Source organism: Corylus avellana, chromosome 1 (assembly GCF_965113065.1).
Source record: "Corylus avellana chromosome 1, dhCorAvel1.hap1.2, whole genome shotgun sequence".
Taxonomy (NCBI): Eukaryota; Viridiplantae; Streptophyta; class Magnoliopsida; order Fagales; family Betulaceae; genus Corylus; species Corylus avellana.
The window spans coordinates 16,275,385-16,334,424 of NC_142490.1; the positions used below are offsets into that span (position 1 = coordinate 16,275,385).

General features: G+C 36.1%; 3 protein-coding genes and 1 pseudogene across 3 annotated transcripts; 1 reads left to right on the plus strand and 3 right to left on the minus strand.

The window, feature by feature from the left end:
* Positions 1–3,336: 3,336 nt before the first annotated feature.
* LOC132172618 (receptor-like protein EIX2) lies at positions 3,337–6,773 on the minus strand. Its single transcript, XM_088513646.1, has 3 exons — positions 4,532–6,773; positions 3,836–4,441; positions 3,337–3,544 (listed from the first exon to the last, which is right to left on the minus strand). Exons 1-2 carry the CDS (start codon positions 6,771–6,773, stop codon positions 3,888–3,890), a joined length of 2,796 nt encoding a protein of 931 aa, XP_088369772.1. The 3' UTR covers positions 3,337–3,544; positions 3,836–3,887.
* Positions 6,774–20,322: 13,549 nt separating this feature from the next.
* Positions 20,323–32,572, minus strand: LOC148587993 (receptor-like protein EIX2; annotated as a pseudogene).
* Positions 23,400–25,959, plus strand: LOC148587994 (uncharacterized). Its single transcript, XM_088512348.1, has 2 exons — positions 23,400–24,687; positions 25,937–25,959. The coding sequence occupies exons 1-2, from the start codon at positions 23,400–23,402 to the stop codon at positions 25,957–25,959; spliced, it is 1,311 nt and encodes a 436-aa protein (XP_088368474.1).
* An 8,228-nt stretch (positions 32,573–40,800) lies between the features above and the next one.
* LOC148587995 (receptor-like protein EIX2) lies at positions 40,801–42,045 on the minus strand. Its single transcript, XM_088516458.1, has one exon. The coding sequence runs from the start codon at positions 41,317–41,319 to the stop codon at positions 40,801–40,803; it is 519 nt and encodes a 172-aa protein (XP_088372584.1). The 5' UTR covers positions 41,320–42,045.
* Positions 42,046–59,040: the final 16,995 nt, after the last annotated feature.

The following is a 59,040-nucleotide window of genomic DNA, read 5'->3' on the forward strand; positions in this document are numbered from 1 at the left end:
AGCGCGAAAGTATAAGGGAGTAAGTGAAGTTTTCCCTAAAAAGAAATAGGTTATTGGCAAGAAGTGGAGGTCACTAGCTCAATCAATTAGAGACTATGTTTCATAAAGTGTATGTCACTAGCTAATTCGAATCCCCCTCCCCCTTTTTCTCTCTTTGTTAAAAAAAAAAAAAATAAATAAAAATAAATTAATTAATTCAAGAGAAGCTCCCAACAACAAAACTCAAATATAAGAAACAATGCTGCTTTATTCTTTCCTTTATATATATATATATATATATATATATATATTGTACTGCTTTATAGTTTTAAACTTTAAAGGGTTTAACGCCTTCTCCAAAAGAAAATAAAAAAATAAAAAAATAAATAAAGTACCCGCCAATTTTTTTTTTTTTAATTTTTAAGTTTTCATTTTATTTTTTAATTTTCACCCTTTTCAACCAAAATTCTGGTTCTCTATTGTCTTGGACAAAATCCAAGAAAAAGGATGTATAAAGTGGTATAGCACCAAAACAAAGGGGCATGACCCTTGCAAAACCTTTCAACCTTATCCAAACCTCTAAAGAAAGGAACACATGCAGAGACATGATCCTTGAAAGACCCTTTAAATCCTATTGGTGGAAAGAAAAGAAGTTTAATAGGAAATATGAAGTTCAAATTCTAATTGTTTTTGATTTTGAACGCTCGAAAATATATTACTTTGATGATAAGCTGCGTATTTGGGGTTAAAACTTGACTATTAACAAGTGATTAGACAACTAGATAGTTCTGAATCAAAAATGATAAACGCAAAGATAGCTAATTACATTGGTTATTTGAGCTTATATGATGTTACCTACTACTTAAAAGGTCGATTCTAATTTTATATTTCATTTGAGGTTACGACAATGAAAGAAGGGAAGACTTTCTTGATTGACAAATTAAGAATAAATCCAAGAAACGGTTTCCTACAAACAACTCTCTCATTTTCCACCTGTATATATTACGTGCTTCTCTACTGCATTTAGTTTGGTGTTGTGGAGGGAAGTCAAATTGGGTGGCTCATGATTCCTAACCTTTGCGTGATTTGCGGGGAGAAAAAGAAAGGTTCGCAGTAGTACTACTGGTCGGGGAAGACTGAAGAAAAAAGCAATTGGCTTGCGTGGGAAAGAGAGAGATTCGCGCGGTGGAGGCTGAAGAGCACTAATAAATACTGGCTCCACAGGCTGTTTGCTGTCTTCTTAACGAAGAAGAATGAAAGATGACAAAACCAGTGACGACCTTCCGAGTACCTACTACTCCCTTGACTGACTAATTAACACGAAATCCAAAGAAATCACATGCATCTGCTACTTTAATATTGGTCCGTTCCAAGTTTTGTTAGAACGGAAGACAATGCAAGAGCTGAGCTTCGTCCTAATTAGTCCAATCTGTTTTTAATAAAATCGATTTAATTTTTATTATATTTGCTGTGTTTAACTTCGCGCATAAATATGTCTTCTATGGATTCCAAATTTCACTTTATTTTGCTATTTAAATTATATACTCGTATTAACGCACGTAATTGACATTGAGGTCAGGTGCGTATATATGATTCAAAAAGATTATATTGGAGTAGGTCCCAATTAAGAAGTACTGTATGCTGCCATGTATAGTGTTACTCACTTGCCAACTCTTAGTTTTGGAGAGCCTGCGATTTAAGTCACTGCAAGAGAAAATCGTCAACCACGCCACATATGCAAGAGAAAATCATTAATATTAAAAAAAAAAAAAAAAAAAAAAACACACACACACACACACAAAGGTATAATATATGACCCTCTATATCATCATCTGACTAGCTAGATTAAGGATGAGGAGGACAATGACGATCTCTATATGCAGTATAATTTCTTTTTGTTTGGTCCCTTAATTCTTATGAAAGTTTTAAATTTCCTGCATATGTACTCTTTTTGCTTTGAGATGGTGCGATTATGATCTTACTTTTATGGTCCTTGTTATGTTATGCCAACACAAACAAACTTTTTCGGATTTCATGTTATTAGATTATTCAATTTACAGAAATTTAGACAACTTAAGAAAATAGATTGCAGGGCTCACCTGCTTGAAACAACTTAGGATATAGAATTTATTCGCTCAAGTTCTATGTGGCCTAAGATTAGAAAAAGAGTAAGTGAGCCATACAACCTCTTTTGGAACAACTTAATAACAAACAAAGAAATAGCACATACTACACTAATTAAAGAAAGGGTGTCATGAATATAGGACGGTACCTAGTGAAGGGTCTATCAATTCAATTACAGGCCACAAAACCTGCATATATATATATATATATATATATATATATATATATATATATATATATGACTTTAACATGTGAAGATTGTACCATACTTTATTACAGCAACCCGAACAAACTTATGATACAAATATAAATTAATGATGCATATTAAGGAAAGCTCTGATACTCATAGCCCAACTTCTCTCCGACTTGACCTTCTTTAGCAAGCAACCAATTTCGACCAAAACGATCACAACAATCTTGTCTTTCAAATTATCAAAGTTTCAAAACTAAATCTAAATTAATCTCAAATTTCCCACTAAATGGCCGAGTCTCAAATATAAGATAAAATTATATCTTAACATGTTAATTAATTAAGTCAATAATTCAAAGAAATTGACTTAATTGCCAACTGATAATTAAGATAACTGGCCGAGTCTCTGCAAATTGCCTCTTAAACTCCACATGGGCTCCATGATGTCAATAGTTCCCAACTGATAATTATTCTAAGTTTAATTATCAGGTAGCTAAGTTTTTCTTGACGGACTAAGAATAAATCCAATAAATCCAAGTCCTCTTCATGCAAATTGCTTGTTAAATTCCACGTGGACCACTTGATGTCAATTTATTTTTTTGCAAGTTATAATTAATTTAATTTAATTTCATGTTGGGATGTGACGATACCAGTATGGAATTTCTGAATTAAGATCGTCTCCAGTTCAAATAAATTAGATAATATCAAGTTAATTAGTTATTATTATTATTATTATTTTGACATGTCCACACAAGAGAGGGAGGTGGATTCGAACTAGTGATTTCCACTTCATGAGGTGTGGTCCCAAGTAGATTGAGCTACCTCTTGGGGAGATCCAGTTAGTTATATTGAAAATGTATTTTAATCCGTTCAAAAAGTAAAAAAGCAAAAATACCCCTGTAATATAACTAATTGAATATCATCTTGTTCCGAAATTTCTAGATATCCACTCTCTTGATTCATTTACATGCAATAAATCCAAACGAAAAATACACTCTGGAAAATAAAGAAGATGTTAATCTTAGAAGCACAAAGTTTGAATAAATTCTTGACTGCTTTCTTATTCCATGGCAATGCAATATTTAAAAAACGAATACGCAGAAAATATAGTCCCTCACTAACAAGAATTACAACTGACACACGACTCAACACAATACAACGAAATAACAACACCAAAGCAATAAGGATAACTTGCTGTCAATTACTCATAACTACTGCAGCCATCAGCCATGCACACGTAACAGCCCACACCTGCAATAACTCCAAAAAAAAAAAAAAAAAAAAAAAAAAAAAGGTCTATTGATCACCATGTTTATTTCAATACATAGAAAGGCTCATAACATAAACGAATTAAGGCTTTGTCTTGTCTTTAGCCAACTGCTTGTTCATCATATTTTCTATATGATGACAAATGGTTATTGGAAAATGAGATGCAATAAAAGATAAAAATGTCTAACGTACACAATTTAAAATCATTCATATATATATATATATAAAGATTATATTGGAGCATATATTATTACAGTAACATGAAAAACTTACAATATATAAATGATGCATATTGAGGAAAGCTCCAATGGTGCCCATAGCCTCCTCAACTTTTCTCCAACTTCACCTTTCTTAGCAAGCGAACAATTTTGACCATAACGAGCAAAACAATCTTGTCTTTCAAATTATCAAAGCTTCGAAAGTAAGCTTGTCTCCATGACATTTTAATAATCAGTGTGCCACAAACTCCCCAAAATCCAACAATAAATCCAGCTGCCATGCTAATGTAGAACGAGAATGACCCAATGTCCCTTCCATTTTCGTTGGCTACTCTGTTACCACCATTTGGTGTTATTCTAGGTTTAGTTTCATCCTCTGAACATTTGGTCGAAAGAGGAGGCCCACAGAGTAAAGAGTTACCTTTGTAGATAGAAGGGTCATTAAGTGTTTGAAGTTGATTCCCGCTTGGAATTTTTCCAGACAAGTTATTGAATGACAAATTCAAGTGACTTAAGAAATTCAACGAAGACAAGCTTTGAGGGATAGGACCATAAAGCTCATTCATTGAGAGATCGAGTAATTCTAGCAGCTGTAAATTTCCAATTTTTTCAGGAATTCTTCCAGTGAGATGATTCATTGATAAATTCATGAAGGACAACTCTGAGAAGTTTGTAATATTTTCAGGTATTTCTCCGGATAAATTGTTACTTGAAAGGTCTACAGAGTAGACAAGATTAAAAAAAGACTGACCATATAGATATTCTACTCCTTTAGAAACCAACACCATTTGGTAATCATATCTTGGAAAAACAGCTTCATCACCTTGCTTATTTCTCAAGCTTCCTAAACATTGAGGGATTGCACCCGAAAAATCATTGTGTGCAAGGTCTAGGATCTGAAGATATTGAAGAAGACAAAATTTTTTAGGTATGTCCCCATGAAAGAAGTTGGACCTTAGGCTTAACCTCAGTAAATATGGTGAACTTTCACCCATCCATGCAGGAAGTTTTCCAGAGAATTTGTTTCCTCCAAGATCAAGGCTTTTCAAGTTTCTGTAATTTCTGAAGAAAGAGGGAATCTCGCCCTCGAGATAATTTTGGGGCAATGACAATACATTTAGTGGACTCAGATGTCGCATTGAGTGGGGGAGTTTCCCAGATAGGGAATTGTTTCCCAAAATAAGGCCATTCAATTCCTTTAGCATTCCTATAGCATAGGGAATTCTACCAGTAATTGAATTTGATGAGAGGTCCAACCAAGACAACTTGGGCAATAACTCACTTATGTTTTTTGGAATAGGTCCAGAAAACATATTATTCCCGAGATTTATGACTCTTAGATTACTATGAAAAAGTGGAACTGGACCCTCTAAGTTGTTGTAACACAAATCAAAATAAGATGCTAAAGGGTGAAATTGAAAGTATGGTACCTGCCCGCGTAGTTTGTTATTAGATAGACTCCAATAGGTGACATTTGGGCAAGACTTCCAAAGGCCATGCGGAATGGTGTCAGAAATGCCAGCATTGTCGAGCACAAGAAAATTGAGTTTATTTTGTATTTTTAGCCAAGCTGGAAAATTTGGGCCGATCTGAACCTTTGATAAAAAAATAGATTCCAGCTGAAAGGGAGGAACCCATTCGTGTGTGACATCTAAAACCAAGGTCCCTTTTGCATTAAGGTTCGTAGACAACCTAAGAGATTTTAATCGGGTGAGATTTTGAAAATGAGCTTTAGTTAGGACACCTTCCCATGAATTCTCTGTTAGGTCCAATGAAACAAGCATTGACAATTTCCCGATGCCTTTTGGAATTGTTCCGTTCAATTGATTATATGAGAGGGCAAGTGCTTGCAGTGATGACAAGTTCCCATCTTCAGAGCTGCTGTTAGAACATTGAGATAAGCCATTCACAAACTCAGTTATCTCCCCATTTATATTGTTGGAATACATATATAATGCTTGCAAGTTGCAAAGGTTGGCAAATGAGTTTGGAATCCTTCCAATTAAATTGTTTCCAGCTAAATTCAAGACACGCAAGTTGGTTAGATGTCCCAGACCAACTGGAAGAGTACCTCTAAGCAAAGTGGACTTAAGTTTGATTGTTGAAAGCCCACTCACATTTGACAACCAGTGAGGTATGAAGGAGTTAAAATGGTTGTAAGAGAGATCAAGGACTGAAAGTAGTGTAAAATTGATGGAGGAAACAGAGTGAGGAAGACTAACAAGTCCACAACCAACTAGGTGTAACTCCTGTAAGGAAGGAAGCATATTAACCGCATGAAACCAATTTGGTACTTTCTCAAGATTTACAAAATTCATTCCGAGGTACTTAAGAGAAGGAAAATCATTAACCCATTCCAGACTTTCGACCTCTAATCTTTGAGATGAAAAGTTATAGAAGTTAATGGAAAATGAAAATGAATGGAGGTCTAGATATTGGAGCCTTGAAAGATTCCAAAGATGGGGAGGAATAACTCCGGCAAACAATGAGAAAGAGAGATTGAGATAGGTCAAACTTTCAAGGGAACCCAAAAACTTTGGAATATTGATTCCATCAAAATTATTCAAGCTTAGGTCAAGGTAACTCAAATACTTTAGATCAAGTAAAGAGGAACTTATCTTGCCCCCAAGGCACGACTTGTTGTAAGCTTCCATCTCTTCATGCGAAAGAGATATATTTGGATCAACATGATAATAATTAAACGCAGGAAATGGGTTTTTGAGGTCAAGCTTGACAACATTTCTTGTGTTGTTGTCACAGCCAACACCTATCCAGTTGCAGCAATTATCACCAACCCAAGAAGAGAAACGACCCGATGGATCTGTAAGATTGTCTTTAAAGTTAAGAAGTGCTTTCCTCTCCACCTCTAAGCATCTCAAATTTGGGCTCTTAGTACATGAAATGGGTTTAATAAGTTGAAGGTAGGATGCAGTTCCAAGCAGAGAGAAGAAAAAAATGGGAATGAGTTGAAGAGTAGACATAAAGCCAATCATTCTGCCACTGAAATGCTTGTGAGGCCTAAGGCATGCATTGGGGTTCAAGTATTTATAGTAGGAATTCTAGGCGCTTCTCTGTACACGTGGCACAAATACATGCCGTAGTTTTTTTAATTTAGAGTTAAATGACAAGCTAACAGTAACTTGTATAGTAATATGAAGTTATATCTATGCAGAGCCAAATTAATCTCAAATTTTCTACTAACTCTTGCTCATTTTTCATAAAATTTTCTCGGTACAAATAATAAATAGATTTTTTTAATATATATATATATATATATATATATTAAAAAAATGTATAGTTATATATAATTTTGTTTTCAAAAAATTTAGATATATGTGATGCTACCGATTAAATAGCAGAGTCTCAGATTATAAGATAAAATTGTATGTGAGCATGTTAATTAAGTCAATAATTCAAAGAGTAATGATTATATTTAATTTGAGGTTGTGATAAATAATGAAAGGCACTTAATTTCAAAATAAAAACTACTTTATTGACTGTCTACGAATAAATCCAAGAATGAATAGAGTTTAATTGGGAGTTTATCTCAATGTTTACAAAGACTCTACGCCTCAAGCCTTTGAATTTGGATTTTCTCCAATTCATTTGAACTGAAGATCGAATATCCAGTTAGTTATAGTGGAGGAATATTTTTTTTTCCTTAAAAAGTAAAAAAACAAAAATACCTATAAAGTATAACTAACCGAATGTTCTATAATTCATTTGAAGTGAAGAGGATCATGTTTCCAAATCTTTACAAGGATTAATTTGCCTGTTAAATTTCGAATGGGCCACCTACATGATGTCAATAGTTTCGAGTGATAATCAATAAAGCTTATATCCACTTTCTTGACAGACTAATTAAGACCAACTCCACTTACTAATAAAAAATAATAATAATAACTCCACTCACTTTTGACTAACAATAAATAAAAATAAATTAATAAATAAATAAAATTGATGTAAGATAAGATGTAACATTTGGTATATTGGTCCGTCCACTTTAGGCTTTAACGTTTGTGCGAATGCAAACACAATTGACCCCTAACTTCCTATATTAAATAATATATCAGCTTTACTCAAAAAAAAAATAAAAAAATAAAAAAATAATATATCAGCTGAGACTAATCTCTTCTAACATCAGACATATATATGTAAATGAAGTCCATCCTTGTCCTCCTGAGCGATAATAACTGAACAGAGGACTTTTGACAATTAGAGTTTTAAGTAGGAATCAAATGTTAATTAAGAGACTAATTAAATTTAGCATTAGCATTACGCCTACGTCTCTCATCCCAAACCTTCCTTGCCGAATCATCCAAATTTAGCATTACTGGATAAATTTATTTATTGATTATTTATTTTCCATCTAAAAAATGTTAAAACTGACGTAAAACTATTTAAAATAGGCCCTAGGAAGAGGCAAAAGGAAGGCTTAAAATACCCATACCTAAAAAGTGGTTATGGTTTTATCAAAAAAAAAAAAAAAAGTGGTTATGCGCAGGAACGGAACCAGGAAGTACTATGGGCAGGGGCCGGGCCAAGGCATAAATTAAAATTATTTTTGAAGTGAAATTAAAAATATATTAAGCTCTTCGAATTTCATCCCGTTGATTAAGATCATAACCCCATATCTGATGACGCAATCTAGGATCAAACTCTAATGAACTAATATCAAATTGATTGGCATCAACTTTCGGAGGTTTTTTAGGAGAATTTTCAGAAATTGGGATATCAGAAGTTAGTGATAATGTATTACCAACATTGGCATTTGAACTTTGTGCATTTTTTCCTTTGAAAAATTCAACTATTGTATTTGGCTTTCCCATCATCTATAAATAAATTTACATGGTCATATTGGAGTCTTTAGAAAATAAAGAAAAAATATGCGTAAGTTAACAATGAACAAACTCACATGAAGAACAATATAATATAAATAGCTTTCATGTATCAAATTCTCCAATTAAATGTTTAAATTCTAACAACCAATATTCTCAATATTTAATAACCATAATATCCAAATTGTTGGGTGGTCTTGGGCCTATCTCAACCCTAAAAGCTAGCTCAAGAGGTGAGGCTTTCCCTCACACTTATAAAGTCACCACCAGCCCCTTCCACAACCGATGTGGGATAACCTCAACAATCTCCCCCTTACACATCGGGCCCTGAGTCGGAGGGCGACAACCCGTTTCTCCCGTGGACTGTTGGGCAGAGACTTGTTGGTAAACTTGGGCTCTGATACCAGTGTTGGGTGGTCTTGGGCCTATCTCAACTCCAAAAGCTAGCTCAAGAGGTGAGGCTTTCCCTCACACTTATAAAGTCACCACTAACCCCTTCCACAACCGATGTGGGATAACCTCAACACAAATTACAAGACTACTTAGATTAGAAATTGAGCTTAGAATACTAACCTCAAAAAGTACAACTTGCATTGAGTTATTTTGCACCGCTTCTAAATGGTTTTGTCATCTACGAGTTGTTGTTCTGCATGTGTTAGGAAAGACAAAAACAAATTAACAATTCTCTCATTATTTTGATTTGAATTATTGTCAATTTTGTGAGTTGCAAGCTAAAGAGATGATTAAAAAACTCAAGAATTAAGAATTTAAGGATCTCTTTGAGAGACCTTGTTTTACATTGAGTAAATTGTTTTACACTCACAGTAATTACAATTTATATGAAATTAAAAATTGCCTTTAAGTAAATTACATTGACGTTGTTCAAAAATTTCCCATATCTTCTTGGCTCTAACATCAATTTCTCTAAGATTTTCAGAAATTGACATGGGAGAATGGAATTTCTCTAACATCAATTTCTCTAAGTAAATTACATTGAAACTCATATTTCCTTCCTACAGCCCAACCCACCACCAAGTACCCTGATCAGGTCCCTCAAAATCCCAAAATGCTACAAAGAGTCTACTCTGTCATTTACGAACAATGTTAAGCTTGCAACTTTTGTTTGACTGAGAACCATCTAAGGAGGAAGTCAATTATTGCAAGGATTTAAGAACCTCTTTGATAGATTCACTCGACAATTATTTCTAGGATTTGGTTAACTTTTTCAATGCCTTGAGATAACTCGATATATTTTACTTGATTAATCGATATGATCATGTGGATAGACTATCAGTTGCCTCTTTATAATGGTTATAATATACATATTTGTCTGTGTTTGTTGTGTGCATATGGAAAGAGACAATTGACATTAGATGATTACAAACACTCTAGAATATATTACTTCGATGATAAGTTGAGTATTTGTTGTCAAAAAGTGATTATTAACAAGTAATTAGGCAACTAGCTAGTTCTGAAATAAAAATAATAAATGCAAAGATAGGTAATTACATTATTTGAGCATTTCTTAATCCATAGGAATCATATATATTTTGTAGCTCACGTCCATTTTTGTATTAGTTATATATAAAAGTTCTCTAAAAGAGTACATATATACCATTTTCTGATATCCAAAAATAAAAAACATAACACAAAAGTTGTTGCATAATCCATAATGGAAGCAAGTAATTTTGGCTTGACTTTTACATAGTTTGTACATATAATGGGGGTTTGATATTAAATTTTGAAAAAAAAAAAAAAATTTTGCGTCTATCTAGTTTGCAAGCCCAACTTGAATAGAATTTGTTGCATTTAAATGATGAAGTTGACCTAGAATGTGCTCGCTTTGGTCTAACAAAAATGGTTTGATATCTTGAGAAATGCTATTTGGTAAACCCTCATATAATTGTCATACAACTACAGTAATATAACAGCGAAAATCAACCATTAATTTTTTCTTTTTATGATTTGCCTTTGCAACCAGACAATCCCACAAAAGATGTCAAGTAGTCTTCATCTCTACTCCGCGTAGGGGCCATGATGGATCTCAGTCCATAATTTCTTAACTGACCAAAAGTAAATCCAAGAAAATAAAGGAGATGTAACATTTGCTATATATCCGACAAAGGTTTGAAAGTTAATCTTAAATTCCACATGGGGGCCCATGACGTGAATAATTTCCAAGTAATAATCCTAAGTTTATCATGTAGCTAAAGTTTTTGTTGACGGACTAAGAATAAATCCAAAAAAGATAGACCAACATAACTTATCTCAATACCAAGACTCCTCCCTTCAAGTCCTCTCCATACAAATTGCTTCTTAAATTCAACATATATAGTACCCCATGATGTCAAATTTTTTCTTTTGCAAGTCATATAATCAATAAAGCGTGTGGAATTTCTGGATATCCACATACTCACAATAAATCCAAACTTAAAATCCACTTAAATTGGGAAATAAAGAAGATATAATTGCCATCCACTTTGGGATTGAAAGTTTATCTCAATGCAAAAGACTCCACGCTTGGAGTCGTCTATACGCAAATTGCACGAAACTTCCACAAGGGCACTATGATATGAATTATTTGCAATAATTCAACTTCCCAACATTACACTTTGTTAGTTCTTGTGTTGGTTTGATTCAGTTCCAAAATGCAGAGGTTACTATCCACGGGATCAAACACTGATATAGAATGTCCATAATCAAATCTCCACCGTTCATAATGTATATTAATGTGTCATGAATATCTCTACAAAATTTCAGCTCAATCGGACCACAAACGCCCATCGATCGGAGCTGTTGATCAAAGTTGGACAGCATTTCCAGAATGCTGTTTTCTCCCCATTGCAGGCCTTGTCCGGACACGGTGCTAGGCTGTCTGGACAGGATTTTCAGAATCTCTGTTTTTGCTCCGCAAGGCCCTATCCGGATAGCTCATTAACCTATCCGGACACACCGTACCTATTATGCCCAAAAATGTGTTTTTAGTGGGCTTAGGTCTAAAGTTTGATGTACTGATATATATACATCATTATAGAAGAGAGAGGCACAAATTTTTGCCCCCAGAGAGTTTGTCAGAGGCTGTGCAAAGAAAGATCATATGTGGTGAGCGTTAAATTGAATCTCTTAGAATTTTAGTTATTCATTTGATAAATCTACGGTTGAGAAGTTTATCAGAAGGGTTCGGTAAAGGAAAACCACGTTGAAGAAGATTGTGAGCAATGAGACGAGTTGTAGGCTTGTCGATCTTACAGAGCCAAGGTCTTGCAAAGGGTTGTAAGTGTCCTAGTGTTTGTAATTTCTGGATAATCTTTTGATAGTGATTTCCTAGGTTTGGCTGCCTCGAAGAGGTTTTACTTTTAGATCAATTTCTAAAAGGTTTCATCTTCGTCACCAAAATCCTTATGTGTGATTGTTTATATTTTGGTGATCGTTTGCTTTGATAAATATCTATTAATTCTGCATAAACTGTGATATTTATTTGTTTAGAGTTTTTCAATTGGTTTCAAAGCGGGTTGACTTTGTTTGGATTAAATTCCTGAGTGAGATCTGTTGACTCTTATTTGCTATGAATACTTCTCAAGGGGAATATGATCTTATAAACTCCTTCAACAATTTGTTGGAAAAATTCACTATTTTGAGACATCAATACACAAATTGTTTGGAGGATTTTCAAGATTTTGAACATGTGAAAGAATCTATTGTTACTAAATTGTCTGAATCACATGCTTTAATTGATTCTTTAAAATCTGAAAATCTTGTTTTAGGTTCTAAAGTTGATTTATTAGAGAATAAATTAAAAGAGTCAGAAACTCAATTGAAAAAATTCTCTAGCAATTCCCTTGAGAATATGTTGCATACTTAGAATTCTGATTGTGATAAATCTGAGTTAAGTTTTGATTGTCATGTTGCTTTGTCTTCTAACAATGATTCTACTTCCGAGATAATATTTGTTAAATCAGAAAAAGTAGAAGACTCTTTGGTTAAAAGAAAAATAGTAGCTGCCTCAACCTCACAAGGTAAGAAAGTTAAGAAAATTCATATTGAACCTTGTGAATCTTACCCCAAGTATAAAGTCTTCCATCCTCCTAGGAATCTACCTCCTAAAAGGTTTATCCCTACTTGTCATCATTGTGGAAAAGTTGGTCACATTTGACCCAACTGTTTTAAATTGAAACCTCATGTGCATAAAAATAAAAATTCTGTTTCTAGAAAAGAACCTTTGGGGTTATGCACAATGATGATGGGAGGTTTGTCTAGATTATACAAGATTGAAAATGTTCACGTCTCTACACATTCTTTCAAGAAGGTTTGGATTATGAAGGATTATACTATTCATCCATTGAGGGGGAGTGGTAGTGATCTCACCTAAATTTATGTGAGTAAATAACATGTCTAGGAATGGTTGTTTTGCTTATTTTTGAAAATCCTAGAGCATGTTGTTTTTCTTTGCTTTGCATTTTTTTTTTTTTTTTTTTTTTGCTTTCTAGTTTATGCATTGCAATTTTTTTTGTTGTTACACTTTTTGTGTGAAGAGTGTATACATGTTTGTTTTCAGATTCTTGTTATGAGGCATATTCATAAAGGACTTTTCAAGAAATTCATATGTTATGATCTTTGAAAGGCTTATAGATGAGATGTTGTGTGCGGACCACTAAGATTTTTGTCTACTTGCTAATCAAGTGTTCATGAATGTGTAATGTCTTGTGAAAACCTAGAAGTAGTTATTAAACCAAATCATTATTTTGTAGTAGGACCTATAAGATGTGATGAAAGTTTAATGCTAAAGAACATTCATGTATTGCCTGTTATAACCTAAATTCAAATATGTTGTTTTTTTCTTTGCTGCCCTTCTCTATGGTTTATTTGTGTTAATAAATTTTTGAGAAAGGAATTGGTGTTGCAAAGATGTTTGAAATGTTAAGATGGATATATGCTTTAAATGCTTTTTAATTGCTTAATTGGAAATCCTCTTAATTTATGTACCTATGGAATACACTTCTTTTTTTTTTTTTTGATAAAATGAGGCTCTTATATTAATCGAGCATCATAGAATGAGTACAATACTGGATAGCCATCCGTCCAACAAACGCGGATTTCTCCCTAATGGCCTTGACAGACAATAGGTAGCGCCACCCCAAAGGCTACACCCCCATATTATCCCCATTAGTTTCTGCAAAATTAGAGCCGGGACAGATTCTCAAAATAAAGTAATACACTTATTCTCCTAGAGCAGTTTGCTCCAAACAAATAAAGTCCCTCAACCAAGCAGGCAATGTATCACGCCATGTTTGATCTACCGAATACGAAGCCGCAAACTAGGATAAGAGGTGAGCTGCTCTATTCCCATCCCTTTGAATGAAAGTGAATTGCCAACGTGAAAAGCCCTGTAATTCAGTGCGTATGTCATCCACAACATGACCAAGGTTACTCATATCCCTAACCGAGTTGATTATCATGCTTGAGTTGATTATATTTATAATGAACTGTCATTAATCCATTCAAGTATGTGTTATTGTGGTATATTTCATTTATGCTATTTCTATGCACTTAAGCTTCAAGATGGAATGTCAATCCATGACAAATTTGTTATGTTGAACTAACCATATGCATAGGGTGGATTTTTTTTTTGTGGGTTAAAATTGACCAAATGCTGGTTGAACCTAGAACCTATAAATTTCAATTCAAACCCTTATGCCTTGTACTTTAATTTTTATGAAAGACACGTTTTCAAAGAGAAAATTTAAAGTGAAATGTGCAAAATGCCAAAATATTCCAAAAAGGGAATTTTCACTGTGTCATTTTTTTGAGCTTGGCTCATCCATAATTAAAATTCCGTATGTAGTTCTGAGCCTTGTGATAAGACTAAGGGGGAGAATATTGGATGAGGGTGACTAGGCCTTAGTAAGGTTTGACTTCTAACCTAACAAGATATGAATTTCTTTCATATGGTTTGGAAGTTTTAATGTGCTTTCTTTGTCAATATATGTTTGTCCATTGCTTGACTCTTGACTGTAGCTTATTACACACAACTCATATAGCATAAATATAGATGGTACATAATGGCATGACATGAATTGCTACAATGATTTTGTTTATTCCTCTTTTGATACTCTTGCATGCTTTGAGTATTTTTTTTTTTTTTTGGCACATTCGACAAGAGTTTCTCCTAATCTGTAATTTTTGATCATTTATTGGATATACTCTTCTTATGAATACCCCTGCTTGAAACATTTTTCCCTTGCTGATATTGAGTCACACATTGAGGGGGAGTTTTTGCTGATGTTTCTTCATGATCTTGCATTACTTTATGCATGTTTTGTTATTTGTGATCATGAGTTTTATTTCTGTATTCTTGTTTCACATATGCCTTGATGTATTTTGTGAAGTGTTTCAGGAAACATGAAGACCTTTTTTCATTCTGTGACAAAAAGGGAGAGTAAATCTGGGGAGATGATGAGATTGGCTTGGCATTTTGGTTTTGTCACCGAATTGCCAAAGGGGGAGTTTGTTAGTTCTTGTGTTGGCTTAATTCAGTTTCAAAATGCAGAGGTTACTGTCCATGGGCTCAAACACTAATATAGAATGTTTAGAATCAAATCTTCACTGTTCATAATGTAGACTCATGTGTCATTAACGTCCCTGCAAAATGTCAACACAATCGGACCACAAATGCCCATCGATCAGAGCTTTTGATCAAGGCTGGACAGCATTTCCAAAATACTATTTTCTCCCCAATGCAAGCCATGTTCGGACACGGTGCTAGGCTGTCCGGACAGGCCTTTTAGAAACTCTATTTTTGCTCCGCAAGGCCCTGTCCGGACTGCCCATTAACCTGTCCGGATACCCCGTACCTATTATACCCAAAAACGTGTTTTTAGTGGGCCCAGGTCTAGGGTTTGATGTACTGATATATATATATATATACATCATTATAGAAGAGAGAGACACGAATTTTCCCCCCAAAGAGTTTATCAGAGGTTGTGCTAAGAGAGATCATATGTGGTGAGCGTTAAATTGAATCTCTTAGAGCTTTAGTTATTCATTTGATAAATCTACGGTTGAGAAGTCTATCAGAAGGGTTCGGTAAAGGAGAATCATGTTGAAGAAGATTGTGAGCAAGGAGACGAGTTATAGGCTTGTCAATCTTACAGAGCCAAGGTCTTGCAAAGGGTTGTAAGTGTTTCTAGTGTCTGTAATCTCTGGATAATCTTTTGATAGTGATTTCTTGGGTTTGGCTGCCCCGGAGAAGTTTTACTTTTAGATCGGTTTCTAAAAGGTTTCCTCTTCGTCACCAAAATCCTTGTATATGATTGTTTATATTTTGGTGATTGTTTGCTTTGATAAATATCTGTTAATTCCGCATAAACTGTGATATTTATCTGTTTAGAGTTTTTCACACTTGAATGAAATGTAGAGGATCCTAATTCCATCTCTTATACGCAACTAAACTCTACATAAGTATGGGTATGGTAGTTATCAATAAATGACTGTTAAAATATTTTTTATCCCTTCTAGAAGCATTTTTGAAAATGTCATGCTGGCTCAGGAAATTGTTAGAAACTATTATAAAGACAAGGGCAACCTAGATGTACTTTGAAGATTGATCTAATGAAGGCTTATGATTTTGTTGACTGGGAGTTTCTGATTCATTGTCTTCATTGTTTTGGTTTTCCAGAAAGATTTCTTAATTGGATTAAGATGATCTTCTCATTTTTTCTGAGGCTAGCATTAGCTCTATCAAGATTATTAAGAATGCTCTGCTAGAATTTGAAGATCTATCTGGTCTGAAATCTAATCCCCCAAAGAGTTCTTTCTTTTGTTCTGGTATTTCATATAGAATTAAGCATTCCTTGCTAGATAATCTGGGAATGATTGAAGGACATTTTCCTGTGAGATATCTTGGGGTTCCACTCATCTCTTCAAGGCTTTCTATAGTAGATTGTGGGGCCTTGCTTAATAGAATCACTAGTCGGATTGACTCCTGGCTGTCAAAGAATCTCTCTTATGCAGGCAAGTTCCAATTGATTTCTTCTATTCTGTACAACTTACAAATGTATTGGACAATTATTTTTTATCTTCCTAAGAAGGTTCTAAAAGCTATTGAGCAAAATTTCAATAGATTTCTTTGGAATGGGAAGAACGAAGGGACTACCAAGGCTAAAGTTTCTTGGGCTGATGTTTGTCTCCCTAAGAAGGAGGGTGGTTTGAGGTTGAAGAGGCTTGAAGTTTGGAATCAGTCTGCTATGCTTAGGCATGTTTGGAGCCTTTTTGCTAGGTCTAGTTCCATTTGGGTGGCTTGGGTTAAGGAAAATTTGCTGAAAAGAAAGAGTTTTTGGAGTGTTGGAATACCTCAAAATTGTTCTTGGAATTGGAAAAAGCTTATGAAATTGAGGGATATTGCCAAAAGATTCTTGAGGTTTGAGGTTGGAAATGGGGAACACATTCATCTTTGGTTGGATTGGTGGCACTCTGCTGGAGTTTTGTTTGAGAAATTTGGTTATAGGGCTGTTTATGATGCCTAAAGTAGTTTGGTAGCTAAACTTTCTTTTGTTATTCGAAATGGTCATTCGTTTTGGAAGCCAGCTAGATTAGAGGCTTTGGTTAAGATTCAAGCTAGCTTATATGAAGTTGGTTTGGGATCTTGTGATAAACCTATTTTGGATGCTTCAAGGAAAAGAGTTTATGTTTGCTCAAAAACTTGGGAGGTCCTTAGGGAGAAGAAAGAGGAGGTTCTGTGGAGTAATTGGTTTGGTTCCCTCTTGCTATTCCTAAGCAAGCTTTTATCCTATGGCTTGCTATGAAAGATAGGCTCATCATAGGGGAAAGATTGCTGAAATGGGGTTATCAAGGTAATGTCCAATACCGGTTTTGTCATCATCAATTGGAAACTCGAGCTCATTTAATTTTTGAGTGCGGCTTTATTTACAGATTTTGGAGATTTTGGTTTGATGAGGTGTAGAGTTGAAAATATTTATGTGGAATGAGATGACATTGTGCAAAAAGGATGCAGTTGTCTACAATCTTTGGCTCACTAGGAATGAGCTCATTCATGCTGGCTAGCCTTATACAGAGGAGCAGCTTTTGAAGAAGATTTTCTGGGAAGTAAGAACTCGAATTGTTGGAAAAGGAAAATGTCCTAGTACTCGTGAGAATATTCTCCTGTATTCTTTGTGGAACTTACCTGCAGAACTTCATATATAGTTTCTGGGCTATAGGATGTTCTTGGTTTCAGGTTTTTGCTTGTTTCTATTTGGTATTTTGTTAAGACTTGTAATGGGGTTTTGTGGTTTTTACCTGCTACTAGCTGGGTTTGCAAGTTTTTTTTTGGTGTTTCTGTTTTGGCCTTTTATAAAGGCTTGTAATGGGGTTCGAGGTGTTGTTTGATTTGGTTTGAGCATAATGAAATCTGGTTTGGAGGTAAAAACCAGATTATATAAGAAAACGTGTGAGATATAACACTTGACACTTATTACATTAGGTTGAAAGAAATTTCCTCCAAACTGGTTTGGAGGAAATTTGTGTCTGTTATCGAATTAGTCTCTTCGTTTCCAATAATGTATTTATCAATTTAGTCCCTTTTTTTTTTCAATTTGATTAATTTGATCCTCAACATTTAGATTGTCTTCAATACAGTACATGAGCTTGAATGAGCCCGAAACAGGCCTATACCGGCATGGTTATTATTAGACCCTAGAGGTGGTCATTTGTGTTCGCGTGTCGGGTTTGAGTCATGTTAAAGCATGGTTTAAGATTATATATATAGGTTAACCTTAATCCAACTTATTTAATTAAACAGGCCAGAATATTCAACCATATACCTTTAATTTTGTGGTAAATTCGCAAATCGTGTAAAAAATTGTCAGTCTAGAACTATACCACAATTTTGCTTCCTTCTCTCTCTTATTTTTATTTTTTTCATCAATTTTATTTTATTTTACTAAAATTATATGGCTTAAAGCATTATGTCACGAACACATTATACCTTCCAGTTCCAACAGGAAAAAAAAAAAGAAAAGAAAAAAAGCAAGCACGTGACTATTAACCAACGAAATAAATTAAAAATCACACTAATATAATTAAAAATTAAGGAATTAAATCGATCAGGTTAAAAAAATAAAAATAAATTGGGTGGAATTTGAGTTTCGAAAAAAAAAAATAGAAAAAGAGAAAAATGTTGAGTGTTTGTTATCATGTGAGGCTAACAAGGAAGAAACAAAAAATGATTAGAGTTGTAGTAAAGTCACAACCTTTCGAATGGTAGCATTCAATATCTTCAGTGGGGTTTTATTATTAATTTGTTCAAGGCATTCTTGGTTTTCGCACTGATTAGGATATAATGGCTAGGTTTAATTCTCCATTGCATTGATCCGTCGTTTGAATGGTCCACCGACAGCCGACGGGTTCGGGACTAGGACCCCCATGCCCATCCCTCAGAGCCAATCCTTTTCCCGAGGTTACGAATCCCTTGTGCCGACTTCCCTTGCCTACATTGTTCCATTGGCCAGAGGTTGTTCACCTTGGAGACCTGATGCGGTTATGAGTATGACCGAGCGTGGAAGGTACTCGGTCCTCCGGATTTTCAAGGGCCTCCAGGGGCGCACCGGACACCACGTGAAGTGCGGTGCTCTTCCAGCTGTTGGACCCTACCTTCGGCTGAGCCATTTCCAAGGTGGGCAGGCTGTTAAACAGAAAAGATAACTATTCAGAACAAGATGAATCCTCAGGGTCACATTTAGAAATTCACCAAGTCACAACAATTTAAATTTTGTTTAATTTGGTGGAAGAGGAATTGTTATGACTAACAATTGTCACCAAATTATGTTTTGATTGATGTATATATTTATGTGTATTTGTTATATATGTACATATGCAAAGAAATACATAACATTAGATGATTACAAAATTTCCAAGCTATATTACTTTGATAATGAGCTGCATATTTGGTGTTAACTCTTGATTATTAACAAATGTTAAGGCAACTAGATGGTTCGGAAATAAAAATAATAAATGCAAATATAGGTAATTAGATTTTTTTGAGTTTTTCTTTGTAAAGAATAAATACTCTCACAAGATAATCTCCAGTCTCCAGTCTTATCCCAACAGACTCAAAATAACAAGCTATACTTTAGATTAGGATAATTATATATTTGAAATTGTATAGATATATTACATTATCTCAAGAGAGAGTTTGTACATTTGAATTGTAACACTTCATATTATAAATATCATAATCTAAAGTACAGCCGGTTATCTTGTAAGAGTATTTATACTTTACATTCTTAAATCATTGGAATCGTATTTGTAGCTCAAGTCCATTTTTGTATTACTTATAGTTTAGAGTACACAATTACCATTTTTTCAATAGATTTTTTGATACTTGATGGTTTTTCCTGTGCATTGGGTTGGAAGAAAATTTTTCAATTCAATTTATGCAATTGCTATGTGTCTTTTACCATGTGAGAAGTATATGCTTATTTAATAGTATTAAAAAAGTTGGAAAAGAAATCTATTGAAAATATTTGTTTCTCACGAGACGAAAAAAAAAAAAAAATAGTGGAATGGAATAAAAATATAAAATGTCTCACACTAAAATCATTCATATATATGATACCACACTTAATTGGCACATACATTATTATAGCAACATGAAAAACATATAATACATAATTGATGCATATTAAGGAAAGCCCCAATACCCACAACCTCAACTTCTCTCCGACTTGACCTTCCTTAGTAAGTGAACAAATTTGATCATAGCAAACATAACAATCTTTTCTTTCAAATTATCAAAGCTTTGAAAGTAAGCTTGTCTCCATGATGTTTTGATAATCAGTGTGCCACAAACTCCCCAAAATCCTACAATAAACCCATCTGTCATACTAATGTAGAACGAAAATGACTCAATTCCCCTTCCATATTTGCTGGCTACTCTGTTACCACCATTTGGTGTTACTGTAGGTTTAGTTTCATCCTCTAAACACTTGGTTAAAAGAGGAGGCCCACAGAGTAAAGAATTACCTTCGTAGATAGATTAGTCATTAAGTGTTTGAAGTTGATTTCCTTGTGGAATTTTCCTAGACAAGTTGTTGAATGACAAATTCAAGTGACTTAAGAAGTTCAAAGAAGACAAGCTTTCAGGGATAGGACCAGATAGCTCATTCATTGAGAGATCAAGTGATTCTAACATGCGTAACTTACCAATTTTTTTAGGAAGTCTTCTAGACAAATGATTCATTGATAGATTCATGATGACCAATTTAGAGATGCTTGTTATATTATTAGGTATTTCTCCTGAGAGGTTGTTACCCGAGAAGTCTATTGAATGAACAAGATAAATGATTGGATCATCGTATAGATATTCTCTTCCTTTAGAAACCAGCTACATTTGCTCACCATATGGAATTTCACTATTTTTGTCAGAACTGAAGTTTCCTAAACATTGAGGGATTGCTCCTGAAAAATCATTGTGTGCAAGGTCTAGAATTCGAAAACTTGAAAGAAGACATAATTGTTGAGGTATGTTCCCATAAAACAAGTTGGACCTTAGACTTAACCTCAATAAAGATGGTAGACTTTCTTCTATCCATGTTGGAAGTTTTCCAGAGAATCTGTTTCCTCCAAGATCAAGGGTTTGCAAGTTTCCATAGTTTCTAAAGAAAGAGGGAAGCTCTCCTTCAAGATGATTTTGGCCCAATGATAATACCCCTAATGCACCCAGATGTCGCATTGATATGGGAATGTTACCAGATATATTGTTCTCTGATAAGTCCAACACCCATAACTGTTGTAGATCCTTGATAAGCGCCGAATGTTGCACATTCAAGCCCCTTAATTTGCATATGTTAATTCCTTAGCGTTGTTATTTGTTTGATTTTGTTTTGTTTTTGTGTTTTCAGGTTATAAATAAAGATGCAATTAATTCCATTGATTTTGGGCTTGAAAGCCCACTTTGAGATGATTAAGCTTAGCCAATCATAATAGAGGGCCTATATGTTGTGGTTAAGTTTAATCAAATAAAGGAAGGGATTAATTCGGAATTTCTTAAATTGGAGTCAAAATCGGATTGGATTCAAATTTGGATTCTGCATACGTCTCGGTATTTTGGCCATAACTTTCAGCTCAAATATCAGATTAAGGTGATTCAAGCGGCACTGGAAAGCTAACTCAAATTTCTACAAATCATTGTGAAATAGAATTTTCCTAATTCGGAGCGCCGCATTGCCAAAATCGCCCCGCAAGATAGGAACGCAATTCTGGGCGAATCCTATTCCGATTTGGACTTAGGTTTTCTTTATCATAATTGGACTTGGACTTAAATCTCCGAAATTTATAGGATTCCTAGGGCTTCTAGGACTCTCCTAAGCCTTATAAATAGGCCTCTAAGCATTGAGAAAAAACACACCGCCTCTTAGAGCAAAATTCTGTAAATTGTCTTTGGAGCTTAGGAGATCATGAGCGACTAAACCCCTTTGTGGGGTATTGATGTAACCCTATCCAAGCACAATGGTTTGATTGTATTTAATTTCTAGATTTTCAATTTATGCATGTTGATTGTATAACTATGAGGATTGCTACAATTGATTTATGTTCTTCATATTAAATGCAATTGTTCTTCAATTTCAATATCAATATTTGTGAAATTCTTCTCTTGTCTTAGAAAGTATTTTACTTTTATTGAAATCAAATCATTCTTGTTTTCTGTGATTATGAGGATGATGGTTATACAATGGGTTTAATTGACATATGATCAATAGGATTTGATAGGCCATGCCTAGGGAAGACGGATTGTACTACACCCTAGTTTAGTGTAATTTAGGTAGACAGTCCGTGCCAACCGAAGATGGGTTACACTTATTCATTGATTGTATGTATCCTATTAAAGAATTTGATAATTTATACCTAGGAAAGACGGGTCGTACCGCATCTTAGTGGTTAGGTGGACGATCCGTGCCAACCGAAGATAGATTATGCTTATTCTTTAATAAGGTAGTTTCTTGTTTATTTATAACATGCATAAAATGAATTTCTGGGATTAATTATGATTAGCCATTGTTGTGCGGATAGAGGTGAAGTCAATACCCTACACTCTCTCTCTTATTTTTAATCTCTTTTATTTTCATGCACTTTAGTTTTTAAAGAAAATCAAATCAATTCTCCTTTTTAATTAAGTTAATTTTGATCTTTTGAATTTTGATAATAAAACCCCTGCAGTCCTTGAGGTTCGACACCCTCTCTATAGCCGTATCCTACAAAGATTCGTCCTATTGCGAGTGGTTATTTTTATAATTGATATTTTTGGTCACAAAAATACCACATCAATTTTTGGCGCCGTTGCCGGGGACTACTTAACGGTTTATTGTCAAATTTTAGAAATTAATTTTAGCTTAATAGTTTATTTCCCTGTTTTAAGTTGCTAATTTTTTTTTTTTTTAATTTTGTTTTGTGTTGATTTTTTTTTTAGAAACTGCAAACAGGTCCGTAAGCTGCCTTCTCTGTAACTGCGATCGAGTGCACCCTGCCGTGCGATCGAGCGCACTTACGGCATCCTACAGCCAGAACCCTAAAGTGCTCTAAGGCCGTTTGTGAGCTTATTTGTTTCTGCTTTAGCTTAATTTTTTTCCTGTTTTTTTTTTTTTTTTTTTAATTTCTGTTTAGTTTATGCTAGGTCGTCGTTCTTTATCTTTTCCATTAATTTATTGCGACCTTGAAATTGAACGCACTCTTAGACAAATTAGATCCCAAGGGACCCCTAATTTGCTAGAAGAACGTTCCACTGAGACCATGGGAGACGGTAATCACGTAGCTTTGCAGGATCACTACCTGCCAACCACTTACACTACTCCCACATGTCTTCGGTTGCCAGAAATTACGGCAACCCATTATGAAATTAAGCCCAGCACCATACGGAGTTTACCTTCTTTCTTAGGGCTTAACATTGAAAATCCTTATGACTTCCTCAGTGACTTTGAAGCAATTTGTGATACTACTAAAATGAATGGATTCACTGAGGATGCCCTAAGGATGCGTCTTTTTCCTTTCTCCCTCAAGGAAAAAGCCAAACATTGGTTTCACTCCTTAACACCTAACTCTATTACTTCTTGGGCTCAATTACAGCAAGAGTTTCTTAAGAAGTATTTTCCCATAGGAATGACCAATGATACTAGGAGAGCCATCACTACCTTCTCCCAGTATGAGGGAGAGGATTTCCATGAGACTTGGGATAGACTACAGAGCCTGCTTAGATCATGTCCACACCACGCTGTCCCAAAATGGCAGCTAGTGAAGTGTTTTTATGATGGCCTGACCGAGTCCAATAGAAAAATGGTAGATGCGTCATGTGGGGGGACATTCATGTTGAAAAGTGAAAATGAAGCATGGTCTATGTTTGAAAACTTAAGTAACAATTCTCTTCAGCAGGTTTCCGCCAGACGAAGGGCACCAGCACTTAAAGCACCCAAGACGGAGAGTTTGTATGAAGCAGGCCATTCCCCAAACATAGCCAACCAAGTAGTTGAGGCTATCACCAAGAAGCTAGATCAAGTTTTGATGACTGCTGGTTTTACTCCTAATACTGCTCACAGGCACACACCACATAAATCTTGCTCATTTTGTTCAAGTCCTATGCATCATGAAAATAATTGCCCTCTTGTTGGAAATTATATTGATGTTGCTAATGAGCAGGTTAATGCAGCTTTCTCCAAACCAGGTAATGATCCGTATTCCAATTCCTACAACCCCGGGTGGAGAAATCATCCCAATTTCTCATGGAAGAACTCAAATTCGGGCAACTCAGCCCCAGGGCCATACAATCAAGCTCAATCCAACAGGCAACCTTACCAACCTCAATCCACTTACCAGCCTCCACAGCAGCACTACCAGTCTCCATCAGAGTCTAATTTTGAGGATCGGATTCTAAAAGCAGTGAATGAGCTAACCAACGAGATAAAGCAGTCAATCAAATCTCAAGAGGAAAGAGTAAACTCACATACCCACTCCATTGCCAAACTAGAAGCTCAAGTTGGACAACTTGCCAATACCCTCAACAGGAGGGAAGAAGGAAAGCTTCCAAGTCAGCCAGTGACCAACCCTAGGGGACTATACGTGGTAGAAGGAAGCACATCTCAGCTGGAGCAAGTTCAAGCCGTCACCATATTGCGAAGCGGAAGACTGGTTGACAATCATGTGGAAGAAAAGAAGGATGAGCAAATCGAGGCCCCACAGAATCTGCATCAGGACAAGGGTAAACAAGTAAGCATCGAGGCATCTTCATCATCTACCCCCACTCCTGAGGTACCATATGAGCCTAAGGCCCCTTTCCCAGAACGTCTCAAGGCACCTTCCCACTTCGGGAAACAAGGAGAGAAGATACAAGACATGATGGAAACCTTCAAGCAGGTTCAAATCAACATCCCACTCCTTGAGGCCATCAAGCAAATTCCAGCCTATGCAAAGTTTCTGAAAGACCTATGCACTCAAAAGAGGAAGAATCAGAAGCACATTCCCAAGAAGGTCATTCTCACCGAGCAAGTAAGCTCTCTGATTCAGCATAACACTCCTCCAAAGTTCAAAGACCCTGGAGCGCCTACAATTTCATGCGTCATCGGAAACACCGAGATTGAGAGAGCTCTCCTCGACTTAGGAGCTGGTGTTAATTTGCTTCCATACTCGGTATATCAGAAACTGGGCCTAGGGGAATTGAAACCGACAAGTACTGTCTTGCAATTGGCTGACCGCTCGATCAAGAAACCCCGCGGGATTGTGGAGGATGTCATTATCAAGGTGGACAAGTTCTACTATCCAGTTGACTTTATAGTTCTGGACACAGAACCGGTCCCAAATCCAGAGAAGCAAATTCCTGTCATCCTTGGGCGACCTTTCCTTGCCACAGCCAATGCATGCATAAATTGCCGAACCGGAGTAATGAAGATCTCCTTTGGAAATATGAAGATCAGATTGAACATCTTCAATGCCTTCCAGAATGCTCCTGATCAGAATGCATGTTACCTCTTGGATGACATTGGAGAAACTGTTGAAGACCCACTTCCTGATCCTCCATCTAGAGCCCCATCATGGAGCAACCCACCGGAGCCAATGCCTCTCACTTCAAGTACTCCACCACCTGATGACAACCCCACAGGGGACATATTTCATTCAAAAGCTGCTGAAGTTGATTTCATCGGGGTGGAAAATTTTTTTACAAATTCCCTGGCTACCCCAGTTTTTGAGAACTCCCATAGAGACAAGAGGTTGATCATGAAATCAGTTCGGGACAAACACCCTGAACATTGTCATGGGGAGCATCAAGACCTATTCGCTAGGAGAGGCAGTTTCGGGATGTTAAGAAGAATCCTCTTCCTTGTGGAGTGCTACATGATCATAAAGAAGAAGGGATGGAAGAGCTTGATTGGACTTCTGAAGGATCGAGGTAAGATCCTTCAGGACTCGGACTTACATTGAGAAATACCTCCTAGGATCAAGTGCAGGCCTGTGCGCTTGACCCTCCACTCCACTAGGGCATATGATCTCCATCCAGGTTTATTTTCTCCATTGTTGTTTCATTCTTTGTTTATCTTTTTACAACAATGTGTGCACTTGATTGGTATTTGGTTGGAGTATCACTTTATTTTTAGGACATGTGTTTTTGCATTCAAGTTTGGGGGTATGATATGCCCACATCTGCTCATTCAGGTATTTCTGTACTCTTGATCTTATTCTTTAGTTCTATACATACATTGGGGACAATGTATGATTCAAGTTTGGGGGTATGGAAAAACAAAACACGGTCCATTTTTGTTGTTATGTCATTCTTAAGCATATGGTTGAGCTTTGATTTTGGTTTAAATTTCATTGATATGCTTAAAGTTATGAACACATGATCATATGACTTAGGGATTTTAAGTCTTGTTACTTACTTTTGGCAACATGAGATGCTTCTTGTTTCAATTTAAATCTATCTTGAGCACACTAGCACATGTCTGTGAGGTATGAATTTTGAGACCAATTATGTTTGTTTTCAATGTCTTGAATTATGTTGGGTGACATATTGGATGAATAACTTTGGCATGATATATATGTATAAAATAAAAGAAAAAAATAAAAAATAAAAATAAAAATTCAAGTTTGAATTTTTCACTGAGTAACCGGACCTCTTGCCTCATTAAACAGTGAGTGTTCGCGTCAAAAAGTGAAATTTTTTTTGGGTTGATTAATAAAATGGCTAGCTTAGCTTCGTAGCCTTTTTGACTCGAGTTAGTAAGTCCTTAGGGGTGTCTTTACACCTAGTGCCCTAAAGCCATTTGGTTTGGGAGACATTGGCCTAACACTCGATACATGGGTCAACTAGAAAGCTTAAGGGAGCTAAGCATTGCAAAGCCTACAAAAAAAAAAAAAAAAAAAAAAAAAAAAAAGAAAAAGAGAAAAAAATGTATGCCTTGGTTGTTTCATTTGATATGAAGTCCAATAAATTCTGAGATGTTGATTCATTCATATTGGAATTATTTTGAAGCCTCATGATTATGTGTTAGTTCACTTTGCACTAATTGAAACTTGTTGTATCTCAATCTGCAATTGGTAAGTGATTTGACTTGTGAATTCCTTGAAATTTTGAAGATGGAGTTTATAATTTTAAGTTTGCTAATGAATGAGAACCATTATTTTTGTGATACTTTATCCTTTTGAATGACATAATGATGACAATGTTTGTGGGTATCATTCCTGGAAAACCCTCACGAGACTTCACTCGTCCACTAGGGAATTCCTAGGGGTTTAAAAGGCTTGTTGCATACGCTAAATGCAATCGTATATCCCACGAAAGATGGATTTATCTTTTTGTTTTTCAGTTTATTTTCTGTTTTGTATTGCTAAGGGACTAGCAATATGTAAGTTTGGGGGTGTGATAAGCGCCGAATGTTGCACATTCAAGCCCCTTAATTTGCATATGTTAATTCCTTAGCGTTGTTATTTGTTTGATTTTGTTTCGTTTTTGTGTTTTCAGGTTATAAATAAAGATGCAATTAATTTCATTGATTTTGGGCTTGAAAGCCCACTTTGAGATGATTAAGCTTAGCCAATCATAATAGAGGGCCTATATGTTGTGGTTAAGTTTAATCAAATAAAGGAAGGGATTAATTCGGAATTTCTTAAATTGGAGTCAAAATCGGATTGGATTCAAATTTGGATTCTGCATACGTCTCGGTATTTTGGCCATAACTTTCAGCTCAAATATCAGATTAAGGTGATTCAAGCGGCACTGGAAAGCTAACTCAAATTTCTACAAATCATTGTGAAATAGAATTTTCCTAATTCGGAGCGCCGCATTGCCAAAATCGCCCCGCAAGATAGGAACGCAATTCTGGGCGAATCCTATTCCGATTTGGACTTAGGTTTTCTTTATCATAATTGGACTTGGACTTAAATCTCCGAAATTTATAGGATTCCTAGGGCTTCTAGGACTCTCCTAAGCCTTATAAATAGGCCTCTAAGCATTGAGAAAAAACACACCGCCTCTTAGAGCAAAATTCTGTAAATTGTCTTTGGAGCTTAGGAGATCATGAGCGACTAAACCCCTTTGTGGGGTATTGATGTAACCCTATCCAAGCACAATGGTTTGATTGTATTTAATTTCTAGATTTTCAATTTATGCATGTTGATTGTATAACTATGAGGATTGCTACAATTGATTTATGTTCTTCATATTAAATGCAATTGTTCTTCAATTTCAATATCAATATTTGTGAAATTCTTCTCTTGTCTTAGAAAGTATTTTACTTTTATTGAAATCAAATCATTCTTGTTTTCTGTGATTATGAGGATGATGGTTATACAATGGGTTTAATTGACATATGATCAATAGGATTTGATAGGCCATGCCTAGGGAAGACGGATTGTACTACACCCTAGTTTAGTGTAATTTAGGTAGACAGTCCGTGCCAACCGAAGATGAGTTACACTTATTCATTGATTGTATGTATCCTATTAAAGAATTTGATAATTTATACCTAGGAAAGACGGGTCGTACCGCATCTTAGTGGTTAGGTGGACGATCCGTGCCAACCGAAGATAGATTATGCTTATTCTTTAATAAGGTAGTTTCTTGTTTATTTATAACATGCATAAAATGAATTTCTGGGATTAATTATGATTAGCCATTGTTGTGCGGATAGAGGTGAAGTCAATACCCTACACTCTCTCTCTTATTTTTAATCTCTTTTATTTTCATGCACTTTAGTTTTTAAAGAAAATCAAATCAATTCTCCTTTTTAATTAAGTTAATTTTGATCTTTTGAATTTTGATAATAAAACCCCTGCAGTCCTTGAGGTTCGACACCCTCTCTATAGCCGTATCCTACAAAGATTCGTCCTATTGCGAGTGGTTATTTTTATAATTGATATTTTTGGTCACAAAAAGAAGATTTTTCCTAATTCGGAGCGCCGCAATACCAAAATCGCCCCGCAAGATAGGAACGCAATTCTGGGCGAATCCTATTCCGATTTGGACTTAGGTTTTCTTTATCCTAATTGGACTTGGACTTAAATCTCCGAAATTTCTAGGTTTCCTAGGGCTTCTAGGACTGGCTTGCTCCCTATAAATAGACCCTTAACCTTCAAGAGAAGGTGTGCTTAGTTTTAGATACAAAAATCTTCTTGGAGGCTTGACAAGTTGAAGAGGAGATAATCCATGGCAGGAGGCCATCCTAGCACCCCTATGAGCGGCTAAACCCCTTTGTGGGGTATTGATGTAACCCTATCCAAGCACAATGGTTTGATTGTATTTAATTTCTAGATTTTCAATTTATGCATGTTGATTGTATAACTATGAGGATTGCTACAATTGATTTATGTTCTTCATATTAAATGCAATTGTTCTTAAATTCCAAAATCAATATTTGTGAAATTCTTCTCTTGTCTTAGAAAGTATTTTACTTTTATTGATCTCAAATCATTCTTGTTTTCTGTGATTATGAGGATGATGGTTATACAATGGGTTTAATTGACATATGATCAATAGGATTTGATAGGCCATGCCTAGGGAAGACGGATTGTACTGCACCCTAGTTTAGTGTAATTTAGGTAGACAGTCCGTGCCAACCGAAGATGGGTTACACTTATTCATTGATTGTATGTATCCTATTAAAGAATTTGATAATTTATACCTAGGAAAGACGGGTCGTACCGCATCTTAGTGGTTAGGTGGACGATCCGTGCCAACCGAAGATAGATTATGCTTATTCTTTAATAAGGTAGTTTCTTGTTTATTTATAACATGCATAGAATGAATTTCTGGGATTAATTATGATTAGCCATTGTTGTGCGGATAGAGGTGAAGTCAATACCCTACACTCTCTCTCTTATTTTTAATCTCTTTTATTTTCATGCACTTTAGTTTTTAAAGAAAATCAAATCAATTCTCCTTTTTAATTAAGTTAATTTTGATCTTTTGAATTTTGATAATAAAACCCCTGCAGTCCTTGAGGTTCGACACCCTCTCTGTAGCCGTATCCTACAAAGATTCGTCCTATTGCGAGTGGTTATTTTTATAATTGATATTTTTGGTCACAAAAATACCGCATCAATTTTTGGCGATCCTTCCAATGACTAGGTAGTTTCCCAAATAGAGAATTGTTTCTCAAAATAAGACATGTCAATTCCTTTAGCATTCCAACAGAATGTGGAATCCTACCAGTGATTGTATTTGAAGACAGGTCCAACCAAGACAACTTGGGCAGTAGTGCCACTATGTTTTCAGGAATAGGTCCAGAATGCAAACAATACAGAGGATATGAAAAATTGCTTTGGAATGAATAATCCAAGCATGAATGTGTATTCCTTTATATAGTTGTACAGTGGTTCTTAGTAAGGTAAGCTACAATGAATGTACTCCTATACAACAAAGAAAATTATCAAAGGAAATGATAATAAGGGAGAATCATATGACCGTTGCACTGTACAAGGCAACTCTGTACAATATCTGGGAGATTTGGTGAGCTGGTGATTGTGCAATGAATTGCACAATCACTGGGCCATGATGCTTGGGATTGAGAATCATCATGCAATCAACTAATTGCATGATGTTTGGGATCTTTATTGTTGATTGCATGATCTCCTTGATATGCTGTCTTCACACAGAAAACACATTCTAATAGAGAGATATGTCACTCAAATTACTAGGAAAGAGTGGGAGTGGGCCCTCTAAGTTGTTGAAACTCAAATCCAAATGATATGCCAAAGGGTGAAATTGAAAGTATGGTACCTGCCCACGTAGTTTGTTGCCGGATAGACTCCAAGATGTGACCTTTGGGCAAGATTTCCAAAGGCCATGTGGAATGGTGTCAGAAATGCCAACATTGTTGAGTGACAAAGAATTGAGTTCATTTTGTGTTTTTATCCACGTTGGCAAGTTTGGGCCAATCCACATGTTTGTTAACTGAATATCTCTCAACTTAAAAGGAGGAACCCAATCATGTTTGACATCTAAAACGAATGTCCACTTTGCAGAGAGTTTAGTAGACAGGGTAAGAGATTTTAACCGGGTGAGATTTTGAAAATGAGCTTCAACTAGGACACCTTTCCAAGAATTCTGAGCAAGGTTCAATGAAACAAGCATTGATAGTTTCCCGATGCTTTCTGGAATTGTTCCATTCATTTTATTGTTCGAGAGGTGAAATGTTTGCAATCATGACATGTTTCCAATAGAATCTGGAATTGAACCCAAAAAAGCGCAGCCTTGGAAATCAATAGTTTTCAAATTCTTGAGTCCTTCCAATGAATAGGGCAAGTTGCCCCCGAGCAACATATTTTTACTCAAATATAGCTACTCAAGGCTACTGTTGGAACATTGAGATAAGCCATCAACAAATTCAGTTATATCCCCACTTATATTGCTGCTCTTCAAATCTAATGTTTGCAAATTGCAAAGGTTGGCGAATGAGTTTGGAATCTTTCCAGTAAAATGGTTGCCAGCTAAATTCAAGCAGATGTCCCAGACCAACTGGAATAGCACCTCTAAGCTAACTGGAATCAAGATTGATTATTGAAAGGCCACTCACATTTGACAACCAGTGAGGTATAAAGGAATTAAAACTGTTGGAAGAAAGATCAAGGACTGAAAGCAATGTGAAGTTGATGGAGGAAATAGAGTGAGGAAGACTAACAAGTCCACAATTAACTAGGTGTAACTCCACCAAGGAAGGGAGCATATTAACCACATCAAGCCAATTTAGTACTTTCTTAAGATTTACATCTCCCAGATTCAGGTACCTAAGACAAGGAAAACCAACAAGCCACTGCAGGCTTTCAACCTCCAGTCCTGGGGAGGAATAATATTGGTCGATGGAGGATGAAAATGAATTGAGGTCCAGATATTGCAGTCTTGAAATATTCCCAAGATGGGTAGGAATAACTTCAGCAAACATTGAGAAAGAGAGATTGAGATACCTTAAACCCTCAAGGGAACCCAAAAATTTTGGAACATTGTATCCATGAAAATCATTCAAGCTTAGGTCCATGTAACTCAAATGCTTTAAATTGAGTAATGAAGGACTTATCTTACCCCCCAAACATGACTTGTGGTAAGCTCTTACTACTTCATCATAATGATATTCATAGTCTAGACTATATGAGGTTGAACTTTCTTCATTAATAAAATTAAATTCACTAACCGGAAATGGGTTCTTGAGGTCAAGCTTGACGACATATCCCGTGTTGTTGTCACATGCAACACCTATCTAATTGCAGCAATCATCACCAGCCCAAGAAGAGAGACAACCCAATGGATCCGTGAGACCTTCTTTGAAGCTAAGAAGTGCTTCCCTCTCCACCTTTGAGCATTTGAAAATAGGGCTTTGGGTGCATGAAACGGGTTTAATAACTTGTAGGTAGGATGCAGTTCCAAGTAGTGAGAAGAAAAAAATTAGGAGGAGATGAACAAAGGACATTAAGAAGTGGATACTAATCATTTTGGTAATGAAATTGTTAGACATCAAAATGCATGTGATCATGTGATGATGCTTAGACATGCATGGGGTTCAAGTATTTATAATGTTAACGATAAGAGAGGGCTTGTACTGATAAGGCACCAATTCTCTCCATCATGGACAGCTCACGTTGGTCTGATAAGGAAGGTCAACAACCTCCTTGATTGGGTCCTTGATTTTATAAAATGATTTGATATTTTATGCCTTATGTAGATTACAATATCCTCCTTTGTTTGTGATTATTTCCATGTAAATATCTCAGAGAGATATTGATCGCATTATCCCTGGTTTGGAAAGATTGTAGCCAAGGGATGTTTACCATGTATAGTCTATTGTACACCTTCTATAAATCGTAATGAAAATACTTTCTATCATCACCTTGAGATAGAGTTTCTCAAACCTTGTTATGGTATCAGAGCTTTTGGTGAGATAGAGAGTATACACTTCCCTTCTTCCCCTGCAACAATATCAACTCCATATACAGTTTTTTTTTTTTTTTTTTTTTTTTTTTTCTTCTTTCCAAAATGTCGCCCACCACCAAATCTTCCACCACGACTGAACCATACCCTTACCTAGTGACACAAAATGTCGCTAATTTTGTGTCACTTCGCCTCAATGCCACCAATTTTTTGAGATGGAAAACCCAAATGCTCAATATTCTTGAAAGCTATGACTTACAAGGATTTATCACAGGTGAGACAAAGGCACCTTCCAAGTACCTAACATCAGATACCCAAGATCCAAAAACGTCAGAGGCGTCGGATACCCAAGATCCAAATCCGATGTTTCTTCAATGGCGTCGGACTGATCGCTTGGTTAAAGGATGGCTGATTGCTACGCTATCCGAAGATGTTCTTGGCATTGTAGTGGGACTCGACACCTCGGTAGAAGTTTGGAATGCATTGGTGCATGCTTTTGCCCGAGTCTCAAATGATCGTCGCCTTGAACTTAAGAAGCGGCTCACCACAATTCAACGTGGGTCCGCTCCACTGCAAGACTATCTACAACGGTTTAAAACCGTGTGTGATGATCTTGTTGCAATTGGGAAATCAGTCCCAGATCACAAGAAGACCTTTTGGCTACTTAGTGGCCTTGGCAAGGGGTATGAGATGTTCACTACCACCTTGCTCAGGCCACCAATTCCTCCTTATGAAGAAGTTCTTATTCTTTTGGAAGCACATACTGAAAGGTTCAAGCTAGATGATGCCAATGTTTCTACCCATCAGATGGCTTTTGTGGGTCAACGTACTCACACCAACAATTATAAAGGTAAGAAAAGAATGGGTCCCACCCACTTTAATTCAAAAGGAAAAGGCTTTACACAAGGCCAATTTTTTGGGTCAAAATCTCAAAATTCCAACTCTCCGTATGTGGCCAAGAATCCCACATCTGTTGCGCACCCAGGCAACAATAAAGAAGAACAACCCACTTGTCAGATCTGCAACAAGCGAAACCACACAGCCCTCACCTGCTTCAACCGCTTCAATCATGCCTTCACCCCAAATGATATTCCTCAAGCACTTGCAGCCATGAAGCTGGCCGATACTCAAGACTCCACCTGGTTTCCTGACACTGGTGCTACAGACCACATTACGGGTGATCCAGGTAACTTACACTCTCTTACCCCCTATCATGGCATAGATGGAGTAATGGTTGGAAATGGAGATAGTCTTCCAATTACCCATATTGGGCAAGCTACCATCGGTTCTGGTTCCTCATCTCTTAAATTAAAGAATGTCTTACTTGTTCCAGATATTAAGAAAGATTTATTATCTGTTAGTAAGCTTACATCTGATTATCCTCTTCTCTTTGAATTTGATGGGGATGGATTTGTGATTAAGGATAGGACAACCAACAAAATAGTAGCTACGGGCAGTAGACGCGGTGGTCTGTATGCTCTTGATGGAGGCTCAACAGTTTTCTTTTCACATCGGTTTAGGAGAATAAATGGCGAAGGTTGGCATCAGCGACTTGGACATCCCCAACAGCGGATCGTTGATCATTTGCGACAGAGGAAACTTATCTCTTTTGATTCCAAAAATAAAACATCCGAGATCTGTACTAGTTGTCAAATGGGAAAGTCCTGTCGACTACCCTTTCTATCTGTTGATGAATCAATAACATCACCATTTGATAAAGTGCATTGTGATTTGTGGGGTCCTGCTCCCGTGAGATCAAAAGAACAATTTCGGTTCTATGCTGTGTTTATTGATGACTACACTAGATTTTCATGGTTTTATCCTATGCGCCACAAATCTGATTTCTTTGAATGCTTTGTTCATTTTCAGAAATTTGTTACATGTCAATTTGATGCTAAAATTCGAATCTTTCAAAGTGATGAAGGTGGGGAATTTAATGACGGTAGCCTTGCAAGTTACTTGGTCAACCTTGGCATCCGCCATCAGTTTGCTTGCCCAAAAACTCCCGAACAAAATGGAACTGCAGAGCGCAAGCATCGACATATTACTGAACTTGGGCTTACTATGATGTTCCATGCACGCTTGCCATCACGTTTTTGGGTAGAATGCTTCTCTACTGCTGCATTCCTAATTAACAGATTGCCCTCACCTCATCTTGGCATGGATTCTCCTTTCTTCCGGCTCTTTGGGAAACATCCAGACTACTCCACATTTTGGGTATTCGGCTGTAAATGCTTCCCGTACCTTGGTGATTATCGGCATGACAAACTTTCTCCAAAATCATTGCCTTGTGTTTTTATTGGCTATAGCACCAGACACAAAGGCTACAAGTGTCTCTATCCTCCTACTGGCCGGATCTATATCTCACGCCACGTTGTTTTTGATGAGAAGGTACTACCCTTTACGAAGCCCAGTTGTCTCTATGATGATGCTCCCATTCAGGGGGAGCTTTGCACCTTTAATGATTGGGTGACTTCACCAACTCCAGCTAGTGAAATTCCCTCCGCAGACACTATTTCTCCAGACACAGCCCCTCAATCCTCTTTTGATATGGATAGTTTGCAATCTGATGTGGGTATCTCAGCCCTTCACAGTGGGCCCAACACTAGCCATGTACCAGCCCATACACCCATTTGTGGGCCCAACACCAGCCATGGTTCATATGATGACTTGAACAATGCTCTAAATGTGGCCAGCCCCAATTTTGACGTTTCTGATAGCCCCAGTCATGCCTCTTGTGATGCTGTGGACCAGTCTTTAGATGTGGCCAGCTCACAACCTACTTTAGGTGAGCCAGCCCACACAAACACATGTGAACCCCCCCTCAGTCCTAGCCCTTCTGATGATATGGCTCCCTCTACATCTCTCATCGACAAGACCCAACCAGTTGCAGAGGATTCCTCTTCCTCAAAAGTTTCCACATCTACTACTGATCATACAGTTCCAGGTATCTTTCCTGCGCCTTTGTCCCCACCTACTAATGATCTTCCCAACCTTCATTCTATGCAAACTAGATCCAAACATGGGATTACTCGGCCTAACCCCAAGTACCTTGACTTTCATGTCGCTCGCATCTCCCCTGCTCTACCCACTGAACCACGCACTATCAAATCTGCCTTGTGCCATCCTGGTTGGAAGGCTGCCATGCATGATGAGCTTGAAGCTCTTTCTGCCAATCACACCTGGGATCTCGTACCTCAACAACCAAGTATGAACATTGTGGGTAGCAAATAGGTCTATAAGGTAAAGCTTCGGTCTGATGGGTCTCTTGAACGCTTGAAAGCTCGGCTTGTCGCAAAGGGATTCAATCAAGTTGATGGCATCGACTTTTTCGAAACTTTTTCACCGGTTATCAAACCTGGAAGTATTCGGTTAATCCTCACTGTTGCTATGGTTCAAGGATGGGATATTCGCCAGTTGGATGTGAAGAACGCCTTTCTTCATGGATTTTTGTCTAAACCTGTGTATATGCAGCAACCTCCGGGCTTTGAAGATCCTCATCATCCCCTGCACGTTTGCAAGCTCAATCGAGCTCTTTACGGCCTCAAACAAGCACCGCGTGCGTGGTTTGATAGGCTCAGTACGTTTCTTCTAAGCCTCGGGTTCTTCTCCAGTACTGCTGACCCAAGTTTGTTCATCCATCACTCCTCTTTTGGCATCTTAATATTGCTCCTCTATGTTGATGATATGGTTGTCACAGGCAACAACCCCGCTCGTATCCAATGGCTGATCACTCACCTTGGTCATGAATTTGCTATTAAGGATTTGGGTTTCTTACATCATTTTTTAGGTATTGAAGTTCGACGTTTTGATCATGGTCTGTTTCTCTGTCAAACTCGCTATGCCAAGGATTTGTTGTCCCGTGCCCATTTGGAGGGCTGCAAAGCCCTTGCTACACCTATGGCCCTCCACAGTCGCAAGCTTCCTGCTGGTGGTGAGTTATTCCCTGATCCGACTCACTATCGTAGTCTTGTTGGTGCACTTCAATACCTCACGTTCACCCGTCCTGATATTTCATATAGTGTGAACTTTGTTTGTCAATTCATGCACTCTCCCACAATGGCTCACTTCAAGTTGGTCAAACGTATTTTGCGCTATATTAGTGGCACCACTCACTTCGGTATGCAAATTCTCTCTTCAAGTTCCCTTGATCTCTATGCTTTTTCAGATGCTGATTGGGCTGGTTGTCCCGCTACTCGACGTTCCACGACTGGGTTTTGCACCTTCCTTGGGAGTAATTGCATCTCGTGGAGTGCTAAGAAGCAATCTACCGTGGCCCGCTCTAGTGCAGAGGCTGAGTATCGTTCCATGGCATCTGCTACCGCTGAGTTAACTTGGCTATCATTCCTTCTTCGTGATATTGGACTCTCGCTTCCCAAGCCGCCGGTCCTTCTCTGTGATAATCTTAGTGCCCTTTATATGACAGTTAATCCGGTCTTCCATGGACGGACTAAGCACATTGAGATAGACTATCACTTTGTTCGTGAACGTGTAGCTCTTGGTGCACTTGAAACACGGTTTGTTCCCTCCAACCGTCAACTTGCCGATATTTTTACCAAGCCACTGCCCAAGCTGTCTTTTGCCGATTTGCGAATCAAATTGGGCTTATGGCCTGACCCCCAGCCCAATTTGAGGGGGAGTGATAAGGCACCAATTCTCTCCATCATGGACAGCTCACGTTGGTCTGATAAGGAAGGTCAACAACCTCCTTGATTGGGTCCTTGATTTTATAAAATGATTTGATATTTTATGCCTTATGTAGATTACAATATCCTCCTCTGTTTGTGATTATTTCCATGTAAATATCTCAGAGAGATATTGATCGCATTATCCCTGGTTTGGAAAGATTGTAGCCAAGGGATGTTTACCATGTATAGTCTATTGTACACCTTCTATAAATCGTAATGAAAATACTCTCTATCATCACCTTGAGATAGAGTTTCTCAAACCTTGTTATGTACTACCTTCACCATCTTAGGTTGGAAGCAGCAGAAAGACTTTGCGAGCTATAGCCTGCTGTCATATTTTGTGGTCAAATTAAAGGTATCAATTTGTATTTTAGAAAAAGAGATAAAGAGAAAAGATTGTGGATGCAATTCTTTCAACTCTTCTTTATGACTCTCTAAAGAGTCAATGATAATTTGGTTGGGAAAATTAAGGAAACAGGTAATAATTCAATTAAACCATTTTGCACGGTATAGAGTTTTCCATCCAGATCCTTTAAGACACAAATTGGTCATAAATTATAGAATGAAATATATCTATGTAAATCAAAATAAATCCCAAATTCCCTACTAAAATGTCACTCATTTTTCCGAAATTGTACCAAGTACATGTAATAAATCAATTTTACATGCATTGTGGAAAAAAAGATCAAATGTATACTTGTAATTTTATGTGATGTTGTCGATTAAAAGGTCAAAATGTAGATACTTGTAATATTAGGTTGTGACTTTGTGACAATGAAAGCATGGAGTGGGAACTTCCACATATCTACTTTCTTGACCGACTAAGAAAAAATCCAAGAAATCCAAGAAAATAGACCAGGCAATGTGAAATGAAGAAGATGTACATTTGCTTTATTAATTGGTCTGCCCAAGTTTACCTAAATGCAAAGACTCAATGCTTATCAAAGTCTATTAATGGTGTGACATGACAAAACGAGTGAGGACTTTCGACGTGCCTAATACTCCCTTCACTGACTAAGACTAAATCCATACAAACATAGACCATGGAAAATAAAAACATTAATTGATCAATCCACATTGGTTGTGGAAGTTTGTCTAATTGTCTTAATGCAAAGAATCCACTCTATGAGTCTCTGCTTATATGGAAATTGCATAGTTGACCCTAAACATGCTGGCTTCACTAAAAAACTCTCTAAGATAGATAAGAATCTACCTATAACACACACAAATATATATTAATTATAATTCCTCCCACTAAAATAACCTTTGTGGGGTTAAATTTTAATTAGGTGAAATCTTTAAAATGAGTTCAATAAAAGACACCAACTCAAAGATTAAACCAATTTGCGACTGAATAATGTTAGAATGAAGACTCTTATTAAATTAAAGAATCACTAATAATAAAAAGGGAAAATTACACTTTACCTCTCCCCCCCCCCCCCCCCCTCCCCCCCAAAAAAAGTTTGGGCGATTTTCAATTCGACCTTCAATGTTTCAATTTTTGTAATGTACCCCCCCAAACTTGCAATTTTTTTTCAATTAGACCAATGTTATCCTAAAATTACCATATTACCCCTAATTTTTTATTTTTTTATTTAAAAAAAAAAAAATTGGGAGTGCAAAAATGGCCAGATGGCCAAAGGGTGGATACGGCCACCCTAAATTTTTAATAATTTTTTTTTAAAAAAAAAAAATTAAAAAAATAAGGGCAATATGAGAATTTTCAGATAATATTGGTCGAATTGAAAAAAAATTTGTAAGTTTGGGGGGGTGCATTGCAAAAATTGAAACATTGGAGGTCGAATTGAAAATCGCCTCAAACTTTGGAGTGTAAGGTGTACTTTTTCCTAATAAAAATAAATAAAAAATCAATAATGATACATGAGCTCCAATGGACCGGTCATGTCCCGCCTCATGCATGATGAGATTATGCTTCCTTTTTGTCTTCTATTTACAATTTATTTTATTATAATACGAGACTAATAAATCAAAATCTAATAACGATACATGCGCCACAATCGATCGGTCATGTCCCGCTACTCATGATGAGATTATGCTTCATTTTGTCTTTTTTTCACATTTTTTTTTTATTATAATACGAAATATGATTATCACCTAGCAACGCCAACGGAAGGACTATATTCATTTGAAAAATACTAAATGATTAAAATGATCCTTTTTTCTATTTATTTAAAAAAAAAAAAAAAAAAAGAAAAAAAAAAAAGGATATATCATATTAGAGGAGTCCAAAACCCCATTCGGCCACTTTGATTTTGCTTTCCTCATTCTCTCAACTGTTCTCATGTACACCCAAGATTTTTAGAGCCAAAACATCTACCACACTCCACTCTTCTATGTTATTCTATACAGTATGGCAGGGGAAAAGTTCATCAAATCATCCTTTTGATTAATTTTTTCACACCATTCTAAGTAGCATATATATACCTCCTGATGATAGCCTTGCTTGAATATTGAAAAACTGATTTGAACAAATTGAAAAGTGATTATATTGCCTTCATTGAAAATCCCATATAATGCTATTTTTCTTTTCATATCAATTGCATGAAGACATATATATGGTGAGATAGACAAACCTATATATAGTACATATATATACATAATCTTCTGAAACCATTTTCTGGAATGAAGACTAAATTCCACTACGTTTACGGTATTCATATTGTCCAACTTTTTCCCTTAAAAGAAAACATGTTGTTGATGTGCCAATCCCGTAACTTTTAAGTAATGAAAAAAATAAAATTAATAGATAAATTTTTCCTCATCGATCTGAATTGAAAAAGAAGGAAATTGAATGAGTTTATACAACTGAAGCATGAAGCTCATGCATCAATTTATAGCATATCATTTTCTATATGACAATATTAGTTTCGGTAATGTAATATTAGGCAAGCTGGTAATTAAGACCCTAAAATGGTTATTGGAAAATGGGATGCAATACAAGAAATAATGCCTCACACAATTGTATATATATATATATAACTTTAACAAGCAAAGAGAAGATTGGAGCATATATTATTAACATCTTGAGAAACTTATAATACATAAATAATGCATATTAAGGAAAGCTCCAATGCCCGTAACCTCAACTTCTCTCCAACTTGACCTCCCTTAGCAAGTGAACAATTTTGACCATAACAAACACGACAATCATGTCTTTCAAATTATCAAAGCTTTGAAAGTAAGCTTGTCTCCATGATGATTTGGTGATCAGTGTCCCACAAACTCCCCAAAATCCAACAATAAACCCAACTACCATGCTAATGTAGAATGATAATGACTCAATTCTCCATTGATTTTCATTGGCTACTCGGTTACCATCATTTGGTGTTACTTCATATTTTGAACACTTAGTCAAAAGAGGAAGCCTACAGAGTAAAGAGTTACCTTTGTAGATAGAAGAGTCATTGAGTGTTTGAAGTTGATTCCCAGTTGGAATTTTCCCCGACAAATTGTTGAATGACAAATTCGAGTGACTTAAGAGGTTCAAAGAAGACAAGCTTTCAAGGATATGACCAGAGAGCCTATTCATTGAGAGATCAAGTGATTCTAACATGTATAAATCCTCAATTTTTTCAGGAACTCTTCCAGTCAAATGATTCATTGATAAATTCACGTTGACCAATCTTAAAAAGCATGTTATATTGCCAGGTATTTCTCCCGATAGATTATTTCTTGAAAGGTCTATAGAGTGAACAAGATTAATGATCGTATACTTATATAGATATTCTCTTCCCTTAGAAACCACCAGTATATGATCGCCATGGTCAGTATAACTATAATCATCTTTACTCCAATTTCCTAAACATTGAGGGATTGCTCCTGAAAAATCATTGTGTGCAAGGTCTAAGATCTGGAGACTTGAAAGAAGACATAATTGAGGAGGTATGTCCCCATGAAACAAGTTGGACCTTAGACCTAACCTCAATAAAGATGAACAGCTTTCTCCTATCTATACTGGAAGTTCTCCAAAGAATTTGTTTCCGCCAAGATCAATACTTCTCAAGTTTCTATAGTTTCTAAAGAAAGAAGGAAGCTCTCCTTCAAGAGGATTTTGGTGCAGCAATAATATAACTAGTGAACTCAATTATCGCGTTGAACTTGGAACATTACCGGATATGTTGTTATTTGCTAAGTCCAGTACCTTTAACTACTGTAAATCCTTCCAATGAGGGGGTAGTTTCCCAAATAGGGAATTGTCTCTCAAACTAAAAGTTATCGATTCCTTTAGCATTCCAATAGATTGGGGAATTCTACCGGTAATTAAATTTGAAGAGAATTCCAATGAAGTTATCTTTGGCAATAGTTTACCTATGTTTTTAGGAATAGATCCAAAAAACATATTATGCTCGAGAAGTAAGTGGGAGTGGACCCTTTAAGTTGTTGGAACCCAAATCAAAATAATATGCCGAAGGATGAAATTGAAAGTGTGGCACCTGCCTGTGAAGATTGTTATCAGATAGACTCCAACAGGTGACATTTGGGCAGTACTTCCAAAGGACATGCAGAATGGTGTCGGAAATGCCAGCATTGTTTAGCCCATGAAATTTGAGTTCATTTTGTGTTTTTAGCCACGCTGGAAAGATTGGCTTCCAATCCCCACGTTGGAAAGGGAATGACCATTTGGATGTTGGATGAAAAAGAATATAATTGAGGTCTAGATATTGGAGCTTTCATAGATTCCCAAGTTGGGGAGGAACAACTCCTAAAAAAATAAAAAAAAAATAAAAAAATAAAAAAATAAAAGAGAAAGAGAGATTAAGGTAACTCAAACTTTCAATTGAACCCAAAAACTCAGGGATACTGTTTCCATTGAAAAGATTCAGGCTTAGGTCAAGGTAACTCAAATACTTTAGATCGAGCAAAGAAGAACTTATTTTGCCCCACAAGCACGAATTGTAGTAAGCATTTCTTACTTTATCACTACGATACTCATATTCTTTATATGAGATATAGGTTTATGCAACAAATTAAATTCACTCACTGGAAATGAGTTTATGATACCACCAATTAAAGTCTCTCATGTCAATCAATAATTTCAATGACAATTTCTATTCTGAAATCACCCAGTTCGAAATTCATTCAAGCTCACGCCCAAATAACTTGACTAGCATAGCACTTTATTAAAGAGTATGTAAAATATTTTGGAGAGTTCTTAAATGAGCCTATCTAATTTAAATGAACTCAAGAGGTAAAACTTCAATCTTCTTCATGCAAAACTCATTTCACTCACATCAATCCATTCCTTTCTATTTTTTCTATTCAAATTGTTTGCCAAACATGTCCTATAATGTTTATTTTGGGTCACTCATGTACTTAAGGATAGAAATAATTTTGATCAAGGGATTTGTTTTGTATTTAAAATCACCTCAAAGATCTATAAAAAAAGTTTTGTACTCAAATCATATATCAATTAAGGAAAATGTAGGTTATAAGCCTTTTAACGTTTGGATATAGATCATAAGCCGAACTACCTAAAATCTCTACATTTACTCTATTTTGTTATGAATGCATTCATGCATTTGGTAGATGACCATTTAGTTCCATCTTTTGGAATTCAACACATTCATGCTATCTTTTAGAATTCCTATAACATCCATGTAATACATTGATTAACCCTTTTGTTTCATATTCCTTAACCTCCCATTATGATTCCATGCCTATAAAAAGGAGTATTGAGTTGTATGTAAATCACACAATAATAGAGAAGAATCATACATAGTTCCTAAAGAACTAGTTTCACATATTGCAATTTTTTTCTTGTCTTGTTATTTTCTTTGATTTTACAACATGTTATCAGCACGAAGCTCTAGCCAATTGTTGTGTTCTTTTGATCTTCAACATCAAAAACTATCTGTGAGGTATTCTCAATTCATTGTAAGTTTCTTTAACATTTAGTAATCTTATTATCTATTTTGTTAATTAACATTCTAACATATGCTTAGAAATTTTTATTGTTTTAAGAATCATATTATAACATTTGCATATCATGATTCATGTGAGATTTATTATAAATTAGAATTTTATCATACTAATGTTATGAATCTGATGTCTTGTAATTTTATATACCTAAAGCATATAAAAATTGAGTACCTTTCGGTAAAGGATCTATTGACCTTGTAGAATAATTTAAGGGAGAGATACGAGCACCAGAAGACAGTTATCCTCCCAAAAGCTCGTTATGATTTGATACACCTGAAGTTGCAAAATTTCAAGAGTGTCAGTGACTAACTCTGAACTCTTTAAAATTAGCTCACAATTAAAATTGTATGGAGAAAAAGTCACTGATATGGATATGTTAGAAAAAACATATACCACATTTTATGCCTCAAATGTGCTCCTGCAGCAGCAATATCGAGAGCGTAATTTCACAAGATATTCTGAATTGATATCTTGTCTTCTAGTGGCTGAGCAAAACAATGAGCTATTAATGAAAAATCATCAATCTCGTCCAATTGGTTCTACACCATTTCCTGAAGCAAATGGAACCTCATTTCATGGTAATAAAGGAAACCGTAGACGTGGACGTGGACATGGTAGAAAAAAATTATAGAGGTCAAGGAGAACGTACTCATAATTCTTACAAAAGAAATGCTCCATACCACCAGAAGTGAAACTACACTGAGGCGAAGCAAAATGAAAACAAAGGTTTACAGAATAAACCTACAAAGAACTATGAAGATAAATGTTACATGTGTAGTATGAAAAGACATTGGCCACGTACCTGTCATACGCCTAAGCATCTGGTAGACCTATATCAAGCCTTCATAAAAGAAAAGGGGATTGAAATGAATTTTACTAATCACAGTAATCCTGAAGATTCTCCAATTTTTCTTGATACTTTAAATAGAGAGGATAACATTTATCTTGATGTTTCTGATTTCTTTGTAGACTCTAACACAAAAACTGATCTTTTGATTGGTGATGAATATGTCTACAACAATTAAAATGTTTTCATTGTGTCTTAATCACAGTATGTTTACATTGTCAAATTTAATTGTATTTTGTCATTTTCTTTTTGATTAATGAAATTTAATATATATTTTGTTTATATATGGAGGTATGGGTCATACACTACAATAATTTAGGTCTTTAGGGGCGACTTCAAGTCGACCCTAAAAGTCCAAAAGTGGACGCTGTTGCCAACATCGTCGACTTTTGGACCCTAAAGGTGTCGACGCTAATAGTCCGACCCTAATGATCAAATGTGTGATTATCAGCGTCCACTTAAAGTCGACCTTAATGATCACTTTTAGCGTCCAGTTTATCGACCCTAAAAGTCACAATGTTTTGACCCTAAAGGTGATGTAAACGGAAGCTATAGTCGACGCTGATAGTCAACCATTAGCGTCCACTTTGAGTGGACGCTGATAGGTAACCATTAGCGTCCACAAAGTGGACCCTAATGGTCCCAAAAAATTTAAAAAAATAAATAACTATCAGCGTCCAAACCAAAGTGGACGCTGATAGTTAACCATTAGTGTCCACAAAGTGGACCCTAATGGTCCTAAAAATTTTTTTTTTTTAAAAAAATAACTATCATCGTCCACTTAAAGTCGACCCTAATGATCACTTTTAGCGTCCACTTTATCGACCCTAAAAGTCGCAATGTTTTGACCCTAAAGGTGATGTAAACGGAAGCCATAGTCGACGCTGATATTCAACCATTAGCGTCCACTCAAAGTGGATTCTGATAGGTAACCATTAGGGTCCACAAGGTGGATCTTAATGGTCCTAAAATTTTTTTTAAAAAAAAATAATCTGCGATCGATCGATCGTAGTACCAGTAGGTTTTTGACATTTTGGGATCGATCTCAGTACCAGTAGGTTTTTGGCATTTTGCGATCGATCGCACTCCAAGTGCGATCGATCGCAGTACTAGTGCGCTTTGAATATTTTGCGATCGATCACACTCCAAGTGAGATCGATCGCAGACCCAGGGAACCAAATTACTTACATATGCAAACCAGTTTCATTTCTGAATTTAAGATCAAATTTCATACAAATTCATTAACTTTAGTTATCAAGAATCTCACCAGAACTAACTGCTGAAACTAGAAGAAATTATTAACTGAATGACAAACCCGCTCCAAACTATCTAATAACTGGGATGCAAAAGAAACTATTTTCTGCCAAGAGGTTTAGTAGATTCAATCCTCCAGCTTGCAATTAATAGAAGTAAATGAGCACTATGACCCGTATTCAAATCTATAAGAATGCGTTCAAGACAAAGCAGTGACAAGTATTAAGAAAAAAACAAAAGAAATATTATACCAGGTCATACCCTGATCATTAGTTCATGCAAATCAATTACATTAAAAGAAAGCGCAATAGATTATACAAGAAAGGTGAAAATAGTGCTTAATTTTAAAAATTGGCTTGCATGAGAAGAAGAATATTCACTGCTTATGCAAAGAAAGGAAAAGGTAGAGTCACATACAGAACTGTTGGTATAATTGCCCATAATACTCCTAAATTACAGAAAGCTTTGTTTTTTACGGATTCTAGTTATAAATCAATCTAACAGTAATGGACGCTACCAACCCAATTTGTAATGTAGAGAGCCTCCACCATCTCAACGGATCTGTTATGTACTATAGCAGCCACCTGGATATGCACAGAAGTCAATAATAGAAAAGAGACCAAAAACAAAACTGGAGCACGTTATAAATTGTCTCATTAGAACAGAAAATTTTATTGTAAACAGTATTACAGGGAGAAAGCATGAAAAATGTTTGCATATGTATGCATAACCAAATTCGATATCAAGTTACACCATAAAAATTAGAAGCTGCTTATATAATGAAAGACAACCAATTATGGCTAATTAAGTAAATCCCAAAAGAGTAAATAAAACACAACGTCAAATAAAGGCATACCTTCTTCCAGTCTTTTCCATGTTTCCGGTAAGCTTCATAAAAATGCTCAAGCTCCTCCTTGCTCCATTGAGGTCCTAACTTATCAGAATATTTCCTTTTCTGTGCATAAAATACAGCAGCAAAAATATTAAAAAAAAAAAAAATCCACACTTTGAAGCTTTAAAGTCAACTCAACTAAACCTTAATCTCTGTATACTGGGTTGGTTTATGGACCTCAATAACAAATTATGTTTGCCCACATAAATACATTCCCATGCAAACAAGAGGCTCAATTGATGATCCTATATATTTTGTTGTTCTATCCTATCTGAAATTATCCTTTCTATTGCCACAAAGATTGACTGTGTCCAATACAAGAGGCCATCATTTTGAAGATCCTATCAGATACTTCAAAACTTCATAAAAGGCCCACACTACATTCTACCCTCCATAAAAACTGACCAACAAAGGTTTATGAAACTTGGTTAACAAACCAAACCAAGACATAGAGATTCAAAGCACAACAAAGAAGAATAATGGTTACAAATAAATGAACAAATAACGAGTCAGATAGGTATTAATTAAGTTATAGGAAAAGTAGAGGAAAAAAAAACTTGTTTAGGATCCAAGAGAACATGTTTATTGATTTGGAATGTGCATCAATTCCTAGTCCTAGGTTGAATGTCAAAGCATATTTGATCACCTAATCCATATTGAAAAAGGATCTCCCTGCCCAAATTGTTTCCTTCTGCTGAAAAATAAAGAAAGAAAAATGATTGTTTTGGATAACCAAAGCTAACATACCAGCTCAAATTGGCTTGAAATGCAATGCTCAAACTCCTCCACAACCTTACTTAGCACAGATTCAACCAGATTTCCCTCCCTGAAATTTAACAAATTTATTTTGAATTACTATACAAATTTCTATCCGTAAACCATATATGTTCTATCCTCAACATCTGATGTATGTGAAAAATGGGCTAAAAGTAACAGAAATTTCTATTTTAATGAAAAACTGAGATACTAAATTCCCTAATTCTTTGAGAATCCTGATCCCTGAATACATACTTGTTCCAGATCAGACGCCTCAAACGTAGGAATTCCCATTTCCTGAACAGCCATCAGGAAATTCCTCACATTCTCAAAGTATTGAAATGCGGACAATGCGGCCCCATCAAGAACCAGAGCAGAATCACATGGACTTTCCACCACCTGAAAAGAAATCAAACTATTGCTTAAACATCCCAAATTGAAAAAACAAAAAAGACACAGAATTGAAATGAAGATAAGGATGAGGAAAAGGCTAACCTTGGGCACAGCTCCAGAGTAAACCTTGTTGAGCACATTGCAGAGAATGATCCCACTTCTCAATCCCAGCCTGAACTCCTCCTCCGACGGCTCCACCGGCAAATCCTTTGCCCCCACTACTCCCACCATCTTCCTCAACCACCCCGCCGCTTCATTCCTTCTCGACGCTATCAATCACCAAAACAAAACAAACCCATTAACCACTCTCTCCCATTCATTCACAACAACTAACACATCTTATACCTCTTTATCCTATAATTATGAAAATGATATAATATAAAGGCCAAACATATCATGAATAATGGCTTAAAACTACAAAACGACACCTATCATTGGAAACACAAGCCGAAAACCATAAATATTGGCAAAGTTTAACACCTTTTGGGGTAGACTACTATGCATTAACACTACTTCACCACATCCGACAACAATCTTCAAACTAATCTAAATGCTCACAAGAAATGTAACTCAAAATGACTAACCTCATCAAAATCATCAAAAATATGTGAGAACTGCCCCATGAACCAAACCTGCCAAGGGAGAAAAGTATTAAATATATGTTTTACAATCCATAGCCAGCAAAATTCCAGAACCCAAAATAAAGTACTTATCTGCATCCTCTTCCTTGCCAATTCATCCTCATAAGCAATTTGAGTAATCTACCACAATGAACCAATATATAATATCAAAGACAATGAGAATGAAACCCAACATGATAGAGAAAGAGATACTAAAAATGTGTTTCTTCATGAAACATATTAAAGTGAGAACCTGCTTGGGTGGTTTAACTTTCTTGTACTCTTGTCATCCTGCATACACTTAAAAATAAAATTTAGAAAGATATTATTACTCCCTTGCATTGTTTACTCAAAGTTCTTTAACCTTGATAAACATGTCAAGGGAGATTTACTAACTCAAAAGTTCTTGAACCAAAAATTTTGCAAATATCTTAACATAATATAAACCAAATAAAAAGTACCAACAAATATACATTACCAAACAGATCACGATCAACAAATACTCAAATACACAGTAGCAAATAGAAAGTACCAGCAACTATCCAAATACATAGTATCAAAAAATATATCCCAAATAGATGGTATCAAAAAGTACATCCTAAATAAATGGTTATTCCAAAGCTCCCTCAATTGTTGGCTTCACTTGATGCACCTCCAAGCAAGCTCCCTCCAGACCTAAGAAGAATAGAATTTCATATAATAATCAATAAGCTTTTTAACGATTACTTAGTATGTGTGTTTTTGTAAAATTACTGCATAGGTAGAGTTTCACTAACCCTCCAATAAGTGACATTAAGAACTCAATAGTGGCTTTCAATTTGTTCGTTTTCTCAACGTTGGCTTGCAAATTCTCCCTGTACTGATGAAGTTTGATTCTAGTCTGTTGAAGCTCGCTTTGAGTATCGTCTTGTCTTTTCCTACACTCATCATGGTTGTCGAAGTGGGCGAACGCTTGAGATGAAGTACTTAAAGGGGTAGGAATAAGATCGCATCCCATTCCCTAACGTGCCCAGATCGTCGGCCCCCTTGCACTTGTGTGACTATTTCTTGCATTCGGTCCTTCACACTTGTTCCCTCCACACTGCCTTCCTCTAAGGCATCACTGGTTGTTAATTCTTGCATCTGAAGCTGTACAAGTCATAGTTGGCCTTAGTTTAATATATACTTCATGCAAGTTTACTATTCATGTTCTTCACTAATCAACTTAATGATCGGAGTGTAAACATTTACTTACATATAGACTTTTGCATTTGTCGTTCACAAACTCTTTATCCTTTTTTCTTGTATGGGTAGCCTCATATAGTTCAACAGGATTGGGCTTCACTTTTGTTTCTTGTTCCTACACATAATACACATAATCAAAGTTTACACTAAATAATGTTACTTTAATTAAATTATGCTACGAGATACTTACCTTTTTGTAAATGATGTTGACAAATGAACAAGTCCCAGCTGTGTGCTTTGTTTCCAATTTGCTTCTGTTTTTTATATTTCGTTCAGACTTTTTCTATGAAATTTGGAGAAAAAAAAAACACAATTATTCATAAAATGTCTTCAAGTGTAGGCAAATTATATCAATCTGAATTTTCTAATCAGTATAATAATATATATTTACCTTCAAATTATCGTCATCAAATAAGTCACATATTAGGTTCCACTGTTCAGGACCATACCCTGCTAGCACGTTTTCCCTCCCAATAGCCTTAGCCTTGGCAATCCCCTCATCATCGTCTTTATCAATGCCTTCAAAATATTTCTTGTAGTGGTCCTTATACAAGTTCGAACGAAGCCTAGCATATGCACGACCCAATTTATTTTCAACAGTTTTGATGTACTCGTATCGTCCCATATTTAGTGCGAAGTTTGACTGATACATAATAGATAAGAAAACAATGGTAAAAAATGCGTCACATTATTTTTTCGTAGGAAACATATTCTTAAACATTACATTGATATTCATACCTGAACATGAAATAATAACTTGCTCTTTTCCTCAGCTGGGACCTTTTTCCATTCACTATGATGGAGTTCGCACCTGTTACAAATAATCTCCCCAATCTTGCTTGCAAACCGATGCATTATCGCCTACAGGTGCCCGGTGTCTATTTGGGATGTTTAACACTAAGGGACCATTCTTAAGTACGTGCTCACTCAACTTCTTACACTTGGCCTTACCCCTTACACTTCTGACAGACGTGGTAGCTGTTACACAAAACATGGGAACGTAGTAAGTTATATTGTCAAATGTCTATAACAAACCAAAATAATACAAAAGTAACATTTCATAAACATATAATTCATGAACTTACACGATGCAGTAGGGGCGGCTCCCTGTGAATCCAATCCTACCACTGAGTGAATAGGATTATTAGCCTCGTGCGAAGGATGCCTATCCACTGACTCGAGGAGGAGGAGGGGCGAGGGCGCCATTTGCATATCTGTATCACCAAACCCAGAATTGGGAGTCGGACTCTCATGCTCGTCAATACGGCCCCGACCTTGACCTTGGCCTCGACCCCGTGCTGCTGGAACACGTTTGCGTCTTGTTGTTATCATTGTTATGATCAATCTGCTAACAACTCAAAAACCAAAAAATTATATTAGTCAAATTATAACCATATAGTATGATCAATATTTTTGACAAATATACAATAATCATGCTAGTAAAAAAAAAAAAAAACCACAATATATATATATATATATATATATATATATATATAGAGAGAGAGAGAGAGAGAGAGAGAGAGAGAGCATCAACTTCATTAAATATGTTAATTACTTTGTACTTATACCAAATGTGAGCTTATGTTCAACACATTTCATCATCAGATTCATATTCAGAATCTGTATCACTGTTACTTGAAGATGATTGTTCGTGTTTAGAGTCTATATCGTTGTCGCTACATAACTCCTCTTCGTCATCAAAGTTTGTATCATGGTCCTCGTCCGGCAAGTTATCGTTGGCAAACATGCTTGCATCAAGTTGAATATATAATTCATCAATTGCTATTGTCGCATCATCAATACGTAATTGAGTGGAGGCTTCAACATTTGCTTCATCAACAAAGACCATATTACCCCCAACACATTCACCTTCTTGGTATACGTCATCACTGAGTCTTTGGTCATCTTCTGTATTATCTCCCTTTTGTACTATTGGAATATCATAGATGTCTCTATTGATCCACTTATGCACCACTTTCCAATTACCACCCAATTTGGGATCATCCAAGTAAAACACTTGTGAAGCTTGACATGTTAAGATGAACGGGTCGGATTCACACCATTTACGAGAAGTATTCACAATCGTGAAGCCTTGGTCCATTCGTACTCCTGTTGCACTCCCAGTGTCCCACCAATCGTACTCAAACAAGTACACGAGATTTTGGCCAGGGTAACATAACTCTAGAATATTTTTTCACTCACCATAATACTCCGTTATTGAGGTTCGGTCCTCACCTGAAACAAAAACACCACTATTCTGGGTAGTACGAGTTTCTGCACATTCTTTCGTGTGGTACCTAACCCTATTCACGATGCAACCTCTATACGATCTAACATGACGATCAGGCCTTCTTGCAAGATCATATAATTGTTTTGAGCCATTGTCTACAGTATGCCCACTATTGTATAAACGTTTATGGAACCAACGTTCAAAGTTAGCCTCATGCTTTTTATCAATGTCATGGCCGCCTTCTCTTTTGATCATATTATAATGTTCACTGCATGAAAAATAAACGTATTGGTAAATGATCATCAACGCTAAAATTATAACATGTCGTAACAGGTAAAACACAAAGACCATTACTAAACTTACTCCAAATATGAGGCTGTTTCATTACAGTTGGTAAGCACATACCATCGTGCCCTACCAAAATCATTAGCATTGAGTGTTACTAATTTAGCTGCTCCTAACGACCGAACTCGTTTGGAGAACACATCCAAGCACTGGCTCATTTCTACAATATCAACGTCAACATTTCTCCGTTCACAGTTCCATCTTGTCTCAACCCCCCGAAGATACCTGGAACAGAAGGTCAAGCTCTCCTCAGCTAGGTAACACTCAGCAATAGACCCCTCTAGACGCGCTTTGTTACGCGTCCACTTCTTATATCTTTCGAGTTCTCTTTCGAACGGATACATCCAACGGTTTTGTACAGGACCGGCAAGCTCAGCCTCCCGAGGTAAATGAAGTACTAGATGGATCATAACATCAAAAAAAGCTAGCGGAAATATTTTTTCCATTTTGCATAAAATTATTACAATGTCGACTTTCAATTGTTTTAGGATATCAACTTTCAACGTCCATACACAAAACTGCATAAAAAAGGTACTCAACTCAGTCAATGTTGTTCGTATTTCCGACGTAGAGAAATTTTGAATTGCAACAGGAAGCAAGCGCTGTAAGAAGACATGACAATCGTGGCTTTTGATACCCGAAATTTTACCATGAAGCTTGTTCACACATCGACGAATGTTAGATGCATACCCGTCAAAAAATTTAACACCTTTCAACCACTCACATTAACTCTTCTTCTCATCTCTTGTCAAGGTGTACTTCGCAAGTGGCATCCTATAAGTTTCACCATTTGACTGCACATGCAATTCTTCACGTATACCCATCAACTGTAAATCTCTTCGTGCCTTGACTGTGTCCTTGGTCTTCCCATCAATATTCATCAACGTACCTAAGATACTTTCACATATGTTCTTCTCAATATGCATTACATCTAAATTGTGACGTACTTTCAAGCTTAACCAATAAGGCAACTCAAAGAAAATACTTCTCTTCTTCCAATTCAATACAACATCTGTGTACTTTCTCTTTCTCCTGCTTGTTTTTTCAAATTGTAAACCCTCAGCATCCCTTAGCTGTTTCAACAATTGACTTGCAGCCAATTCTTCAGGTTCCAATCTATGCTCCTCTGTACCATCGAACAAATCTCCTCTTTTGCGCCATGGATGCTCTTGAGGAAGCCACCGACGATAACACATGAAGCACACCTTATGCCCATACCTCAAATACCTGAACGATGTATCCTTATTACATACTGGACATGCAAGATTTCTAATTGTAGACCACCTAGATAATTTTTCATATGCGGAAAAATCATTTATAGTCCATAGTAAAGTCGCATGCAATTGAAATGTCTCTTTCTTTGATACATCGTACACGCATATGCTTTTATTCCATAAATCTTTCAAGTCATCAACCAATGGTCGCAAATATACATCAATATTCTTTCCGGGATTTGAAGGCCCAAGGATAATAAGGGACAACATCAAATTTGGACTCTTCATACACATCCACGGAGGGAGATTGTACACCGTTAACATTACTATCCATATGCTATATGTTGTACTCATATTACCATATGGGTTGAAACCATCACTTGCTAAACCAAGCCGCACATTGCGGGAATCACTTGCAAACCACTCATGTCTTTTATCAAACTCTTTTCATACAATAGAATCGGCGAGGTGTCTGAGAGTATTGCCATCATCTTCTCGACCTTCTTTGTGCCACTGCATTTCCTTGGCCATTTCTTTTGTCATAAACAACGATTGTAACCTTGATTTTATTGGGAAATATCGTAAGACTTTTTGAGGAATATTACTTTTTCTGCCTTTGCCATCAATCCATCTTGAAATGTTGCACTTTGGGCATACCACTTTGTCTGCATGTTCTTTCCAAAAAAGCACACAACCATTCTTGCATACATGTATCTTATCGTAACCGAATCCCACGTGTCGCCTAAACTGTATTGCTTCTCTATACGAGCGTGACAATGTCTCTCCATCTGGGAGGACCGTCTTTATCAAGTCAATCATCATATCAAACGCCTTGTTACTCATGTTGCAGAACGCCTTTATATGAAGCATCTTCAGTACAAAAGCAATTTGTGTAAATTTCTTGCAGCCTGAATAAAGTTCTCGTAAACCATCGTCCCAAAATCGGTAGAAGGAGCTTGTTTGTTCGTGATCATTAGTTGTGGGGCCCAGTGAAGTAGAGGATTCTCCGATGTTAGCATCAACAAATGTCCCCATACATACTTCGTCTAACAATTCTTCAACTGCATCAACCTCCTCCATCATTTCACTTGTATGTGTGTGCATGTTTGTAGAAGTGTTTACCCTAAAATGATCTTCTTCCCCGTGAAATATCCATCGAGTGTATGTCGGAGTAAATCCATTCATATACAAGTGACCCTTCACCTCGCTAATATGACAATAATATCGATTTGCACAATCACGGCATGGACACTTTGTCATATCACGTGAATCAACTGATTTAACTGCCATTCCCATGAATTCTTCCACACCTTTTTGAAATCGCTCTGAACATCGAGTACTTTCCCATATCCAACTCCTATCCATATTGATGTCCCTATTAGAGGTTATTTGTTACGTACATGTACGCACACAAGAGAATTAGAAGGTCAAATTCTTAAGAATTAAGAGGATTAAATGAAGGGTTTGTTCTCAAATATTAAGGGAGGGAAAGTTTAAAAGGAGCATGGGTAATGAGAGAATTCTAGAAGTGGGTTACTAGTTTAAAACAAATATTCACGAAATGATGCTAGCTCAATGCGATGTTGCCTAACAAAATATTCTAGAGGTGGGTTACTAGTTTAGAACAAATTTTTATTTGTAATTTATTTACTAGTTTAGCTCAATGACAGTTTTACATTTTTTAGTATTGTTGTTAGCTTTGATATTTATTATAGAATGTTGTCTTGTTTCAAGTTTACTGTGCTGCTTCCGTAATTGAACTTAAATAGAAAAGACAATACAATCATAATCCATACCAACTTTGATAACATAAGTTGATGTGAAGTAAAAAATTAATAACATAATCCTAATATAAGAATAAGACTTAATACTAATCTAAAAGTAATAATAAGAAAAGAAGCAAGGTTTAATACAACCACAAGAGAAGAAGAGAGGTTTAATGGAACCACAAAGCAGGTCCTCAGGGGATCGAGCCTGTCAAGTGCGATCAATCGCAGGATCAGAAGCTCAAGGTGAGAATCAGAGTAATCTGCGATCGATCGCAGGCCTGATGCAATCGATCGCAGTATTTGAAGCTCAAAATGAGAATCAGAGTAATCTGCGATCGATCGCAGGCCTGATGCGATCGATCGCAGGCCTGATGCGATCGATCGCAGTACCAGAAGCTCAAAATGAGAATCAGAGTAATCTGCGATCGATTGCAGGCCTGATGCGATCGATCGCAGATAGGCGTTCAATGCCATAAAAAACAGAAGGAACAAACTTAATATCAATGCAAACAGGACTTGCTAGCAACCAGCTACATGACCACATTATTCATATACTAAGACTGATCAATAGGACTACTTCCTATAATGGCCAAGCCTCAATATCTGAAACTCAGATCCATCAAGTGATCTCAAGATCTCTCAAGATGAGTTTTTTTATGTTTTTGGTTGGATGGGGCTCACATAAATAAGGCCAAAGAATAAACATATGTCTTCAAGAAGCATAATATGCATACAATAACTATATTATAAATTCTGAAGATAACATTTGGTAACTATATTAAGAATTCAAAAGATCACCCACTCCATCTGTTATCTTAAAAAACACCACCTCTAGCAAGATATAACTAACCTGTTTCTTGTTAAAATATTTATCTTAACGCCTACAGCATAGACTATTCTCTTACCAAAATATCTACGTGCACTACATTTTTCTTTTCGGGGGGGGGGACCACACAGTAAGATGAATGAACACAATGAGATGGTGCAGTTGAGGAGGGTGGTGTTGTAGGTAGACAACACAATAGTGGACTAGTTATTGGTAATAATCATAGGATTGTACAATTCTGGTGATAAAGTTGGCACAGCACCAGATTAGAAATTAGTGGAACTCATCCTTGATTAGGTGTCTTCGCCATTCTTCCTCATTGCTTTCCACCCAGATAACTACATTTAGAAAGCATGATGGAACTAAAGGGCTTGATTTTTGTGTGTGTGTGTTGAGTGTAAAAGCTTGCTCAGTTACTAAAAAAATTAAAACTAAAACTTATAGAAGTCATGACTCCCCTCTGGTTCTCAAACTAGGAAGAGGATCAAAACCCCTAAAATGAAAAGCTATTTCCCACAAGCAAGAACATTCCTAATCAACTTTCTAAAGCATGCAAATTATATCCTAAATCAATGACTATGTATATATTACTATGAAGATTGAAGCGGCACAAATGTACCATATCAAAGACAATTGTATAAGGTTAGAACTTATTATAGGGCTTGGTTATCTACGACTTTTCGCTACGTCACCCACCATTGGCTTGACGGCCCACAGCCAAAAAGCTTAGAAGGTCGGCAACCCATAATTGGAAGGCCCGATGGTCCACGACTCAAATTATCGATAAGGATTCAGGTGCACTTTTGTAAAGATGTAACACTCAACAACTATCTACTTATGCTATGCATTCCTTCCCAACAAACTTGAGGAATGAATCTCCACTTCAGTAAATTAGAAAGTATTGGTGGAAATTCTTAAAACCCTAAAGAAGAATAATGAGAGACAACGGCCTATATATAGGCATTCACAAAGAAAAACATGGAGTTTATGCTTTCGAGTATATACTTTTTTCTTCTTGACATAATTTCACTTTTATTCTTCTTTTTTTTTTTTTTGAGTAAATACTTTCTTTCTTAACAACCAGAAACAAGTTGAAACACAAAACCAACCACCAAATATTACAAACCAGTCTCAAAAGGAGAAACCACAACCAACAAAAGCCAGCCAAAAACATCTCAAGAAACAAGACGCAACTCAGCAGCAAAAGATACAACAATTTACAGATATTTCAGAAAATAAAAAAATTCTTCTGAAACCTAAACTACCCTAGAAGTAGAGAGTTAAAAAAAAAAAAAAAAAAAAAAAAAAAAAAACAAACAAACAAACAAACAAACAAGACCCAAAACAATATGACTGATTCATACAAAAAAAAATAGAAACTGAGTTCTTTGCTTTAACAGAGTAATAGCAACTGAGTACCCATTACAATTCGTTTTTTCTTTTTTTTTCTTTTTTTTTTCAAATTTGTTCCTAGAAATTTAGAAGAATTTAGGGGTCCACGGCAGTTTTTGAATGTAACCAATCAGTTCTGTAGGGAAAAAATAGAAAGAGAAGAAGAGAGGAAGTACCCAAATACTTAATTTCTTCAAGTCACAATTCATGGATACTATTTGAGTGATTGAGAGGCATTTAAGGTTTGCAAGGGGTTAGGAGAAACTCATACCTGAGAGAGCTAGAAGAGAGTGTTAAGTTCGCCGGAGTGAGAGCTGGCAGTGAGAGAGGTGCGCCGGAAAGAGAGCTGCCGAAGAGAGAGAGACTTGTGTGGAGTGAGTGAGAGAGAGAGAGATCCAGAGAGAGGGAGGGAGAGAGTGAGAGTGAGAGACGATTGGCGGGAGGCGTGGGATTTGGTGAAAAAATGGGTTCCGAAAATTTTAGAACCCCGCCAGTTTACCGCCATCTATCAATACTTGGGGCATTTTCTTTAAAAACAAAAAATAAAAAAATAAAAAATAAAACCCTTCAAACTACGAGCCGTTTGCAATATAGTCCTTCAATGTTCAAAAGGGACTAAAGTAGCCTGGCAAACTACCAAATTGTATCAAAAAATCTACTTATTTTGCTATATTTCTATAATACCCCTATTCTTTTAACAAAGTAAAATCAAATGTACGGTGCTTTAGATATTTTTTTTTTAAAAAAAAAACAGTTTATTCCCTGAAGTCAAATTTTGTACCTTTGATTTTACTTTAATACGATATAAAGCAACTTGTAATTTAGGCAAACTACAGTGACTAGTTATTTATTATTTATTCCAAAAAACATTTTCTTTTTTTGTTTGTGTTTTTATTCGTCCATTGGTTTTCTTGTATTTTTAAAAAATTGTCATATCTTTGATTTTACTTTAATAAAACATGAAACAATTTGTAATTTATGCCAACTACAGTGACTAATTATTTACTATTTATTCCAAAAAACATTTTCTTTTTTTTTTTGTTTTTATTCACCCATTGGTTTTCTTGTATTTTTTAAAAAATTGTTTCGTTTTTTTTTTCAATTATTTTATTATTTATTTGTTAAAATAATAGGGGTATTATAGCAATATTAAAAATAAGTGGCATTTTTATACAATTTGGTAGTTCGGGAGGCTACTTTAGTATCTTTTGAACATTGGAGGGTTATATTGCCAACGACTGGTACTTTGGGTGGCTTTTTTATATTTTTCCCAAAAAAAAAAAAATATACTTCCAATTTATTTATTTATTTATTTTAAATTTTTCTCTTATAATATTAACTAAAATTTTCCGTTTAATATTACAAGATGATAAAGATCATTAAGTTGATATTTATCTTATAATTAATTACAAAATAATACAAAATCCAAAGGTAAGATAAGATCAATATAACTAAGGCACTAAGATAATATAAAAAGTTAACAGTTCAATTGAATGTTCGATTAAACCTTCAATTGTATCCCGTTTAATCTATCAATTGATCATACCACAGTCAATCGAACTAATTCAGTAGGATTGATCGGACATTTGATTCTATCACGATCAATCAAACTAATTCATTATGATCGATCAGATGTTTGAT

Excerpts from the sequence above, each read along its gene's own strand:
- LOC148587995 (XM_088516458.1), bottom strand. The coding sequence starts at position 41,319 with ATGAATCATTTGACTGGAAGAGTTCCTGAAAAAATTGAGGATTTATAC.
- LOC132172618 (XM_088513646.1), bottom strand. The coding sequence starts at position 6,773 with ATGATTGGCTTTATGTCTACTCTTCAACTCATTCCCATTTTTTTCTTC. Across the intron at positions 4,442-4,531 it reads AGGAGTAGAATATCTATATG|AGTTGTCCTTCATGAATTTA; the intron begins GTCAGTCTTTTT and ends CAAACTTCTCAG.
- LOC148587994 (XM_088512348.1), top strand. The coding sequence starts at position 23,400 with ATGGGAGACGGTAATCACGTAGCTTTGCAGGATCACTACCTGCCAACC. Across the intron at positions 24,688-25,936 it reads GGAAGAAGGAAAGCTTCCAA|GAGAGGCAGTTTCGGGATGT; the intron begins GTCAGCCAGTGA and ends CCTATTCGCTAG.